The 72,089-nt window shown below is 49.4% G+C and overlaps 1 protein-coding gene across 1 annotated transcript; it reads left to right on the forward strand.

Moving 5' to 3' along the window:
• Positions 1 to 8,941: 8,941 nt before the first annotated feature.
• LOC142586313 (chitinase-3-like protein 2) lies at positions 8,942 to 48,353 on the forward strand. The gene is made up of 6 exons (XM_075697558.1): positions 8,942 to 8,976; positions 9,053 to 9,339; positions 12,588 to 12,946; positions 21,648 to 21,884; positions 23,244 to 23,627; positions 47,763 to 48,353. The coding sequence occupies exons 1-6, from the start codon at positions 8,942 to 8,944 to the stop codon at positions 47,997 to 47,999; spliced, it is 1,539 nt and encodes a 512-aa protein (XP_075553673.1). The 3' UTR covers positions 48,000 to 48,353.
• The last annotated feature ends 23,736 nt before the right edge of the window (positions 48,354 to 72,089 follow it).

A 72,089-nucleotide genomic window follows, 5' to 3' on the forward strand; every position in this document is an offset into this window, starting at 1 on the left:
GATGCATCCAAAGTGGGCGAACGCTACAAAGAAACGCCTGACCGACGGCAGCATGGAACCTGTGTCTCCCAGCACAGCCCAATGCTCTAAACATTAGGCAACGATCGCACGCATGCTTCTCTCATGCCAAAGTAACTCTTTCGAACGTCTGGCACGTGCGTCACGTGACAGTTTCGCGCGTTCTTTCCTCGTGGCACCTGGCGCTTTGAGACGCTGCCCCAGGCTGCACTGAATTCGGTGTCGGCCCATAATTTTCGTCAGACGAATGCCTATGGGGGTGCAGTGTGTCTATAACGCTATCGCATTACAAAAAAAGAAAAGAAATGCGAATCCCGCGCGCTGTATCAATCAATTGAAGCGAAGTTTTCATTGCTATTTAACATAGCTCTTGTTTAGCGACCACTTGCTAGTATACCAGGTGGTTGTTTCCTTTTTAGCCGCACTAAATTGTGAAGAATTTCCTGTGGCAGATACAACAATTCTAAACATTGAGCTACATTACTCGATGAGGCAGCCATTACTTCTACGAGAATTCAAAATGTGTAATCGAATAAATAATTGCACTATTTAACTTTCTAATTAATTACTTTACGGCACATCGTTAAATTTGCAAATTGTAGCCAGTGAGCTTGCAAGGCGTATTCACTTGGATCGAGTTCTGAGGACTACACCAGCTTCAAACTATCAATTTTCAAAGTGTCCGACAAAATGTATTGGCATTCGAATTACTTTTGCACTTCAATTGTTTGCATAGAAAAAAATAAATGGACCAAACGCGAATATTTACCGCAAGCTTGGTGCTGCATATCTCGAAACCGGTTCCGTCCTCGGAATTAGTTCCAAGTGGATATGCCTCGCGAACGCACTATCTACAATTCGTAGATTTAAATACGCACCGCAAATTAATTAATCCGAAAGTTAAATACTACGATTACGGTTATTACCACCACAGGTAATTTTTTAAAAAATTGCGGTTCAGCTAAAACAAACAACCTGTATAGAGGGCATGATTAGGTTGAACACATTTTCACAGGGAAATGCTTCGCTCAGCCTAAACACTTCGCCATGCGAATTCCACGAATGTCGACGACGGTACGAAGACGATGGAATGGCGACAATGGGATGACGACAGAGCAGCGATGGCATGACAACTACTGTACAACGACGAAGGAATGGTGATGATGGCATGACGCCAATGGCATGACGACCATGGTATGGCGACACTGGAACCACAAGGACAGACTGATGATGCTATGATGATGACGGCACGACGACGGTTGCATGACGCAGTGACGATAGTGACGTGACGAAGAAGCGATGATGATGGAATGAAGACGACTGCATAACGACGGCGACGTAGTAAAGACGACGGCACGATGACACTGAGTGACGACGCTGCAATCACAGCGATGACAAGAAGACAGTCCTGGAACGATGGCGATGGTGTGATGAAGACGGCATAATGATAGCAACACAACGACAATGAGACGACCACGCCGAAATGACGATGACTATATGATGTCGATAGCACGACGAAGCTGTAAAGACGACGACGGAATGGCAACGATGGAATGACCACGACGGCGTGACAACAATTGGATGACGATGCTTGCATGATAGCGGCGGTGCTACAGTGACGGTACGACGGCAACGAGATGACAGCACTGAAACGACGACCACGGCATGACAATGGGATGATGCTGGAATGACGATGACGGAATGACAACGGTGGAACGACCGCACAGCATCACAACGACAGTATAGCAATGCACGGCGACCACTGTATGTCGACAACGGAATGACCACGACGGCATGGTAACGAAGGAGACAACTGAATGATGACGACGAAGTAATCATAATGACAGCGCGACGATGGCGACAGAGTGATGGCGGCGTGACAACAAAGGAATGGTCACATGAGGGCATTAAAAGGATGATGACGGAATGACGATTGTTTCGATCTGACTGCTGGTACGATCTGTTGGGAACTCGGCGCTGACGCCCGTGGTTGTACCTGGGTCGCAAGCCCCAAGGGTAGCGTTGGCCTGGCGGCCTGGGGTACAACGGGAAGCATCCGAAGGTCCCGGCAAAGCATGAGTCGACTGGTAACAACGAAACAACTTGTTTATTTTAACATCGCAAAGAGTTGGCGGTCAGGTTTGACCGTAGTAGAGAGACGGGAGAGCACTTCACTCAACAGAAGAAATCGGAGCCCTCCCTTTGGCGTCCGGGGCAGCTGTTTTTATACTCTCGCAGTTGAGGGCAAGAAGGAACCCCTCAAAAGACGAGCACGTGAATGTACAATGGGCTAATGGTGACGCACACTGTCGTAGCGATGCCGTAGCACCATGTCGAGCACGATCTCGTAGCACCCTGTCGTGGCGCTGCCGGTCGGGCACAATGACTGTAATGAGACGATGGTCCCTGCTTTGGCATCGCCTGTTTCGGGCATAATGACTGGAACGAGATCCCTGCTTTGGCATCGCCTGTTTCGGGCACAATGACTGGAATGAGATCCCTGCTTTGGCATCGCCTGTTTCGGGCACAATGACTGGAATGCGAGGATGATCCCTAGGCGGTCGCATCGCCGCAGTCGCGCCTGGAAACACCTGGCGATGAGTGTTGCGGCGACGACGATCGGGCCAAAATGTCTGCCGCCCCGCCGCAGTCGCGCCGGCAAAACCACGTGTCGCAGGCGAAACGCAACAGACCGCCCCGCCGGGGGAAGGAGATCCCGATGGACAGGGGACTGCATCCGCTGTCCGGAGGGATGTCGCTCGATGATGCTCATAACCGAAGTCGGGCGTCCCTCGACGTTTCTTGAGCGCAGCGCACAGAGAAGGCCTCGTTCTCTTGTTCAGGTTCGCACGGGACACTGCAAAGTGACTTCGGGAGAGTTCACATTTTTGTTCTCGTTCCCGGCAAGCGTTAGAACTACGCTGAAACTCAACCGCTCAGTCAGCAAGCACGGCACAACCCTCACTAAGCCCTGCCAGGCTCTTTCCCCTTTTTATACCACTGCCTAGTTCCTTACAGTAGTCTAGCATCACTCAGAACGCGTCCACAAATTGAAAAATTGCACTAGAAAGCATATCATCACTTTGAAACACTAAACAAAAGCAATATGTTAAAAAAAATCCTGCCTCAGGAAGAAAAACATCAGTAACAAACAATTTTGAGGCTGATTCCTACGTTAGGGGCTTCGACTTAAGCCATCGGCGTTACCGTTGAGACTCCCCTTTTTGTAACGCACCTCAAAGGAATATTGTTGTAAAGCGAGGCTCCAGCGCAGGAGGCGGCCATTTTTGGGAGAGATGGTCTGCAGCCATTGGAGAGGGCAGTGATCCGTCTCAATGATAAACCTCGAGCCGGCTAGATAGCATGACAATTTCTGAACGGCCCACACGAGACACGCACACTCTTTCTCGGTGGCGCTATACGCCTGCTCACGACTGGTCAGCTTACGACTAGCATACAGGACGGGGTGTTCTACTTCTCCATTTTCCCGTTGGCACAGTACAACGCCCATGCCTCGCTCACTAGCATCGCACTGAACAATGAACCCTTTTGTGTAGTCTGGCGATCGTAGCACAGGCTGGCTTGTTAGGGCACTCTTTAGGGCGCTAAAAGCTCTTTCCTTTGTCTCGTCCCAGACGACTGTTTGAGGCTCTGTCTTTCTTAGAGCATCCGTCAGGGGAGCCGCGATATCAGAGTACCTAGGGATGTACCTCTGATAGTAGCCGGCGACACCCAAGAACGACCGAATATCGGTCTTGGTGCGCGGTTGCGGAAAGTCTCGCACAGCGGCCACTTTTATTTCAGAGGGGCGGCGACGACCCTGACCAATCACGTGACCGAGGTAGACAACCTCGGCCTGTGCTAACTGGCATTTAGGAGCCTTGACTGTCAAGCCCGCTTCGCGCAGGCGGGTTAGCACTGCCCGCAAGTGTGCCATATGCTCAGACCAGGATGCGGAGAATATCGCTACGTCGTCTAGATACGGTAAAGCGAATTCTTGCTGTCCCCGTAACACTTTATCCATGAGGCTTGAAAAACAGTATGGCGCGTTCTTCAAACCAAAACTCAACACTTTAGGACGGAATGTTCCCATTGGTGAAATGAACGCCGCATACCTACTAGCCTCTTCTGTAAGTGGAACCTGCCAATAACCCCTGACAAGATCTAGGGTGGAAATAAACTGAGCGCTACTAACTTTCTCAAGGCGCTCCTCGATGTTAGGGATCGGATAAATTTGATCCTTAGTGATGGAATTAAGCCTGCGGTAGTCGACGCAAGGACGAGGTTCCTTGCCCGGTACCTCAACTAAAATCAAAGGGGAGGTATAATCACTCTCACCTGCCTCAATAACACCGAGCTGTAGCATTTTCTTTACCTCAGCCTCCATAATATCGCTCTGGCGGGGTGACACCCGATACGCCTTGGATCGTACTGGCTCTGGGGAGGTAAGTTCAATATCATGAGTAAGTACAGAAGTCCTACCAGGCCTCTCAGAGAACAGACCTTGAAACTCTTGTAATAGCTGGTGTAGTTCGGTTTTCTGCTCGGGCGACAGCGGTGCTTTACTGATAAGGTCACTAATGACTTGACCGGTGTCTTCCCTGTTCGTCACTGAGCCTAGTCCCGGAAGCTCGACCGGAAGCTCTTCAGGAACGTTTACCATCAGGCACACCACTGCTTCCCTTTGTCTATAAGGTTTGAGCAGATTACAGTGGTAAACTTGCTGTGCTTTCCGCTTTCCTGGCAGACTTACCACGTAGTTAACGTCCGACAGTTTCTGAACAATTCGCGCTGGGCCCTCCCACTGCACGTCTAGTTTGTTGTTTAGCGATGTGCGCAATATCATGACCTCATCGCCAACCTCAAAACGACGGGCCCTGGCTGTCCGATCATAATAAACCTTGGCCCTCTGCTGGGCCTTTGCCAATGCTTCACCTGACAACTCCTGTGCCCTTCTTAAGCGTTCGAGGAGCTTAAGCACGTACTCCACCACGACTGGGTCGTCGCCCCTACCTTCCCACGATTCTCGAAGCATGCGAAGCGGAGATCGAAGCGAGCGACCGTACACCAGTTCAGCTGGCGAAAACCCCGTAGCCGCATGCGGCGCGGTCCTTAAAGCAAACATCACCCCAGGCAGACACAGCTCCCAGTCAGTTCGATGTTCAAAACACAACGCTCTCAACACGCGCTTCATGACGGAGTGGAGCTTCTCAACGGAATTCGACTGTGGGTGGTACACTGAGCTGTGTAACAGCTTTACCCCACACCTTTCGAGAAAAGTTGTCGTCAAAGCGCTAGTAAACACTGTGCCCTGATCTGATTGGATTTCCGCAGGAAAACCAACTCGCGCAAATATGGACAGTAGTGCATTAACTATCTCAACTAAGCTGAGTTCTTTAAGCGGCACTGCTTCAGGGAACTTTGTCGCTGGGCAGATCACAGTCAAAATGTGTCTGTACCCCGTGGCTGTTACCGGCAGAGGTCCCACAGTATCAATAACGAGCCGTCTAAAAGGCTCCGTAATGATAGGTACCAATTTCAACGGCGCCCTCGATTTGTCCCCTGGTTTGCCCACCCGCTGACAAGTGTCACACGTCCTCACGAAATGGTCTGCGTCCCGAAAACACCCTGGCCAATAGTACTCTTGCAAGAGACGGTCCTTAGTTTTCTTAACTCCTAGGTGTCCGGACCACGAACCCCCATGTGACAAGCGCAACAGATCCTGACGATAGCATTGAGGCACGACCAGCTGATCGAACTCCACTCCTCGGCGGTCTAGATACTTCCGGTACAGGACTCCACCCCTTTCCACAAAACGCGCAGTTTTCCTGGCGATACCTTCTTTGACATTGCAGCGCACGTTTTCCAGGCTGCCATCCTTTTTTTGCTCGGCTATCAAAGCCGACCGGCTGACTTTTAGCAACCTATCAAGTCCGCCTGACGTAGGCGCGATGAGCAAATCAGTAGATAGCTCTTCTAACTTTCCCGTGTCGGGCATTTCCTCTCCAGTATCTGGCGCCTTTAACGTTACAGACTCAAGTTTATTCAGTTCGGGCGTGCTCGGAATATCAGCTTGCTGCGCCTCTGACCCTTTTTCGTTGTTTGATAACGTCGGCCCCGCAACTACCGCCTTTGCAGCGAGCTCCCGAACCTTCGATCTGGTTAAGGCCTGAACACTAGCTTCACCAAACAAAAGCCCCTTCTCGCGCAGGAGGTGATCGGACCTGTTTGAAAATAGGTACGGGTACTGGGGTGGCAGCATAGATGACACTGCCGCCTCTGTCTCAAGCGCTCCGAAAGGTCCTTCAATAAGCACTTTTGCTACCGGCAGACACACGCTATGAGCTTCCACGGCTTGCTTGATCCATGCGCACTCGCCCGTGAACATATGGGGTTCTACGTAAGACGGGTGAACTACATCCATCGTAGCTGCGGAATCGCGAAGCACTCGGCACTCTTTCCCGTTTACGAGGAGGTCTCGCATGTAAGGCTCGAGAAGCTTCATGTTCTCGTCAGTGCTGCCTATTGAAAAAAACACAACTTTTGGTGTTGTTTCCGGACACTGCGCCGAAAAGTGACCCGGCTTCTGGCACGTATAACAAACGCCCGCTCGCCTCATCTCGAACCGCTTTCTGCGTTCGGCTTCGGCTGCCGCCGTCTCCTTAGGTTCGGTCGCACTGCTTCCACTCGCATCCGCACTACGCGTGTTCCCCTTTGCTCTCATGGGTGTGAACTTCGGCCTCTCAAACTTCGAGCCAAATTCACCCTTTTGACCGTCCTTAGCTCCGCGAGCTCGACGCGTCACAAACTCCTCGGCTAGCTCAGCGGCTCTAGCCACCGTACTCACGTCTGGCCTATCCAAGACCCAGTATCGCACGTTCTCCGGTAACCGACTATAAAACTGTTCTAGCCCGAAACACTGCAGAACTTTATCGTGGTCACCAAACGCTTTCTCTTCTTTGAGCCACTCCTGCATGTTCGACATAAGCCTATACGCAAATTCTGTATATGACTCACTTCTGCCTTTCTCATTTTCCCGAAACTTCCGACGGAACGCCTCCGCAGACAGCCGGTACTTTTTTAGAAGACTCGATTTCACTGTGTCGAAATCCTCTGCCTCCTCTCTATCCAAGCGAGCGACTACGTCGGCCGCCTCGCCGGGTAACAAAGTGAGCAAGCGCTGTGGCCACGTTTCCCGAGAGAACCCCTGCTTCTCGCACGTTCGCTCAAAGTTAACCAGGAACAAACCAATGTCCTCTCCAAGCTTAAACGGCCGCATCAGGTCAGTCATTTTGAACAATACTCGTTCTCCTGCACCGTGTGCCTGACTTCCATTACGAGCGCGTTCCATCTCTACCTCGAGACGCTTCATTTCCAAAGCGTGTTCGCGCTCTTCTTTTTTCTCTTGTTGCTCTCGCTCTTTCTGTTCTTTACGTTCACGCTCTTCTTTTTCTTTCTGTTCTTTAAGTTCGCGCTCCTGTTTCTCTTTTTGCTCTTTAAGTTCGCGCTCCTGTCTTTTTGACCTCTCCTCAATAGTCTCAAGGCATTCCGACAGCTCGTCATCCTCAGCCTCTAACTCAAGAATAGCCTTTAGCAGTTCAGGTTTTCTTAGTTTGTCTGAGACATCCAGACCCAACTCTCTTGCAAGCTCCAACAATTTCGGTTTGCGCAACGACTTCAAATCCATGGCTGCTCTGAATGCTGCTTTCTCTACTGCTTACTATTGTCTTGCCGCAAACTAACCCGGCAGCAACGACAACCACAATTACCAGCTCTGTTTCTGACACTAACAAAAAGCCTGGCAAAGCTCAGAAGAAGAAAGTCCCGCACTCACCAAACCTCGCAGCCAAGAGTCCAGCGCAGTCGTTCCGCTGCAGGCAACCAGTCCTCACACAGGGCTCGTTGCACTGCTCCCGGATCGTCGTTGAGCTGCTCAGCATACAGTCAACTGCATCTCTTCGCTGCTGGCCTCCGTTGTCGCGATCTCACCGCTGGCAGACAGTTGTTTGAAGTCGGAGGCGATCTCACCGCTGGCAACCAGATGTTTGGATCTGACTGCTGGTACGATCTGTTGGGAACTCGGCGCTGACGCCCGTGGTTGTACCTGGGTCGCAAGCCCCAAGGGTAGCGTTGGCCTGGCGGCCTGGGGTACAACGGGAAGCATCCGAAGGTCCCGGCAAAGCATGAGTCGACTGGTAACAACGAAACAACTTGTTTATTTTAACATCGCAAAGAGTTGGCGGTCAGGTTTGACCGTAGTAGAGAGACGGGAGAGCACTTCACTCAACAGAAGAAATCGGAGCCCTCCCTTTGGCGTCCGGGGCAGCTGTTTTTATACTCTCGCAGTTGAGGGCAAGAAGGAACCCCTCAAAAGACGAGCACGTGAATGTACAATGGGCTAATGGTGACGCACACTGTCGTAGCGATGCCGTAGCACCATGTCGAGCACGATCTCGTAGCACCCTGTCGTGGCGCTGCCGGTCGGGCACAATGACTGTAATGAGACGATGGTCCCTGCTTTGGCATCGCCTGTTTCGGGCATAATGACTGGAACGAGATCCCTGCTTTGGCATCGCCTGTTTCGGGCACAATGACTGGAATGAGATCCCTGCTTTGGCATCGCCTGTTTCGGGCACAATGACTGGAATGCGAGGATGATCCCTAGGCGGTCGCATCGCCGCAGTCGCGCCTGGAAACACCTGGCGATGAGTGTTGCGGCGACGACGATCGGGCCAAAATGTCTGCCGCCCCGCCGCAGTCGCGCCGGCAAAACCACGTGTCGCAGGCGAAACGCAACACGATGATGGCGCATTTGTGTTGGAGCTCATGACCGAGCTTGCGTGCATCACTTGCCACCGTGGACCACGTCGGTTGCCCCTACATCCACTGGTTGTGTCCACTTTATGTCCGCTACCGGTCAATCATGCGAGGCAGCAGCCAGCAGGCAGCAGCTGAAAAGTTGGGCTAAGAGGGAAAAAAATAAAGGTTCGCTTTAATGTATCCATTCTCTCATTCGTACCCTCTCCTCTCACAGACTTCCTGGCCAATCACCCGCAGTGGGTGAGCTCCATGGTTTAAGGAGAAAGCAAGCCAGCAAGCGAGAGGCGGCCAAGGTTGAGGAAGAGGAAGAAGCACAAGGACAGCAGGCAGCCGCCGCCGCTGCCGCCGCCGCCGCCACCACGGCGTCGTCCGAGGAGCAGCTGCTGCGTCGTCGACGCCACCTTCGGGTGCGAGTCGACGACCATGTCCTGAGGACCTCGTTGCTCTACATATGCGGTTCCTGTCTGATACTCATCATTGTCTTCCTGACGCTGCTGCCCGGTCAGTGCCAATTACGCTGCTTGATGCGTTCATGTCTCGGACGCAGCTTTACGTATTGCTTCGCTTCAGAATGGCAACCAGAAGTTCATTAGAGGTTTCAGTAAGGTTACAAGTTACTCAGTATACAGAAAGAGGTCCCGTGGTCAAGCACATAGGTTTCGCTTTTGATTTCAATCGGTCCTTTTGACAAAAGAGTGTATGCAAAGATGGAGAACCGGGCCAGTTGGAATGTAGCCATGATAACAACGCGGAGTGAAAAACAACAAGGAAAAGTAAAGACGGGACGAGCGCGATCCAGCCTTTCTTCGTTGTTGTTTACGGTGCACTGAACACCACGAACCTTTTGGCAAGTTGACACCGTCGTAAAAGCTGTGCACACTTATTCGCGTCTTTTGTATCCACCACCACCATTACGCCGCGTGAAAAAATAAATGAGAGACGAGAACAACACCCTTTGTCGCGTAGCAGAGCTCGTCCATTTACGTTATTCAATGTTAGGTCAAGATTGCAGCGGCAAGTGCTCCTCAAAGGGACCGTGTATTTCCTTATCGTTTTCTAAGGCGAAGCTTTCTTTGCGTGTTATCCCGACTCTCCAGGCGGTGATGCTGTGGTCTTGATCGCGCGCGCCGCTGGGTTTCCTGCAACACTACCAGATGGCGCTCGCCTCCGCGCATCCGTGCCGGCGCCACCGCAGCAGCGTTTCACAGTTTGTGTGTACGGCACGTGCTGTGCTTGCTTTCCTGTGCGACGAAAATGCAGGTGCTGGGCTGTGGATGTCGGGTGCTGGGCTGTGATAGTGCAAACATTACAATCGTCCATGGCCTGAAGAGAGCGCTTGTATAGCTGGCGTTTCAACAGCGTGCTGGCCACGTAAGCACAAGCAGCACGTAAAGACGGGCCAGCAAAATGGCTACAAAGCGCGCACCATCGCCTCCTCTAGGAGGGGATGCGTGCACTAAGCGTCGAGGACGCCCAGGCACGGGAGAAGCGTCGTGCGGAACAGGAGCGTCATCGCTATGCAGCGAAACGCGGTGCATATACCGGGAATGTATGTGTACAATGTATACATAACATTATAATAATCAGTCGAATTACGTACGGCCCCATAATTCAATCAAAGTTTAACGCTTCTGCCACGACGCGATATGTCCTGTGAGGCAATGATAATGCTCAACCCTCTCAGAGATTATGAAAAATGGCGCACGTCTCAAGCAAACACGTCTCCCCGTGTGTTTCGTGGACTATACGCAGACGAACAGCAGCGGTGGACGCAAGGTAATGTTTAACGTCGGCTAACCACGCTCGTATTGCACTAAACGCACAAGAAATTACACATTCGCCGCCAGCATCCCCGCTAATCATCGTCAATCAAACAGCAAACAAAGGTTCGCTTATATCGATTCCCACAGTGCGTGGGATCCGCCAATTTTTTCTTATAGGTGCAATAGATCACATATTCTTCATATGATAGAAAATAATGTTTATACTGTACTTTAGCGTATATAGCACACTGAACACTATACTCGCTGTCATAAGTAGCGAATCGTCTACGGAGCTAGAATCATGAAGAAAAAAATTATAAGGAGTAGAAGGAAGGGTCACGTGACAAGTATGAAGCGTAATGATAGCAAAATGTATAAAGGAAGGCTCGTTCGATATCGGCTCAAGCCAATTGATAAGCGAGCGGCGATTTCTGTGCGCTCCGCGCCTCGACGACAGTGTAGGAGAAGAGTATAGCGCTAGTGCGTGATGCGGGCCGATCGCAACGCGGGCGTTATTGAAAGCCACCGCGAACCATACAATGCCCGGAAACGCCCGGCAACCATGTGTAGTGCCTAGTCCCCGAAAATCAACGCGCAGATGGTACTCGAAAGAAAGGCAGAACGATACAAAGGGCAGGCGTGAAAAGTTGCCATGTCGAGGACACACACACACACACTATGTATGTATGTATGTATGTATGTATGTATGTATGTATGTATGTATGTATGTATGTATGTATGTACGTACGTACGTATGTATGTATGTACGTACGTACGTACGTACGTATGTATGTATGTATGTATGTATGTACGTACGTATGTATGTGTGTGTGTATTTATGTATGTATGTGTGCGTGTATTTATGTATATGCGTGTGCGTGTGTGTGCGTGTGCGCGTGTATGTGCGTGTATTTATGTATGTGCGTGTGCGTGTGTATGTGCGTGTGCGTGTGTATGTGCGTGTGCGCGTGTATGTGCGTGTGCGCGTGTATGTGCGTGCGCGTGCGTGTGTGTGCGTAGATGGTTGACGTCATCCTTCATATCTTATACATTCGCCACAGGTTTAATAATAATAATATTTGGGGTTTTACGTGCCAAAACCACTTTCTGATTATGAGGCACGCCGTAGTGGAGGACTCCGGAAATTTTGACCACCTGGGGTTCTTTAACGTGCACCTAAATCTAAGCACACGGGTGTTTTCGCATTTCGCCCCCATCGAAATGCGGCCGCCGTGGCCGGGATTCGATCCCGCGACCTCGTGCTCAGCAGCCCAACACCATAGCCACTGAGCAACCACGGCGGGTCGCCACAGGTTTCGCGAGATTCTGGCCACAGTAAACACATGCTGAGCATTGCGTAAACAGGAGAGCCAGGTATACACGACTCTGCTATGGCGAAACCGGATTGCCGATTTTCGCTGAAGTTTCGCACCATTCCCATTTTGCAGCTTTAATTTAGCAACACCTTTGTGATCATTGCTTCCTTTGCCGTTCGAAACAAAGCTGAGTCTGTGTCATCTATGGCGACGCCGCTAAAAAAAACCAGGTGTCCTTAGCGATCGCCTAGAGACGCGAAGGCGAAAGCCTGGTAAAGCCTACTTTAGTTCCCCTTCATCCTCCTTGGTCTACCTTGATCGAGCTTAATCCACCATAATGCTCCTTAATACACATTAGCCCTACCTAATCCACCCTAATCCAATAACTGATCAATCATTAATTAACTTTGCTAATCATTAATCATGTCTCATACACGGCTGCACATGCTTTGGTTCGCTTCTGGCTTTCCTTGGGTCAGTTGATATTTTCTGTACCTCACAACGCGACCTTGAAACACGATATTTAAGGCTTTCGCCTAAAAAAAAAAGAACAATTTAGATTACGCCGCAACGAAACAGCAGTGCCATCTGACACAGCCAGCTACGTTAAAAAAAGACGTCTCCACCGCGTCAACTCTTTTTTTCTTTCCCTCGTTCCCGCGCTCCGCAGGGGCCCTGATCAACTACCTGCGGCGCATCAACTTCCTCAAGGACGTGGTGGCCTCGGACATCGAGATGGACAGCGAAGTGGCGTTCCTGGCGTCAGCGCGCGGCGGCCGCGCCGCGGTCCTGGACAGCGGGAGCCCGGCCGTGTTCTGCCACCTGAACCTGAGCGCCTTCGCGAGGCCCGGCAATTATCGGTACACGGTGCACGACGTGCCGGCCAACGTGTGCACGCACGTGGTGTTCCCGCTGCACGCCCTAGAGGACTGGTTCGACGACATGCTGAACTACGACGCCTACCAGCGCGCCCAGCACCCGAGCCTGTACACGAGCATGGAGTACCTGAAGAAGAGGAAGGCCCTGCAGGTATGTGGCCAAATAAAACGTTTTCCTCTTTATACGCTCCCCCTGCGGTGTGGGAAGAAAATTATTGTTTAGAGCACCTGTGACGTGTCACCGCAATTTGAAGAGCAAGTGCGAAGAAGGAAAGGCTGGTTCGTTATAGCTTTACAGAACGGGCGCCAATGAGAAGGGAAGCGCAGTCCAGGATGACCGGAGAACGGGGTGGTGTGCCGAAATTAGGAAATTTTCGAGCCCGAGGATGGAATCGGTTGAACACGAGATCGGGGTACAGTTGGAGATTCCTGGCAGATACCTTCGTCCTGCAGTGGACATTATTGTTGTTATTATGTCGTAATTAGAGGCTGAAAACCACGCAGCGAGCGAGTGAACGAGAAATCATAGACGTAATTGAACAGACAAGGAGACAGGGTTATGTAATAGAGAGCCAATGAGTGCAGCCTATATTCTAGCGGAGATAAGAGGAAGATATGAAGCTGGGCATTGTCTGATGTGTAGAACAGATAACCAGTGGCCTGTTACAGTGATTATAGTGTTACAGGGAAGGGGAACTAGGTACAGGGGAAGAATTAGGTAACAAGATGAAATCGGGAAGCTTGCAGGCATAGTACATAGTCGGTTGACTACAGGCAGGAGTGATTGGAGACTTCTTGAAGACGCCTTGCGATGGTCATAAAACTCCTCCCAAATAAGACTGATGATCAACGATCTCCAAACCGTTTCAAGATTTCTACAAGGCTGAGATCACCTCGAGCAGTGATAGGCCTCAAAACCAAAATCACAACAGGTTTCTCTGAGGTAATCGCTTGTCCTTGGGGCAGCTTTAGGGAGAGTAAAACTACGGGCCTTTTACCGAAGATCGTGGTGTACCGTGGCTATCGTACGTCTGCGATGAGCAAAGCCACAAAAGCGATTCTGCATTGCTTGAGATGCACCGGCTTGTGAGACAGCTTTTAACGAACTCAGCCATTAACGCGCCGTTGCGCATGCGTACGTGCATAATGCGAGCTGTCTCTTCCTTCTCACATTTCAGCCGCCTTTCATTTTTACGCAGTGCAGGGTAGCCAATCGGACTCAACCTAATCAACCTTTCTGCCTTTCCTTATAACTTCTCTCTCTACCTCTCAGAGGTAAATAATTTATAGCTAGTCAATCACTAGTATGTGAATAACCAGTTAATCAGCTGGCGTCGCACATTTACCGATGTGTGAGGGCGTCGCAACGTACCCGGCGCATAAATGGCCAGTGCGTCTACACAGCTGTGTTTTTCAAGAGAAGTGATTCTTGCTCTCGCAAATTGGGTGAGTGACGCGACGCGTGCGCCATAAAGGTGCTGTGGTGTTACGACTTTGAGGTGGTCCCGTAGCGCTCGTCACCCGTTTCGTGACAGAGCGTTGGTAGCGAAGACTCCGAGTCAGGCGTCGGTGAGAATAACAAAAGGGACTTTATACACTATATACAGGTCATTATACAGGACATGAAGGGATCGGCACTGGGGCCGAGAGCTCACAGCAAACGCGACTGTTCTCGCACGGCGACGTCCGGCGAAAGCGCGTGACACATCTCACTCCAGTCGAGAGCGGCACTCTGCTCCCGGTGGGTCGGCGGATCCGGTTTTCCAGGCGGCGCGCTGTGGCTTATAAGCCCCCAGAAACCATTGTCACTCAAACGGCCCAATACAAAGTGAGCACTCGACGGTCGTCGGAGGGGTCCCAACCAGCGATCACGCTCGCCACCCCGTTCAAAACTGGCGGGCGCGGTGACCTCCAGGGAAGGGGATGTACGGCGCCGGGCTGTCTGGCACTTGGCGACACGTTTGAACATGTTGCCCGCCGATGCTTCTCCGGAGGACACCACTGCCTGACGGCTCAGCATCTTGGCTTGTCAAGGGAGAATTAGGGCGCTGTGCCTTTCGGCGCAGCCCCGGGTTTGTCCAAAGGGCGCTCGCAGGAAAATTCTCCATCTTGCAGATTCGGAATCCGGGCTTGTGGTAATGGCACAACAGCATCCCCGCCCTCAGATAAGGCGCCGGGAAGACGAGCTGCCTCCACGTGGCTCGGATGCCAGGCGCGCACGTTCGTCAGGCTCGTCCAAGTTTACGTCCAGTGTCGGGACGCCAGGTCACTTCACGTGCCCAGGTCCCACTCGCCAGGACAGGAGCTCGGCTCACCGTGTTGTCGCCAAGGCACCTCAACCAGCTCCGCTCGGGTCGTTCCTAAGCCCTTGCTTCTCGCCACTGGTCCCGGTTGGTCGTTCTGCAGCTTGCAAAACCGACCGGCAAAAGGCAACACCCAACACGAACAAGTGCCCTCTGTCTCCCGTCAAACACCAGACAAGGCTATAATCCAAATCAACCTAACTGAATTGCTATCCCCCCTTTTTGCTCCCGCTGCAACAAGAGGCAGGTGTACGATCTAGTATACAAGGCTCAAAACAACCCTTTTTCAAATGAACAACACACCAAAAGATCAGGAACAATTAATAATCAGCAATAACAATGACAAATAGAATGGTCCCCTTGAAATCACTTGGACCGAAAACATACTACTGAGGAAGCAAATGAGGTCATTCATTTTTCCCGGCGATATTTTCGCGGAATCCGAAGCTGCTTATATTTGTGACCCTGCTTATCCGTGTAGCGGCGGTACAATAAGCCAGATTCCTTGCCAAATGAAACCCACTTTTTTTCCACTCCCCGTTTGACGCTCTTCCTCAGATCGGCTAGTGAACAGTCTTCCTGTTGCTCGCGAATCAGAGTTTCTCTTTCAACTGCCGCCTGCTCCTGCCAGCTGGCGGAAACCGGAGCGAGTGTGGAGCCCGCGTCGCCTAATTGCGGCGTCGCGTCTATATCGCGGCTAGCACTGCACGCGTCACTCCCACTCACTTCCAGGACCCGCTCGCCTACGCCAGCCTCCGAGCTCTGCCTCTCCCGTGACTGCTCGCCACTCAGGTTACCTTGATCAGTCCGGGTGCCGCACCGCCTTTCGCTCACCGACGCAAAGTCAAGTTCCCTCGACAGCGGGCGCGCTTTGGATCGCGTGAGGGCCATGTACGCCACGTCGGCAAAGAATGATTTGCCCTGATCCTTCAGCAGCTGCTCCGAGCTATTTGAGAAGAGGTAGGAAAAGTGCTCCGGGAGGGCGGCAGACACAGCGGCTTCAGTGTTAAGTTTCCCAAACGCTCCTTCAATGCTAACCGTTGCGATCGGTAAACTGACACTGTCCTCCTCGGCCACTTGCCGTATCCTAGCGCACTCTCCCGTAAAATCACTCGAGGAGACGAAGGACGGGTGGACCACGTCCATAGTTGCTGCAGAGTCCCTAAGTGCTCGGCACTTCTTACCGTTTACTTTAGTTTCCTGCACATAGGGCTCCAATAGTCGTATGTTCTTGTGCGTTTCCTGTATCGTTGCAAAAGCAATTTTCTCTTGGCAGTCCGCAGCGATGTGCCCTTGCTGTTTGCAATTGTAACAGGTTAACGGTTTCCGTTCTTCACAATAACGCGTCGCATCGTTTCGCTGTTTTGTTGCAAAAGCAATTTTCTCTGGGCAGTTTGCAGCGATGTGCCCTTGCTTTTTGCAATTGTAACAAGTTAACGGCTTCCGTTTTTCGGGCTTCCCGGAAAACCCATCTCTCCTATCTGCTTTTTCTACGCGCACTGCCTTGCTGTGCAAGCTGCGGCGGGTGTAATACTCTTCCGCTAACTCTGCTGCCTTGTTTAGCTTAACCTCTTTTAGCCTATCTTGCAGCCAGAGCCGGACATCCTCATCAATGCAACGGTAGAACTGCTCCAACGCGATGCATTCGACGATTTTGTCGCGGTCGTCGTAAACCTCTTCGCCCTTCAGCCATTCCACCAAGTCGGCTTTTAGACGAAACGCGAAGTCAACATTCGACTCCTTGCCCTTTTTTGCATACCGGAACCTCTGCCGGAAAGCTTCGGGCGACAATTTGTACTTCCGCAGTAGCGCTTCCTTCACATCACTGTAGCTCTCAAACGCCTCTTTCGATAAGCAAGTTATTACGTCTGATGCCTCCCCAGGAAGCAAGGCTAACAGATTCTGTGCCCAGAGGGATCGCTCAATGCTATTTCGTTCGCACACGTGCTCAAATTTCACGAGGTATTTGGCCATATCCTCTCCGACGACAAAGGGTGGAAGTTGATCGCGTATTCTTGGAACGTTAGAAGTGAGACTAGGCGCCGGCGAGCTGTTTCGAGTCTCCAACTCTTTCATTTTAAGCTCGTGCTCGCGACGTTCCCTTTCTGCCTGCAACTCCCGACGTTCCTTTTCTGCCTGCAACTCCCGACGTTCCTTTTCTGCCTGCAACTCCCGACGTTCCTTTTCTGCCTGCCACTCCCGACGTTCCTTTTCTTTCCTTTCCTCCTCGCAACGTTCCTTCTCCTCCCTTTCCCGACGTTCATTGATACCCGCCAAGGCCTCTGCGGCTTCCTCAGCCGTTACGTCCCCAGTCCTCATGACCTCAAGGATCGCATTCTTTCTTTTGGTTGAGCCCAACTCAATGCCCAACTCCTCACAAATTTCGAGAAGTTCCTTCACCTTGTACTTCTCCATCGTTCACACTGTCCTCCTGCTGTTTACCCTTTTTGAATATACCTGCCGTACGCTACTATAATGCTACTAGTAAGACATATGCAAGTATTTCACACACTGCCCTGTTTACCCCCTCAGCATCCCCTGGTTTTCAAAACACTCTTACTAGGCTTGAAACACACAAGGTTATCACAATGCAATACCAAATCCTTCCCTAAGCTACTATAACCTGTGTCAGAGAAAGTCTGGTGTTTGAGGTAAACTTCAGGCACTCACCGCGCCGAGGTAGCTGATGCCGGTCAATCCCACCGCTGCCACCACTGTTACGACTTTGAGGTGGTCCCGTAGCGCTCGTCACCCGTTTCGTGACAGAGCGTTGGTAGCGAAGACTCCGAGTCAGGCGTCGGTGAGAATAACAAAAGGGACTTTATACACTATATACAGGTCATTATACAGGACATGAAGGGATCGGCACTGGGGCCGAGAGCTCACAGCAAACGCGACTGTTCTCGCACGGCGACGTCCGGCGAAAGCGCGTGACACATCTCACTCCAGTCGAGAGCGGCACTCTGCTCCCGGTGGGTCGGCGGATCCGGTTTTCCAGGCGGCGCGCTGTGGCTTATAAGCCCCCAGAAACCATTGTCACTCAAACGGCCCAATACAAAGTGAGCACTCGACGGTCGTCGGAGGGGTCCCAACCAGCGATCACGCTCGCCACCCCGTTCAAAACTGGCGGGCGCGGTGACCTCCAGGGAAGGGGATGTACGGCGCCGGGCTGTCTGGCACTTGGCGACACGTTTGAACATGTTGCCCGCCGATGCTTCTCCGGAGGACACCACTGCCTGACGGCTCAGCATCTTGGCTTGTCAAGGGAGAATTAGGGCGCTGTGCCTTTCGGCGCAGCCCCGGGTTTGTCCAAAGGGCGCTCGCAGGAAAATTCTCCATCTTGCAGATTCGGAATCCGGGCTTGTGGTAATGGCACAACAGTGGCCAGGTTGCAGGATGTATCTGTAGAATCAAGCTTAGCAACGCGCTACAGCATCGAGGCATGCACTGACTACAGACTTGTGCCCGCATAGCTCTCTCTAAAGGATCGCTACGTCAGTTCTGCTAGCATGCAGCGCGTGCCAGGCGAGGGTACTCAAAGTTGGAGCGTGTCGAAAGGCTATATTTTCGAACTACTCCACCAAAGTCTCTGAGCAGATCAGGTCGAGGCTCGGACTCGGGCAAATAGAAGTTCACGCACAGAATACGCACGTGTAGCCGTGATTGGACCGACTGGGGCGGAACTCGGGCCGACCTTTTAATAAGATCGGCCGGCACGGTTTTAAAATGATGTTCGGTGTCCCAGACTCGCCGGTACATTCTTGGGTCTGAGAAACAGAGGCACACTCATAGGAACATTCCTGATATACTATGTGACGTTCTTTTGTCGTAAAAAAAAATTGCTCGTTAGAAAGACTTGTTTGTTACAGCCATGGTAGCAAGCGGACAACAAAGCCAGAGAGGGGGCATTGGGAAAATCGACTGTTAATTTCAGTTATATAGAAATAGTGGAAAGCGGAAATGAAATTGGAAGAAAAAATAACTTGCAGCAGGTGGTTTCCCACGCGTGTTGCACTAGATGCACGCGAGGCCCTAACATTGATGCATGCATATTGCGTGTCTCTCTCGTGGCCGATGCACGCGGGCGCTCCGACGAAGACGAACGCTCTGTGGCTCTCGAGCTGTCGGCTGAACCGGCTAGCGCTGCATTTATCCTTTGCAAATACACCTTGCAAATAGTCTCCAGTTCTTATTCCTTCGTTCGCGTAACAATATTAAGCAATCTTCGGCGCCATCCTTCCGTCTATTTTGTTAGGTATTTCTCTATGTTTACTACAGCTACACAGCTCTGGGAATGTTAACCAGTGCGACTCTCGGCCAAGACGGCGGCCATGACGGCGGCCGTTAGAGTGCATGCAAGAGTTGATCTTGAAGTCCCCTTCACAAATGCGTGATTGCGTTCGTGTGGGCTGCTTCGCGCAGCGCTGCATGCGTAGCCGAAGAACAAATCAAATGAGCGCGGACACGAATGACTCCCAGACTGCTTGCGGAAAACCCCCCATGTTTGCCGACCGAAAGTGTAACTTTCTCGAAAGTCCGACCTCACGAAGCTGTGGCCTCAACTTCGATTTGATCCCAACCGCATAAAGTGTGAGGTAACGTTGGCAAGGCTAGATATTTTGCGAGTGACGTCGACAATTTTGACCTCAACCTCATCTGTGAGTCTGTGGTCGCGTGAGGTCTCATCAAAGACTATTAACCTCGTCAGATGAAGCTGAGGATCAGTATGGCCATCAAGTAATGTTGAAGGCCGAGCCCTGTGAGGTCTTTCACCAACCTTTGCTGCTGGCAGCACGGTTTATTCATTGGTCTCGGTTTGGCTCAGTGATGTCAAGTTTCCAGGTTAGAGATGGCCGCGGCTGTTCAGGAGCGCATTTGTTCGTAATTTTTAGATGAGTCCGCGCTGTACCTTGTAGACTTTTTTGTCTGTAAAGATGTTTGCCTCTTAGAAATACGTCCACATTTAGGTATAGATTACCGAAGCCATAAGTCGTTACAAAGCATGCTTCGCAGCCGAAACATTATACTTGCGAAACGTTTCATGAAAAATTGCACTTACTCAGCTGCGTCACAGCTGTAAGCCTTCTGCATCAGCGGCATCAGAACACACTTACAACGGTTTATACACAGAAAACAAAGATAAGTTATATTTTGCATATAGTTTCCGGTCTCGAACTCAAGAAGTTAGGTTAAACTTTATCTTCCGACCACGGTGTAAGAATATTCTTACACCGTCCTTCCGACCGATACCTCAACAATGAGGTTGACATTCAGCTTTACGAATAAGATTAAATACTCATCGCAACCTCAATACTGAGGTTGAGATGAGCTCAAGGTGAGGTCGTTGTTAGCCGTTGAAAGCTGAAATGAGGTCTCATCAAAGACTATTAACCTCGTCAGATGAAGTTGAGGATCAGTATGGCCATCAAGTAATGTTGAAGGCCGAGCCCTGTGAGGTCTTTCACCAACCTTTGCTGCTGGCAGCACGGTTTATTCATTGGTCTCGGTTTGGCACAACAATGTGTGCGGATGACACGCTTAAGAGTAGCTTGTTAGCGCGATTTCTTTACATTCGGCGTAAAGAAATCCTAGTTGCCTGCGAATAAGAATTATTGAAGCTGAGTTAAAAACTAATAGAATAGAGACAGCAGCGAATCTAATTAAAAATTATTTGAATTGTTTTTGAGTAATATATAGCCTTTTAAACGCCACTATTAAACAATTTTCACACATTGGTATTCTCAGAAATAAATTGCTTCTGTCATTAGGCTGCACACAATAAAGCACAGAGTTAAGCACAGAGTTAATAAAGCACAGTTAGGAGCAACTAAGCAGTTTGTTGTTCGCAAACTCGAAGCTCTTCAGAGCATACGCGGTCATGCATTGTCATACAAAGCATACAAAGACAGCCTTGTTATCCTATCTAATATCTTTGTACACCTTCGCGACGAAATAAAAAATTCGTGCCGTCTGCTGCATATGCAAATATTGCCAGCAGTGCCCACAGCCGATGCTGTGTCTGCACAATATTTTTTCTTATACGAGTGTTCTTGTTGAGTCGGGAAAGTCTGGCTGTCTGAGCGGCGCAGCGTATCCTACAGTACGTTATGTCCATCCGTACATAGGACAAAAAGTTATCGCATTTCTTGCTTAAATTTCGTGTTTCATCGTGTATAGTCGACGACGCATATTATTCGAAAGGCATTCGAGAAATATATATATATATATATATATATATATATATATATATATATATATATATATATATATATATATATATATATATATATATATATATATATATATATTTGGATTTTAGGAATGGTTGCTGTTCGATGTGAGGACCAAATCGAATGAGACAAATAATCGACTCCATATTCGAAATTTTCGAATATTCGCACACCTCTAAAAGAACGGGGAATGACGTCCGTGATGTCAAGTACTCGACCACGCCCCCTCCTTCCCCAAAAAGGAATGAATGAAATAAAGAAAGAAAAAAAAAAAGAAAGCTCGGCGAGAACGGCGTTCTGCGTCGCACCCGTCCGGCAGGTGCTCGTGTACGTAGACGCCGAGCAGGACCACCACGGGCGCCGCCACCTACTCGACTGGATCGGCAGCGACCCGAACAGCGAAATGCCCGCCATGGTGTTCGCGCGAAACCTGGTCAAGTGGCTGCTCTCGAACCAGCTGCACGGCCTAGTGGTCGAGGGCATGTTCCCCGCGCCGGAGCCTCAACGCGGTGTGATGGTCCGGCTGCTCAAGAAGATGCACACGCTCTTCAAGCAGGTACGCGCGGGGTAACACCGGGGGGGGGATCCACTTTTTCGAGTTTCTCAAAAGATTCGTGATTTTTCTTTTAAGGTTCCTACTTTGACAAAATAATCGCATTGGATTGCCGCGACCGCAGTGATAAGTAGTCGGATTTCTCCGACCGTTACGGACCTCCCTGCAAAGAAGCACTTCCGTCCAGAACGGTGGCACAAGCTCGCTTTTCTAGCGATGCCCCGACGTTGCAGCTAGCGAGTGTGGTTATTATTCGCTTCACTTACATTGAAGCGCAAAATTATTTATTTATTCATTCATTTATTTATGTATTTATTTGTTTGCTTATTTATGTATTTATTTATTTATTTCTCTGTTGATTTATCTATTTATTTATTTTGACTGCGGTCTTTCGTCAAGGTTTTAGCAGGGTGGATGAACAAAAGGACTCGGTGAGGGCATGCTTGGTGCGCATTTGCAATAGTTAGTGAGCGAAAAAAAAAAATCCGAGCAAGCATGATGAGAAAGAAACGGACAGGGATGGCAGTTGTTACCCGTCAATTTCTTTTCTATCTCAGAGCGGTTGCGTTTTTCATTAACTATGTGAGCTGGATAAACAAGTTTCTGTTACACGATACAGAGAGGCACGGAACCGTGAGGAAAATAACGCGAGAAAAATGCTATGCCGCTCAACAAGTACAGCGCGCTGGCAATTACAAGGCATGTCACAACGTTTGCGAGATTTGCGCTCGCCAAGAGGCAAAAAAAAAAAAAAAAGAAAAGAAAGGAACAGCAGGTGCGCGCGAGTCTTCGAGGCCATGGTCACAACGCTGGTTCGCTGGGTAACGCCGGCGTGGCACCTCGATACGAGATGAGACCAACGGGTAAGCATAAGGACTAGATAGACTTAGTTTGACATTTACCTTACGTTGTGCTCGCATCAACTCTGGTTCGATGGTGTGGTGGCATGCACACAGGAGTTCAGCAGGGCAGGTAATGTGTGTGTGCTTACAACGCTCGTGCCGGAAGCGGAAGCCACAACGCTGCCCTCTCCATGGCTTCCGGCAGAGTCAATGAACAAGCGAATGAAAAAAAGAAAACGCGACACGAATACATGAAAGTAGAGGGTCCGCGGGTGGGGAGGAACAGGTAAGCTCTGACAATGAAACGCAAAAACGCAAATAATTCAGAAATATCGTACAGTCGTGCAACATTGCAACCTCCCTGTATACAGATATACCGTACACGTCGATCTTGACATCGTTCGCGTCGATTTTGCTTGACCACGCCTTTTTCTTTTATTTGTTGCTATTCGAAGTTCACCTGTCTACAGGCCCTGATTTGTGTTCACCCCCGCTTTCGACCGGCCCCGATTACGCTCAGGCCAACCTGATTCTCGTGGCGGTGGTGGAGGAGTATTCCGCACTGACGCACCAGAGGGCGTTCGGCAAGCGGCTGAAGCCGTTCGTCGACTTCCTTGTCATCCGGAACCGGAAGCAGCACGAGGCGTTCTTCCACCAGGTTTTGGAAGGCCTTCCGGACGCGCCCGCTGACGCCGACGACGTCACCCCGGAGGCCGGCCTGCCGCTGGAGACGGTCCGCCAGGCGATCCTCTCCGGGCTGCCCCGTAAGCAGCTGCTCGTCTCGCTCGAGATGGACACGGCCACACTGCGGGTCGAGTCGAACAAGACGTTGCCCGGACTCGAGGGGCCACTGACCAATACGCCAGGACTGCTGGCATACTTCGAGGTGTGCACCCTGTTCAAGGTGAGGCGAAATTGATTGATTGATTGAAATATCGGCAGATATATATATGGATAGATTGAGTGGTTGAGTGATTCGTTGATTGACTGATTCAGTCTTCGAAATGTGCACCTATTCAAGGTGACGCGAAAGGGTTTCATTGATTGACTGATGGATTGGCTTATCGATAGAAAAATAGGTTAGTAAATAGATAAGTAAATATATTGATTGAGTGATTGATTGGCTTTAACGTCACAAAATGACGCTAGATCTAGGAAGCGTCGTAGCAAAAAGCTCCGGCTTGCTTTCGAACTATGTGGGGTTTTCTGAACATTCACTTAGATCTAAGTACAAAAACGTGTATTCTTTATTTAGCCCCCAACAGATGGAGGCCACCGAAGTCCAGAATCGAACCCGCGACCTCTTGTTCAGTATCAGAACACCGTAGCCACAGAGCGACCGCAATGTGTAGGTAAAACGAGGAATCTACAAACTGTAAACAATGGCGTGCTTTCAACCGCTTTATACAGGAGTGACTGCATGAGCAATATTTACCTTCATCGTTTAAGAAGAGAGAGACAGAGCGCAGGAATGCAGGGGAAGAAGTTTTTAAAAATTTCTGGGGTTTTATGTGCCAAAACCGCGATCCGATTACGAGGCTCGACTCGAATAATTTCGGCCACCTGGGAATCTTTACCGTTCGCCCAATGTGCGGTGCACGTACGTTTATTGGCTTTCTTTTTTTTTTTCGGCCTCATCGAAATCGAAATGATGATAAAGAAGTTTGTTTCACCTTTGTTTACCCCGAGTTCAATGTCTGTTGGCTTTTCGTGGTCTGTACACGACTAGACGTCCAGACTCTCGGTTTTATTGATCTTTCCCGTGCGTTCCACGCGTGTCATCACCGTCGTTAATCACTAATTTTGTTCCTATTTCTCCTCACTCAAGATTAGCGGGCTAGAGTGTACGAGCTTTGGTCCTTGTTGCAAACTTCACAGTAACTTCGCTGTAGTAGCTAGTCGCGTCACTCGATCTTCGGTACGCTTAACGCCAGGTGTCACTTAAGTCAAGGATGCGTTTCTGAATACTGGGGTTAGCCATTTGTGTAGTTATAACGTATAAAATTCAGAACCCTTCCAATGTGTGAAGATGAAAGACCAGCGAAGCTGTACTGCTCAATAGCTATATCAACTTCTATGTGGTGGTTATGCTATATGGTTTGACTAGAGGCACAAACACATAACCTCGTTGTTTGTTTCGTCTGTTTTTCATCTTTTTGTCTCTTTCCTTTATTTCCTTTCCTTTTTATTTTTTTTTACCTTATACATATATACTGACGTTTCGACATACATCGTCATAGACCAGCGAGCCCAGAGGGGTTTGTGCCATTGAGCTTGGACCCTTTCTGCACTAGCGCCAGGATCGGCCCACACGATTTGTTTTGGTCGACATCTCGGACAAGTTTTTTTTTTTTTTCGAGATCCTAGCCATTGACAGCTTTGCGGTTATATATATGGCGAGACAGCTGTTAAACCTCAACGCATTATTCAGCAGACCATGCGATCAAGCTCATCACACTGGCCATGACGATGAATACACATACAGACATAGGCGCCGACTACGTACTGGGGCGGGGGGAGGGGGGTCTCCGGGGCCTGAGCCCCCTCCGGAGTTCAGAGCCCCCGTCGGAGACACCGAAGCCTGCCTCTTCCGCCGCCGCCCCCCCCCTCCCCTCCCGCCCTCGCACAAACACACGCCTAAAATGTCATTGCCAGAGTTTTGTCAGTCACATCATTTGAGGTTTCTCTTGAGTTGCCTCGACCTTTTCACGTAAAATTTTACCATGGATAATAACTTACTGCATCGTTGCTGGCGCGGACTTACGCGGCTTTTAATTCATACTTTCACTTTATTTCTGCAAATCCTGAGAATAGGAGGACAGGCGTATTAGAATCACTAGAGGTGGCTGCCTCATTCTTATTTGTTCACTTCAACATCGTTTTAAATTACCACTGTAAACGCCATGCACAATATTGACACGTGTACTTATCTTTATCGGGCGACCACGTTTGGCCGCCTAACAAATTTAATCGCACAGCCTGGGATGCGCCTTCATGTATCCGAAGTTTCTGGAAAGTTATCGATGCTTCTATCCGGCTGTCTGTTGTCGCCGAACCTTGTGTTATCTGATTTCATCGCGTGACGCGAATGGTGTAGAACTTTGTGGAAGGCACGTGGGTCCGAACGATTAGTCTGGAACATTCGACGACTGCTGTATAAAAGCCGACGCGCTTGACCTGCTGATCAGATTTTCGACGATAGCCGACCGTGTTCGCCGCTATCGTTGTGCTATAAGTGTAGCCTGTCTGGTGGGCACAGGTTCGCCCAATAAAAGTTAGTTTTGTCGTTCACAGTATTGCTACTGTGTTCTTCAACGTCACCACCACGTGACAATTATTTAAATATATACAAAGGACAAAGTTTATATTTTTGAAAGAGAAGGCGGTAGCCCATTAAAGATTGTTTCTCGAGGTATGGATAGCCTATGCTTATAGAATGAATATGTTGCTGTATGTTCACACCGATTCAAATTGCTTTGCGTGCTTTTATTTAATTAATTTTTGTACCTAGGAAGAAGCTGCAGACTTCAGTGACCCCTTCGGCAGAGGCAGCAATCAACGGTGTGTGAAATGCATATTAATGATATGTCTCAGTATTGCTTCTCATTTCGTAAGCAACTCTAACTACTAAAAAAAACTTATAATTTACAAGATTAGGGAAGGAAACATCGTCACTTGCACGCAGAGATCATAAACATAGAGAGGGTTCCCCCATTTACTGATATATATATATATATATAATCAGGGTGTAGACGAACCGAATGTAAAAATACTGAAATATATCTATAGCGGCTCCACAGCCACCGTAGTCCTCCGCAAAGAAAGCAACAAAATCCCAATAAAGAAGGGCGTCAGGCAGGGAGATACGATCTCTCCAATGCTATTGACAGCGTGTTTACAGGAGATATTCAGAGACCTGGATTGGGAGGAATTGTGGATAAGCGTTAATGGAGAATACCTTAGTAACTTGCGAGTCGCTGATGATATTGCCGTGCATAGCAACTCAGGGGACCAATTGCAATGCATGATCACTGACCTGGACAGGCAAAGTAGAAGGGTGGGTCTAAAAATCTGCAGAAAACTAATGTTTAACAGTCTCGGAAGAGAACAGCAGTTTACAATAGGTAGCGAAGCACTGGAAATGCCTTAGGGCAGGTAGTGACAGCGGATCCGGATCATGAGACAAATAATCAGAATAAAAATGCACTGGAATGCGTTTGGCAGGCATTCTCAGATCATGAACAGCAGGTTGCCATTATCCCTCAAGAGAAAAGTGTATAATAGCTGTGTCTTACCAGTACTCACCTACGGGGCAGAAACTTGGAGGCTTACGAAAAGGGTTCTACTTAAATTGAGGAAGACGTAACGAGCTATGGAAAGAAGAATGATGGGTGTAACGTTAAGGGATAAGAATAGCGCAGATTGGGTGAGGGAACAAACGCGAGTTAATGACATCTTAGTTGAAATCGAGAAAAAGAAATGGGGCATAGGCAGGACATGTAATGAAGAGGAAAGATAAGCGATGGTCATTAAGGGTTACCGACTGGATTCTAAGAGAAGGGTAGCAGGGGGCAGTAGAAAGTTAGGTGGGCGGAAGAAATTAAGTTGGCGGAGACAACATGGATACAATTAGCACATGACCGGGTAGTTGGGGAAGTATGGGAGAGGCCTTTGCTCCGCAGTAGGCGTAGCCGGGCTGATGATTATATACATACATACACATGCATACATACATACATAGTTCGGAAAGCTGGTCGGGCCGCCACCTCACCCCCACCACCCCTGAAAAATTGAAACTTGCTGCCTACGTTTCTGAAGCGGCATTATCGATTCTGGAACTAAGTCCAAATCTTTATTTCAGTTCGCATATAACGACAGTGAACGCAGAAGTATTGATAATATGCACTACAAAAAAAAGTCAAAATGGTTACGACCGTACAATGTTCTCCGCAAACGGCAAAATAGTGCTATACAAACTACCTTCGCCATTTTGTTAAGTTCCAGTGAACATTGTACAGCAAGTACATGTTATAGAAAAGTAGAAGTGGATGCAAGCAGGTAAATTTACACAGGGCAGTGATTACTGAAGGACAGGAACGGTGATGAAACAGTCTGATCGAGACGCAACACCGCAGGCCTGTGCGGTGGTGGCATCCGATAAATGTCTCATCTTGCTGAACGGAGGTTCAGGATCCGCTTTTCTTGGCTGGGTAGTGGCACACAGCTTTTCCTTTAACACGACTAATGACTTTTTTTGAATAGGCTAGATACTATGCCAGCACTAGATTTCAAAGGATAAGCTCATGATCCTCACAAGCTAACGTAAATGTTTTATTGCCTTTAATTCACATCATACGACGTATGCCTTTTGCAATGGTACGCTGATGCTTCGCATTGGCCATGATGAATGACTTGATAAACAAGGATGATGTGGGTAAGGCAAAGATACAAATAGAGACCCCTTGGATTATAAAGCAAGTTGACAAGGCAAGGGCCATAGGCACATACACGAGTGGACGCCCTTCAATTAAGGAGAAGCCCAGAGCCAAAGTTGGAAGGGTTTCCCAAAAGATTCGCGACCATCACTGCGGAACCATCAACGAGCCTTCTGAAGGAATTCACCGATTAAACGAGGCCAGCCAACAAACATTTCATCGAAGTCAGAACGCCCCTCAGCGAAAATGACACACGCACACGCGCGCGCGCGAATCAGCGTACCATTACGAGAGCACAGAACGTGAATTAACGCACACCAAGCGCCAGGTTGACTGAGCAATGTACCCCAGATGAGGCGGCGTGTTTCGTGGAATTGTTTTGGGACGCTCGTCAAACGGTCACGGACTCTCAATACGAGTATATCTAACGGCCAGCTACCGGGCGGAACGGGCTCTCGCAGGGATGTCGTTGTCGGTGTTCGCCTCATGAATCCGTAGATTCGCAGCGTCCTCGAGGCATCACGGTGCACGCAGAGATTGGCTTTTCATGCAGCTCAACGTCATCGGGCCTAGAAATATGATGAACTGTCGCGAGCGCAGGGCTGGCCGCACTACGGTGAGCACCAGACTTCGTCGCCTACCACGCAGGCGAGAGAGATCTTGACGGGCTGCGGATGTGAAGACAAGGGTTGCCGATTGAAACGACAAAATAAAGAAAGCGTTTTAATGAGCCGTCAGCACATTGTCGCAGTACGCGTCGGAAGGACTCTTATTTACTTACGCAAAGTCGACGTACTGCAGGACCAGTAGTACAGATTTCTACATTCGCCAGACAACCAGCAGCTGCGAGGCTGGAGCAGAAGTGCACAGACGGTGGGACGACAGGCGCTGAAGGTCGCGAGTCTGGGGCGCAGGAAAATCCGCCGCACGTGACTGATGGTCAAGGCTGGGCAACTGAAACGACAAGGAGGCGCCGTGTGAAGCACTCGTCAGCACAATAGCACAGTAAGGGCCAGAAGAACTCTGAGGTACTTCCGCAATGTCGAGGTACTGCAGGTTTCTTCATTCGCCAGACAACCAGTAGGCTGGAGCAGAAGTGCACAAACGGTGGGATGACAGGCGCTGAACGTCATGCGTCTGGGACACGGCAGCGCGCAGGGACGTTGCTGGAGTGGGCCAGAAGCGGAGGCCTGGGATGTGGACCTGAAACTTAAGAAAGGGACAACTATTCTAATCACGAATATAACCAGAAAGTGTGTACTCACCGTGACGAGCGCCATCGCGTGAGCCGTGGGGGAGATGAACTCGTCAAACATGGACCGCGCGTCGAGCGACAAAAACACAGCGCAGCACAAGGAATGGAAAAGAAAAAAGTGGCCACGTACTTTGGCCGCAACGCGCCGCGGACCGAAGGCAACGTCCGTGCTTCAGCATAGCTGGACGAACTGGAAGCAATGCGCCACTGGGTTAGCCTGACGCTAATTCCGCATGCCACAGACTTCCGCGGTTCCACATTTCGGGCCCTTTCGCACGCGTGGACGCGAAACTGGCCGGGATGCGACAGCGCTCGGAATGGGCCGATGGCCGTGTCGCAAACGAGAGAGAAGACCCCTGCCAGCTGTGGCCTGCGCAGTGTGAGCTACCTGCCTAGTGTTAGCTAAGCCTGAAGCTATAGAATCGCCCCATCCCGTCCTCTCCGCTTCCGTCACGGCGACGTCCCGATGTGGCTGCGGCCGTCCAAGGAAGCTCGCGCCTAATTAAGCACTATACAGTTAACTGCATATAATTTGCCGATGTTGTCAATCAGTTTTGATGAGGAAGTTAATGGCCGCGCCGCCCTCGCAAGCTAAACACTCCCACCTCGGAAATTAGATGCCGAAGCGAGGCTGCGGTGACAGGTGAGTTGTCGCTCAGGGTAGCGCCACGGTCACTTGGTTGCACGAGCTTCGCCTACGGTTGTGACGATAAAAAAAGTCATGGCAAGCACGGGCGTTTGGAACGTAGCGCATTCGCACGTAAATAATGCAACCACGAATACAACGAGATGGCGTAAAACTTTCGGTCCCAGAAAAGGAAATCTCACTGTCGAAGTCAAAGGACTGTCAAAGGACGTCTGAATGTTGGCGAGAGCGGAGTCCTTCGTTGTTCCAACTAAAGTTATTGGACAAACAACGCCTCGAATATTGCAGCGACACAATCGAACGCGACAAAAGTCTTTCGGGGATTGCGCGGTGACTGACCGCGCGACTTCGAAGACCGCGTGAGGCGCCCGCACATCGGCGTCAGTTGCCTTGCTCAGGGCTGCGACAGTTACACCGCGAGCACATTCATGCCGCACTAACGGTGCTGCAAATCGGAATACGGCGCAAAAATATGCAGTGGCAGCGGGCAAGCAGAGCTGGAGTGCAGAGATGAGCGGCCTTGACCAGAGCGCGCCGCCCGGGTCCTGCGGTGCAAGACAGCACCGTCTAACGTTAGCCGCCGGGCTCGAGTAGTGCTGTGCAAGAAAAAAAAAAAAGGAAAGCAAGAGAGCCTGGTGCCTCATCGCTTCGTTGTCCAGTTCCCATATTGTGCGCTGGCTTCCCGCCGCCACGGTCGCGCTGCATGGCTACGTGGTTTTAACACGAGGCGCGGTCAGCCGCCATCACTCGCGGTTACTTGCGTGGCCGCCGTGGCAACGTCATTTTAAAGCCACCGTAGGAATCTCCGCGATAGGAACGCAGCGCGGCCACGGTGGTACGGTGGTACGCACGAGGTGGGTATCGGTCAAGGAAGCGAGGAGCAGGCATCCGACTCTCTACCGCGCGTGCGCAGTGGACACCGAACTCGAGCCCTGCGGTTGGCGTTAAGGCGAGCTGCTCCGCAGAGCCCCGGCGGCGAACCTCCGTACGTAACAGTATCGAAGACGATATATTCCTGCAACGAATTGAAAGACTTCAAGGCGCATTAAGAGGCCAGAAATATGAAGGGGGGGGGGGGGGGGACACGTTATATTTGGAGAAACACGCTAGTTACGCATCAACGGCTAAACATAGGATGGGGCCGTCATGCAGCTATAAAAAAAAAGCCACGTAAGATATAGGGCGTCCCAGTTAACGTTAGCCAAGCTGTTACAGAAGCGCAGTGCAAGGCGCTTTTAAGGCTATACGGTGTTCGGTTGCCAGAATTCTGACGATAGAACACCAAAGGTTTTATCTTGTTTTACACCGTGAATTCATTTTCTTTTTGTTTTTAAACAGCTTGGATAATCTTAGCTGTGATGTACAGTGCACACACACACTGTGGCTCACCTCGCAAGGCAGTTGAAGCGCGTGGCGACGACAGTGGCCTCGTTGTCCCTCGGGTTAAATGACATGGTCTGTTCGTACGTGAGAACACGCGCACAAAAGAAAAGACCACGGCAGGCACCACTTCAGACTTATCAGCAGAGCGTCGTGGGCATCAGGAGCGACAGCTCGTGCGCGAGAACGGATGCAATGGCCGCCACGCGTCGCATACGAATATTCCGTGAGCTCTAACGGGCCGTGCGAGCATTCCGGAGCAAAACGGAGTCCCGCAAACGCAATTGCAGAAGCCCTGGCCACAAGTGGAGCAGCGCCGCGACTTAAAGCTTCGAAGCACAGCAGAAAGGCAGCGGCGGAACCCATGGCTGTTTCGGAGGTCGGTGAAGTGGTGCACATCGCGCCTAACGTCGACAATCGCTGCAGGAGCATGCGTACAAGACGCAGAGGGGTTCAACTGCCACGGGCGGCTGCGGCGTCAAACGCAAGATGACTGGCGGGTCACTCGGCGGCCGCTTCTTAGAGCAAGATTTAAGCGCGCTTCTCAAGCTGTCGGCGCATGCGCTGCTGTGCCTGCTGGCGTCTTTCCTTAGTTCGCCGTATACGTCGTCGCTCGTCGCCACGCTGGACCGCAACGGCCGTTATCGCCGAGATCAACAACTCGGCTCAACTGCTGCTGGTCTGCAAGGAAAAAAAGAAGAAGAAAAAGAACGAGGAAACTGAAGGAAAATGATCGTTGCCATAATCTGGCCTTCCGTAATCCGCCGGTTTGGGAATGTTCCAGTAGCGTCCACTTTGTTCAACTGCGGCTGCGTGCTGCACCGAGGATTGTTGTACCGCCATAGAAGAAGGGTTGTACTACCACCCACAGCCGCATCGTCTGCCGATGGGGCACACGAACGTAACCGCCGCTCCGAACAAGTCACGCCGACGTCGTGTTTGCGACGCGCTGTCGCAACCCACGGGCGCGCACTGTACGGATCGTGTCGGAACCCCTTTTGAGTTTTCATTATCGATTTCATTTTCGTTCGCGCCGTCTCGTTACGGACTGCTAGCGACAGTGATTCGCCGTTCATTTGACGCGACTCCGCGTTCCAGTTGTTTCGATTTCATATCGCGCGCGCTCATATCGTGACGCCGACCGTCGTGGATATGCGAGCAGCGCGCTAAATCGCGGTTAACGGTTAAAAAAAATAATTTCAATTCGGTAGTTCAATTGGATTGATTGGAAGCATGCATTAATTCCTAAATCAGAAGATCGCTTGTTCTTTCCTCCGGCCGTCCGATAATCCTTAATTTGTACTTCGGAAAAAAACACAGGAACATATGTAACTTAGGCTCATCTCATCACGTATCTCACGGTGAATGTCGACGTTAACGAGATTAGCATTCAACCACTGTAACGACCAATGGTATCGCCGAAGATACCTTTATTTGGAATCTGCAGTGGTTGCTCTGCGATTTGCGTTGTTTCCGATATATCCAACACACACCGTATCCGGGATGAGCCCACTTGGCTGCGACACCCGCTCCCTGTATATAGTGTCGGCTTCGGGCGTGACAACACACGACAACCATACCCCTGCAAACACACCACTGTCGCAGCTGATCTCCTTTGTGTACGTACCAGTCGGAACGGCAAACGTCACGCTAACGTTAAACGTCAAGCAATAAGACCGACGCTTTCCCGTCGCTCTCCTCTATTGACCCATCGGGACACGCGACGGCTGCAGCACCCCTGGTGGCGCGTCCTAATCCCGCCAGCGCAACCCAGCTGCCAAGCGCTGTTCCTTCTGGCCAAAAAGCAGTTGCGAACGATTACTACGCCTACTAAGGCGTACAGGTGATTCAGGAACAACGGCGAAATCTTATCGCTTCGTAAGCTAACCGATCGAAGCTCTCGACCGTTTCCGAACCACAAGCGCTCAATGACTACTCCTATACCATACCATCCCTAAAAACCTGCGTAGTAGCTCCGATAATCCAAAAGGTATCGCCGATGCAGTTTTACGAATTTTCGGAAAAAGATAAAACGCCGTGAGCATTACATGACGCGTTGCGCGGCGCGCGTGTCTTTTAACCCAACTTCATGACTTTTTAAGGTTTCGGGTCCATGATTTAAGAGGAAGCTTTAGCTCGAGTGCTCCTATCTAAATACATGTAAAAGGAGAATTCGTTTTTCTCGGCAACCACCACACCGAATTTGACGAGGTTTGTTGCATTTACAAGAAAAACTCAAAATCTAGTGACTGTTGGTTTCGAATTTTATGCGAAGCATATTACTAGAGCTCAACCCAGCTCCTCAGGCGCGGCGGTGTCGCCTTCAATACCACGTGACATCGTGACGTCACGACAGAGGAGAAACGGGGCTCCAACTCGCGCCGTCGCTCGCGGCGTCGCCTTCAAGGCTGACCACGTGACACCGTGACGTCACGACAGAGGAGAAACGGGGCTCCAAACTCGCGCCGTCGCGCGCGGCGTCGCGGCTGCGCTTGTTTCTAGGTGGCTTTGGCTCAACTCTTGCATGATGGGCTGGGTGGGAATCGAACCAGGGTCTCCGGAGTGTGAGACGGAGACGCTACCACTGAGCCACGAGTACGATGCTTCAAAGCGGTACAAAAGCGCCTCTAAGTGAATGCGGTGTTGCCTTAGAAACGAGCTGTTTCTAAGGCTCAGGCGTGCGTCGCTTGCTCAGGCGCACATTTCGTTGCCACGCCGAACGCTGCGTTGCTCGACGCTCACCGCGTCCAATGCGGAGCGCGTAGTCGCTGCGCCGTAGCCCATTGTCTTACACCCCTTGGCGGGTCGACGGGAACGCTGTCGCGTTCCACTCTTGAAGGCGAAGCAGAGTAACGCATGAGTTGTTTCTTCGTCTAGCCGAACCAAATATAGCCAAGCAACAGCAGTTCACCAGGCTAAACAGTGGTTCAACAACTAAAATAAAGGCTAGTATGCTTCGCATCCTGGGCTTAACCTTAGCTAAGCCACAGCCATTTTTTGAGTTAGATTGTCAATTTTTTTATTAAAAATTGGCAAAAATCGAAAATTTTCAAAGAACGGAACTATCAAGTTTACAACTCTGTAACTTAACCACTAAATATGATAATACAATTCTGTGAATTGCACCTAATGGTACATCTAAAGCGGACAAAATTGATATGTTACACATGAATATAAAAAAATTTAATCATAGGGAAATACAACTTTTGCAAAACCGTTGTAACCAACGTAACAAATTCACGTAAGATGTAAAATGACATATTGAATTTGTCCGCTTTGAATGATCTAATGAATGCCGTTTACAGAACCGCGATATCAGTTCTTGATGCAGAGCTATGAATTTGTAAACTTCGTGGTTCTATTTTTTTCAAACGGTCAAATATTTGAAAATCGTTTTAAGAAAATTCATGCCCTAAATCGAAATTCCGCTTCCAACAGTCACTAGAATTTAGCTTTCTCTTTCAAATGCGACAAATTTCATCCAAATCGGTCCAGGGGTTATCTCATAAAAACGTTTTTGCGTTTTACATGTATTTGAATAGGCCGCGTCGGAGTTGGGCCCGAGCTAAAGCTTCCTCTTAAACCGCGTTCAACACATTGCAAAGTGTTGTTCAGGAGCTCACTCGACACGCCGTGTCCTGCCCCTTCGAAGAGCGATTTGAAACTGGCGGCGGTCCGAAGCCGATCATCAGTCGCAGTATATATATATATATATATATATATATATATATATATATATATATATATATATATATATATATATATATATATATATATATATATATATATATATATATATATATATATATATATATATGTATGTGTGTGTGTGTGTGTGTGTGTGTGTGTGTGTGTGTGTGTGTGTGTGTGTGTGTGTGTGTGTGTGTGTGTGTGTGTGTGTACTGTTACGAGCTCTGTCATGAACCACGGCTGCCGCGCAACCAGGTGGAAGAAAGAAGAGAACGACGTTGGCCAAGCTGCCTCGGGACCGCTCTCGAAACACGCCTATCAACCAGATTCATCTGGTTCTGTATTAAACACCTTGTGTGTAACATTTGGTGAAGCTCTGCTGCGTAACTCCCACGACCTACAAAGAAGCCATCAGCACAAGAGCTAGCCGAAACCGTCGCCTCGCCGGACTTTCGCCGTCGCGTTCAATCATGGCCACAGAGCAAAATACCCTCACCAGCAATGCCTTGGCGAGCCCAGACCCTATCCAGCACTACCGAGAGCCACGTACGTTCTCGGCGAAGGCAGACGATGATGTGGATGAGTGGCTAACCCATTACGAAAGGGTAAGCCAATACAATAACTGGAACACTGCCAATCAGCTTAGGAACGTTGTTTTCGTCTTGGCTGGCATGGCGTTGGTATGGTACGACAACCACGCGGACATGCTAACTACATGGACACGCTTTGTTGAAGAGATCAAGAAGTGTTTCGGTGAATCGGACGCAAGGAATAAACGTGCGGAATTCATATTAGCCCAGAGAGCTCAGGTACCCGGCGAGACTTGCACTACCTATATCTAAGAAATCTTGAAGCTGTGCCCAACCGTCAACCCTCAAATGACAGAGGAAGATAAAGTGGGGCACGTGGTAAAAGGAATAGTGGAAGACGTGTACAACTTCCTCATTGGTAAAGAGAACTTGCACACTGTATCAGAACTGATACGGCACTGCCGTACGTTCGAGGCGCTGAAGACTCGCCGAATTGCACCAAAGTTTGGACGGCTGGCCAATGTAACGACCGTAGCAAGTGTTGACACGAGTCCTCCGCACCCAGACCTTTCGTCCGCCATCCGCCAGATAGTCCGCGAGGAGCTCCAGCGACATGACGAACAGGCACGTTATGAGGCGCGACGTTGCAGCTCCTCCGTTTTCCGAGACACTCTTTGGGAACCCCCTTCGGCTACTTGGAACCACTCGGTGAACGTCGCGGATCTTAACGGCTCCAGAGACGAACCGCATTACGGTACGATCGAACCACCACGCAATGATTTGCCCCTCAACGTTTTAATCCACGCCCGCGCAACTTTCGTCCACGAAGACTTGCCGCTACCTACGACTTTCAAGGGGAAGAGCCTCGTTACCCTCAACCGATGTCTTCGGCAGAATACTTCAATCCGCATTGTGAAGTTCGCCCTTTGCCAGTGTGTTACTTCTGCGGCATGCCTGGCCATATGGCTAGGTACTGTGGCCGACGCCGAGCATCGAACTACGGATCGTCAGCGCCGACTATGCGGTCTCGCGGTCGTACACTGCGCACTCAGTTTCCAGGAGACTCCACTTTAGGAAGCCACTTCCTAGAGGACCGATGCACCGCCCAGTAGACCTACTCTGGAGGAGAAAGAACACGGAACCGCTACCGCTCTCCTGTCTCTGAGCGTACTCTGACGCCACCACCAGCCTTCCGAGCCTCCCGATCACCATCCCCTCGGCCGCGATTCATGTCACCATCGCCTCGGCGCCGTTTCGTATCGCCTAAGCGGGGAAACTGGCCAGCGCGGCCGATGGAAGTGAGGTCGCCGGAAAATGTGCGCTGCCGACTCAACTGCTTCCAGCTATTTTCATGCTGAAGAATAAGGTTCATGTACTGATTAATGGGGTCTCTACAATGGCTTTAGTCGACGTGGGAGCAACTGTCTCGGTCATGAGTGTGGGGTTTAAATGCCTTCTGGGACGCAAGGTTATGTTTCGTTGGGACCAGCGCACAAGTTTCCATGAATTCAGTGGTGAATCATTATATTCGGTTGGTGTGTGTAACGTGGATGTGTCTTTGGGTGGGAAAGTTTTTAATGCAGAGCTTACTGTTCTCCCTCGCTTCTCGCATGACGGGATTCTGGGGACAGACTTTATGCAATTGTGTGGTGCCAATGTTGACTGCCGGACGGGAAAACTCAGTGTCGACGCCAGTGTTTCGGCTGTGCTCTTTGAAGGTGCAGCTAGCCCGGAGAGTGTGTTGTGCGTGTCTGATGATACAGATGTGCCCGCCTTATCCGTGATGCATGTTGCCGTCGCCTGTTCATCTCCGACTCCTATCTCGTACGGTGCTGCAGTGGAACCTGTACATCGGAACTGGCAAAAAAAAAAAACGTGTTATTTCCACACTGCGTGGTCTCAGTGACCAATGGATGCGCGGGGATATGGGCGCTAAACTGTTCCATTGAAGCGGCAGTGCTACCTCAAGGCCTAAAGAGTGCCACGTTTCAAGAAGACTCGCCCGTATCGGTGGCAGTACATAAAAAGCTACCCGATGGAGGAGCAACCAGTGTCTCGAGCCCCGGGAGCTCGAAGATACTTTCCATGATTGATAAATCACTCAGCGATCACGAGCGTCGAGTGTTGATGGCCCTGCTTACGAAACACACCTCGGTATTCGACTTTGCGCAGCACGATGGCCCGCCATCGATTCCTGCGTCCAGAACTCGTCACCGCATCAACACAGGAGCCGCCCAGCCAATCCGACAAAAACCCTATCGTGTGTCCCCGTCAGAACGCACGATAATCAGCAATCAAGTCCAAGAAATGCTATGCAAAGGCGTCATTCGAGAATCATCTAGTCCTTGGGCAGCCCCGCGATATTGGTGAGGAAGACAGACGGTACCTGGCGGTTCTGCGTTGATTATCGTCGCCTAAACGGCGTTATTAAGAAAGATGTATATCCGCTCCCACGAATTTACGACGCCATCGACTGTCTCTTTGCGGCATCTTACTTTTCCTCTATTGATTTAGGGTCAGGTTACTGGCAAATTCCTATACACAAGGACGACAGAGGAAAGACAGCATTTGTAACGCCCGACGGATTATTTGAGTTTAACGTGATGCCTTTCGGGTTGTGTAACGCGCCCGAAACGTTCGAAGGGTTCATGGACACGATATTACGCGGCTTAAAATGGGAAGTTTGCATGTGCTACTTAGACGACGTTGTGATCTTCGGGCGAACGTTTAGTGAGCACAACAAACGTTTGGACTTAGTCTTGAACTGCTTGGAGAACGGTTCTTGTGCTCAATTACAAAAAAATGCCGTTTTGAGGAACGACAAACTCTTGTGCTAGGACATCTGGTCGATAAAGAAGGCATCCGACCAGATCCAGAAAAGACTGCGGTCGTAGAAGCATTTAAGGTACCCAACTCTGTCAAGCAGTTAAGAAGTTTCTTGGGCTTGTGCTCCTACTTTCGTCGATTCATCCCCCCCCCCCCCCAGTTTGCTGCCGTGGCTCATCCCCTTACACGCCTTCTCCAAAAAGGCGTTCCCTTTGAGTGGACTGCAGATTGCGATTCATCGTTTCGCCAGCTCAAGTTCCTGTTGACGTCCCAACCAATTCTTCGCCACTTTGATCCTTCATCACCAACTGAGATTCACACCGATGCCAGTGGTGTAGGCATGAGTGCTGTGCTAGTTCAGCGTGTTGGCGACAGTGAGCACGTGATCTCGTATACGCTAGCCGGTCCAACTGAGCCACCGACGGCGGTTTCTACGCTTGTTTTCAGAGCGTGCTTTGCGGGGCGGTCAGCTCGTTGTGCTTTAGCTAGCCGCTTACAGTATACGTACAGCTGTGAGCAAAAGTATACTGACCATAGGGTCTCAAAAAAAAATTTCTTTGCAATAAGCGTGCATAAACTGAAATTGACGAGTAGTCCGGAAAGTTCGCACTGCCAAGTTTGGACTGCAGTCCTCAATTTCAAGTTGCATTCGCTGGCTGATGAAAAAATCGGCTCTGTCGCGCATTCTCTGGTCCGTATACTTTTGCTCACGGGTGTACATCCCCGAGCTGCCTGCCGCAGCAGTGTCATTCTGCTGCCCAACACGAGGCCGCCGGTTCGGTTCCCGACCGCGGCGGCCGCCACATTCTGATGTAGTAAGAAAATGCTCGTGTACTTATATGTGTACAATCGGCGTCACCCTTGTGTGGAACGCGGGAACGGCGGCCTTCGGGGCGTTCAAGAGCCAGTCAGCGACGTCTAACGGCAGCTGCTGGGCACGTGTGGGCCCAGCAAAACTACCGTTAGTCGTCGCTGGCTGGCTCTTGAACGCCCCGAAGGCCGCTGTTCAAGCGTTCCACACAAGGGTGACGCCGACTGTACGTACGTGTCCTTACATAAAAAATCACCGCGGCCGTTATGAGCGGTCGTGTCTGACGTTGGTCGCGTCGGGACCGATTGTGTGGCATTTTCTACGTTTATCGCGGTTATCGACAACACGGAGTGCCTCGCTTACCTTACCGTCAACGCATCTTTCCAGTATATTTAGAAGGGTAATTTACTTGCGTCTTGGAGGAAAATAAAAAAAAAAGTAAGAAAACAACGCAAAAGTACGACGACGACTGCAGCATATCAAGCACAGTTAACCTTGACAATATTATATCCGACAGTGGCATTGCAATAACGCGAAAATGTAGCAGGTGTGCTGTCCCTGCTTCTTGAAAATAAAAAAAAAGAACGGTCACCAGGTGCTGATGGAATACCGAACGCTTCTTTTTTGAGGTGTGCCAAACGATGCTCTAAGTGCCTCTGCTTTATATATAAGAAATTTCTCGCCCGGAAATTCAATTCGATCGGAAGCATGCAATTATACCTAAATCAGAAGATCGCTTCTTCCTTCTTCCGACCGTCCGATATCCTTACTTTGTACGTCATCAAAAACACAAAAACATGTGTTATTTAGACTCACCTCAGAACGTTTTCCATGGTGAATGTCAACGTTAACGCGATTAGCATTCAACCAATGTAACGGCCAACGGTATTGCCGAATATACCTGTATTTGGAATCTGCAGTGGTCGCTCTATGATTTGCATTGTTTCTGATATATGCGACACACACCGTCTCCGCGATGAGACCGACCCCCGCTCCCTGTATATATAATAGAGTCGGCATCGGGCGTGACAACACATGGCGACCATAACACTGCAAACACACCAGTGTTCCTGCTGATCTCCTGTGCGTACCTACCATTCGGAACGGCAAAAGTAAGGCTAACGTTAAAAGTCAAGCAATGAGTTCGACGCTTTCCCGTCGTTCCCGTCTCGCGCCCCATCGGGACGCTTGCAGCGCCCTTGGTGGCGCACCCGATCCCGCCAGCTCAACCCAGCTGCCAAGGGCTCTTCCTTCTGCCCACAAAGTAGATGCGAACATTTAGTACACCGACTAAGGAGTTTAGGTGATTCAGGCGCAACGGCGAAATCTTATCGTTTCGCAAAACTACCGCACGAACACACTCACACCGTTTCCGGACCCTAAGCACTCTATACCATGCCATCCCTAAAGACCTGCGTTGTAGCTCCGACAATCCCAAAGGTATCGCCGATGCAGTTTTTCAAATTTATGGATAAACTTAAAACGCCCTGAACAAGACATGAAACGTTGCTCGGCGCGCGTATCCCTTAATCAAAGTTCATAACTGTTTGAGGTCTCGACTCCATGATTTAAACCGCGTTCAGTAGACTGCAAAGTGTTTCTCAGGAGCTCACTCGACAAGCCCTGTCCTTCGCCTTCCAAGAGCGATTTTCAACTGACGGTGGTCCGAAGCCGATCGCCATCAGTCGTAGAATGTGTGTGTGTGCGTGTGTGTGCGTGCGTGCGTGCGTGTGTGTGTGTGTGCGTGTGTGTGTGTGCGTGTGTGCGCGTGCGTGCGTGCGTGCATGCGTGTGTGTGTGTGTGTGTGTGTGTGTGTGTGTGTGTGTGTGTGTGTGTGTGTGTGTGTGTGTGTGTGTGTGTGTGTGTGTGTGTGTGTGTGTGTGTGTGTGTGTGTGTGTGTGTGCGTGTGTGTGTGTGTGTGTGTGCGTGCGTGTGCGTGTGTGTTTGTGTGTGTGTGTGTGCGCGCTCATACACGCACACTTCACACAGATAAACTTTATTTTTCACTCTGCCGCTCTCAATGCTAATGGATAATGCCGTCGGGAAGAAAAACGGAATAGCTAACGTCCACAAAAACACCTGAGGCTGCGAGTTCATAAAGCACGAAAACAAGCAAGAGCTACGGCCAGACGGCAAACTAACGCAAACTGCAACGATCATGTCGGCACGCTGGAAACTATATTCTAAAGTAAAATGAAAAAATATAGTAATAAGACAGCAAGAAAGCAACACCAACGAAAACAAAACACGTAAGGAAGATAACAGACAACGCATGTAAACAACTAAACACCAAAAAGACAACAACAGCAACCGTAACGGTATCTATAATGAAAAGGAGCGTGGTGCGGAATGTGAGTGAAAAATGGAATAACAATATTACAAGATGTCAGGAAAAAATAAAAAAACTTTTCTTGTCGATGCGCCACTGGTCCATCCTGATAGCTAATGCGTTCTAAGAATCTCTAAGATATGAGATTAATTTTCTGGTTAGTCTAATCGACAGTGCGCTAAGAAAATTATTGCCTTTTAAAGCAATTTCGTGCGCTTGAAATAATAAACACGCTTAAGGGTCCTTAAAGGGCTTAAGCACACTTATTTTTTTTTTAATCCGGCATCCACCCACGTCTTACAGTGGCCATCGCGCTCCGGTTCTTGGTCGCAAATTGTACGCCCGCTAACGAAGTCTCGCGTAGAGGCGCATATCCCCATTTATCCACGTAGCAGCGATAACAAGGCAACGACACATTGTGAACCACGCCCCCTGAACGTTTTACAAACCCTCTGGTGTGACTGTCACACCTCTTCGCAGTGCTGGCGTTTTCCTGCTCTACACGCCTGCACAACCTTCCAAGCTTTTTCGGAGGTGTGAGAAATAATATCAGCGTCCAATTTTTCGTTCTATAGCTTTTTGATCAGGTGGGGTATGCTGCGGACGTATAGGGAATGACGCTTTTCGCCTTCCTTTGGAACTTTTGAACGAGTTTTTCCCCAAACCAGACGTTCTGACGTTTGGTTTGCACGAGCGGCTTTGACTCAAGTACTGTCCGCGCACGTCTGTACACCCTCTCTCTCTCCCTTCTCCTTTCCCCAACGTAGGGTAGCCAACCAGAATCTTGACTGGTTAACATCCCTGCCTTCCCTATCTCTCTCTCTCTCTCTCTCTCTCTCTTCCCTAAAGTGCTGACGAAAGACGGGCACGCATGCGCATTCGGCAGCTCTCGAACCCAGGCTCGCTGCCGTCCGAGGGCACAGCAATGCAGTTTGGCCTAAAGTTGGTGCGCGAGCATATGCAGGGACACACTAATTTGTATTTGCTCCCGAAAGCTCCTATTTAAAGGGACGCTAAAGAGAGAAGCAAATTAATGCGCGCTGGTGAGGCAAATACGAAGCTCCATGTCTGTGCCCCACTCACGCAATCACCCATGTCGTCGATCTGGTTGAGTCCAGTGTCCGAACGTGGAGTTTCGTATGACGCAGCGAAGCAGGGCGTTAGTCTCGCTTCGCGATAACGCAAACCGTACTTTAGCAGAAGGATTAGCCGAAGCTGTTTTTGCATTCAGGATGTGCCTGTTCATTTAGTAGGGCGCCACAATGCGCAGGTATCCATTGAAATACGATACTGTGGCCATTTCGTTTCGCAAGATCGAGCAGTCTTCTAGAGGTAAGGTATATTACAAGCCTTGTAATATACCAGATGCAAACTGGCTTTGCATCGCACAATACCGTCCGTGTGCGAGAAGGCATTTCGGAAAGAAACCGAATTGCTTCCCGGATTGCAACAAGTTGATGTTGACTTGTGGTCTACTTTGAACAGTCGAGTGATGACGATTTGCGAGATGATGAAGTGTGCAGCACAGTGGCCTAACCCGGTGGTGGCAGATCGCGCCCCACACGCCTAAAATGTCCTTGCCAGAGTTCTGTCACTCACATCATTTGAGGTTTCTTTTGAGTTGCCTCGACCTTTTCACTTAAAATTTTACTGGGGCTAATAGCTTACTGCGGCGTTGTTGGCTCAGACGTGCACGGCATTTAATTCATACTTTCGCTTTATTTCTGCAAATTCTGACGGTAGGAGGACAAGCGCATTAGAATCATTAGCGGCGGCTGCCTCATCAATAGTTTGTCGCTTCAACATTGTTTTAAGTTTCCAATGTACAGTGTAAACACCATGCACATGCACAATGTATTTAAATATACGCGCATCACATCTTACATTTTTGAAAGAGAAGGCGGTAGCAAATTTTAAAAAAATTTTCTCAAGGTATGGATAGCATATGCCTAGAGAATGAATATGTTGCAGTATGCTCACTTCGCTTCAAATTGATTTGCGTGCTTCTTTGAGCTAGGAAAAAAACCTGCGGACTTCAGTACCCCTTCGGCAGTCCTTTATCAATGGTGTGTGAAATGCACATGAATGATATGTGTCTCAGTATGCTTCTATTTCCAGTGCGCAACGCTAACTACAAAAAAAAAACGCTTCTAATAATTTACAACGTTTATTAGTTATGGAAACATCGTTACTTGCACGCAGGTGTCATAAATATATAGAGGGTGCCTCAATTAACTATCATGCACCCAAATTAAAAAAAGAAGGGCAATTGCGTTATTGTTACAGTTGAGTAGCTGCCAGTAATTTTTTCGCTGTGAGATTTAATTTGGTAACTGTAATTTTTAACTAACTCGAGACATACTATCCTAATTATCAAAGTGTCACTGAGGCTCTTGTAGGCACAGCCAAGGGACATCTAATTGAGGTACTTTCAACGACGTACTAATTGCGCGCTCTTTTTTTCCGACTGATAAATAAACCCGACGAAATACGAAAAATGCCACGTGACGGCGCTCCCACCCACATCATAAAGCAGTGCCCTCGAATAAGCTCCCTCTGAGTTAGCCAGAACTAAACAAAGGAAATAAAGAAAAACATCGTGATCGAGCTAGTTCCTTATCAGCCGTTCCCCGGCTGAAGTGACACGTCGCGTTTGGTGTTAATTCGAAACAAGCTGTAATAGCAGTTGTCTTAGCGTAGATAAGGTGCACGGGTGGTTTTTTTTTTCTTCTTTTTTTGCCACAAGACCTATCACCACAAATGCGAATTGACAACGTCAGTGCAAAAGTATAAAGGTGCGCATTGTTTCATCCCAGTCGTCATGTCTTTAATAAGCAGAAAGAAAACATGATCCTTGCCATGGGAGCTGCAAATGGCAACAAGAGCAAGGCCGCAAATATATATCAGTCATGGAAGTGTGGCGGTAGACCAAACGCATCGACTATCGTCAGAAATTATGAAAACCTGAGACAGACCGGCAGCTTCCAAAAATAGGGGCGGAGGACTCCGTCTTTGATTCCTAGTCTAGGCGCGGATGTTCTAGCATTTATGGCCTCAAACCCTCATGCTAGTGTGCGGGACGTGGCCGCCTAGGTACCAATTTCCAAGTCGCCAGTTTGGAGGATTCTGAATGACGCAGCCTTTCACCCGTACCACGTTAACCTGCACCAATGCTTGGAAGATAGGGACCTGCAGAAACGTCTAGATTTCTCGAATTCAGCCCTCAGAAAAGCCGATGAGTCACCGGACGTTTTGAGCAGCATCATGCGCACAGATGAAGCAAATTTTCGCAGGAACGGCCAGGTAAATTTGCATAATTGACACTATCGGAGCGACTCCAGTCCACGCTGGGTACTCGGCACTAAGCGCACTCGGCATCAGTACCAGTGGTTGTTCAATGTGCGGTTAGAAATTTACGCCTGTGCTATAATCGGTCCCATCTTCGAGCACACATTGAACTGGACAGCGTTACGTGGATGAAATCCTTGGAGGAGTGGTGGATGTGTTTCTCAGCGAAATCCCTCTGTCACATCTTCCACGTCTGTGGTACAAGCAAGGTGGGGCACCAACACACAGCAGCAGCCGAGCACGAAAGTGGCTGGACGCGACTTTTCATGCGCAGTAGATTGGAAAGCACGGGCCTGTAAATTGGCGGCCTAAGTCACCTCAGCTGTCTCCACTCGAATTCTTTCTTCGCGGTAGTGTGAAAGGTCGTGTTCACATGACCGAGACGGACGTCGGATGAGCTCAAGGCAAGGATAACGGACGTATTCCGTAGAATTCCAGCGTCGGTCATCAAGAAGCCGCCGAAGACGTGATAAAGCGTACTCAGTACAGAACTGCGTAGCTGCAGAAGAAGGCCTATTCGAACACGTACGCTAGGCATCAGCTGGTGTTCAACGGCGCTTACGAATTCATAGATCATAACGGCACACTGAAATCTGATGGCTTTAAATGCGCAAGCATTTTTATCCTTACCCAACGGCAAAATTGTCCCTCCGTCCGTCCCTTAAGACGATCGCTTTCAGCATAGCGCCCGCCGCAGCGAGCGAATTCACCTTCGTGCTGCCTCTCGCTTCAACGCCAACGAAGCGGCGAGAACGCATCGCTCACGGAGCTGTCAGCACAGGCCACACACCCTGCTGCTTTCACAGGTCGTTTCGATGCCGGAGCACGGTTGATCGCGGTTTATAGTGGTTCAGTGCACCTAATAAATGTTGCATATATTTCCTTCATTTGCTACATCTCCTTGCTCATTTCATCCGACGTCCACATCCGCTGCGGGACATGCATATTATCAGCGAACATGTCTTCCGATCGCCTCTTCGACGTCGTCTCGTGCGGGTCTCACTTAACAGTTCGGTGTTGCGAGCGCGCTTCTCCGTTTCACGGTTCTTTCGCGGTCGTTCTCGCAATTATACGAAACACGCCAGCATACTGCCACGAAACACCACGTCAGTGCTACGACACGCTTACGCATCATTCAGATAATGAATAAAAAGAAAATGAGACAGCCACTCAGATGAAGCTAATTGCTACAGAAAAGAAAAAAAAAACATACGGTTTCTTCTACAGAAAAGCCCCGCAGTTGAAGAGCAATTCGTCCTGGTCCGGGACTCGAACCCGAGACCACCGCCTTTCCGGGGCAACAGCTCTACCATATGAGCTAACCAGGGAGCTAGCAGATGGCAGGGCGAAGTCGAATTCATGAAGAACTCGAAGCAAAGGCAAGAGTTTGACGTAATAGTTCTCCGGAAAACCGCAAGTTGGATATAATTAATAAACTGCGAGGCTTTTCTTTCGAGGAAGCCGTATGGGTCGTCTTGGTAGCAATTAGTTGCTACGTCTGGGTAGATGTCTCATTTTCCCTGTATTGATTACTTTTCTCCACCTTGCAGGTTTCCGTAGAACAATTACACGTGTGTCGCTGCCCGGTCTGTTTGTTTCGCTTTTCTTTTTTGCCACGAACCTGTTCTTGCAGCACGTATACACTCTTATGAAAAATAATACGATCACTTTAGCTTTGCTTCGGAGCAAGTTACTGGCACGAAATATAGCTGCGTCTGTACTCTTTCGAAGCGGTGCGAGCAGAGCCGGTATTTTCAAACATTCTATGCCTATTCCATTGCTTTTCACCATTCGTGCATTAAAAAAAATTGAAATATAGGATTTTACGTGCCAAAACCACTTCCTGATTATGAGGCACGCCGTAGTGGAGGACTCCGGAAATTTCGACCACCTGGGGGTTCTTTAACGTGCACCTAAATCTAAGTACACGGGTGTTTTCGCCCCCATCGAAATGTGGCCGCCGTAGCCGGGATTGGATCCCGCGACTTCGGGCTCAGCAGCCTAACACCGTAGCCACTGAGCAACCACGGCGGGTGTCATTCGTGCATGGTAAGAGCGACGCTTCGGCCGCGTTGTCAAGGGGCTCATCAGTGGAATCAGTCGACCTTGAGAGACGGATAAAAAAAATAAGTGTGACGTAGAAACGAGAGGAAAGAATAGCTGCGAAGCCTCGAAACCTGCAGTTGGGGATCCTTTCGTACCAGCTGGTCGGGCTCCAGCCCCCCCCCCCCCCCCCTCCCGGAAAAATTAAAACTTTCCGCATTTGTGTACAGATGAGTAACATGAAGGGGAATATCTGTATGTATATGTGTTGAATGTACTCATAGTGTGTCCAACTTTAGATTAAAAGGATAAGGCTGCACATTTTTGCCTTCTTTTCTTTTTGTTCCGAAACATATTTCCCTAGTTATTTCATTTTATTCCTGAATGATACAGCCGTTGTTTCGTCGCTTCTGCTTTCAGTGGACTTTTACAGTTATCTCTGTATGTACTGCATCCCAAGCGTCACTGTTAAATGCTTTCGGTGTACAGACGGTTTAATATATCGTACGCTATAGCTACGATTGTCTACCGTGTTTCTGGGGCACACATCCAGCCGGGCCTTCTACAGCGGGCTCTATGTCCGCGCCGCAAACATCCGTTAGGATGTAAAATAAAGATTGATTGATTGATTGATTGATTGATTGATTGATTGATTGATTGATTGATTGATTGATTGATTGGTCCCTCGCTCTCTAGCACGCGCACGCGCACTGGGAAACCATTACACCTTCATCTCTGGAACGTAGGACAACACCTGGAGCAACGCGAATGTGACGGAACTGGGCAACCCGGTCGCCTTGAAAGAGAACGAAGCCGTGAGCTACGAGAATGCGGAAAGCGTGCATCGCAAGGCACTCCTGGTCCGCAACTACACGCTCGGAGGCATCATGATGTGGGACGTCACCAGCGACGACTACAGAGGAGTCTGCGGCGTAGTGAACCCGCTAAGCAGAGCCGTTGGTGCCGCGATGGCCGGCGCTTAGTCTGTTTCCTTGGAAACCGCAGCAACAGCACGCGCAGAGCCTCTGGTCGGGGCATCACGTGATCCTGCAGTATCCGCAGCAACCACGCGTTGTGGGTACCGGAGCCGGGACTTTCGACCTATGCCACTATGCTGGCAGCAGGGATACGACGCACGGTACTGAAGCGGGCACGGATGCTGATGCGAGCAGAAGCGGTCGTGTGTGGCGGCCTGGCAAAACTGACTCCGGGAAGTTGGCTGAAAGCGTCTTTTTTTGTTTCTTCTTTTTTTTTCAGTGTACTAGAAAACGCAGGATCAATCTGCACACTGAGGCCTTGAATGCCTCAGTGTGCGTAGAATGTACAGAAAGAGCAGATATGTGGCGCCTTGCTGGTTTCGCGGATTTTTTCGTCGTGAATTATGCGAGAAGGCAGTGCTCGATCGACACGAACCTGCCTAATAAAACAACTGTTTCTGTGAAACAGATCTCGCTGGTTATGTTCGTAAACGTGTTCAGACTGAGCGAAGACGCCTAGTAGCCGTCTCTCCGTCAATCTTTCCAGCAATCCATATATGTAAACTTTATCTCACCAGATTCGTGCGCTGCAGCGAAAATTGTGTGCCGTTTCGTTCGAACGGGAGAGAGAACGAGCGTCTGTACAATTGGTGAGCCTTCCGGACTTCTGGGAACACGCAGCCGATATTCATTACAGCTTGACTGGTACAAGCCATAGTAGAACGGCATAGAGCTGAGAAGACGGAATAGAGCTTAGAGCTTACATATTTGAACAGTGCAGTGACTAGCTTTCTGAAACGTCCTTGTGCGGTGCGCTACCCAACTGGTCAGGTCAGCATCTTTTCGAAACTTGCTAGCATTTCATTATCCAATCGCTCGTATTCATTCAAGTGCTTAATGTGTCACGAATGTACTTGTAACAGCGAGGAGCATATTCGCAGATAACAGAGCAAGGCTCAGCATTCATTATGCGGTACGTGCCGCTATGGTAACACGAACTTCAACCCGAGTAACACCAACACATCGTCGCCTTGAAAGCTGGCTTGTCCTTGCAATAACCCTCTTAGCGGAGAAGCCATCTTTCCGATCAACGGCCTTTCTAAAGCTCGCGAACGTTTTGGCAAGCAAGGAATGTCGTCAACATCTTACACACACCAACAACCCGTTTCACGCTCTCTAATACCCTAGTTACATGGGCAGATTAACCGCCGTTAAACTTAACCGTGGTTAACTCGCTCAACCGTGTTTAAAGCGAACCGTAGTCCGCCAGGGTTACACGGTCTATCGCGATCACGGTTAATAGTTTGATGACGCGTCATGTGATCTCTTGCGTACAGGCTTCATTTTGAATAATTTTTCTTCAACATTTGTTTACAGTGGTATAAAGATGTTATTTTTCAGAGAAACAATTGTCATATTTGAGAATTTTAACGTGTAAGACTGCGTTTTGCACGTGTAGGTTATTTATTTTCGAAAACACTGCTCTCAGATGTGAGCACGCCTGGTGGGCAAAGAACTATATAAAAAGTCAGAATTAAGGATCACTAATGGGTAAATATAAAATAAAATTAAGTCCACTGAACGAAAAGGTAAAGTTTTTAATGAACAAATGAATGTTTCAACAAACAAACATTGGTTACATAATTAAAGAGAGTACAACTTTACACGAACGCACTTTGGAACTATACGCTTGCATAAGCGCTCGCAGCCGACCTGGGTTAACCCGGGTGGGGAAGAGTAAGAAGGAGAGGGGCAGGAACCAGCTTCTCGGCTCACGCGGCAGGCATCTAGTAAAGGAAGCATTGGCTACGCCATAGAGCTTCTCACTACATTACCTAGAAGCAAATCTGGCGCAGCTGCGCTGTGGTATGCATGGGAATGCCGGTATATTGTGACTTCGGATTGGCATAGTTCTCGGAGAGACAGGACACCTTGAAGACGCGCTTGGAAAGTAATAATATTTGGGGTTTTACGTGCCAAAACCACTTTCTGATTATGAGGCACGCCGTAGTGGAGGACTCCGGAAATTTTGACCACCTGGGGTTCTTTAACGTGCACCTAAATCTAAGCACACGGGTGTTTTCGCATTTCGCCCCGTCGAAATGCGGCCGCCGTGGCCGGGATTCGATTCCGCGACCTCGTGTTCAGCAGCCCAACACCATAGCTACTGAGCAACCACGGCGGGTGCTTGGCAAGTACCGTTCCGTCTGTCACAATGATTCTTTTTCTACTAAAACGGCACGTGAAAAGCTGTTTTAGCTTAATTATTACGCGAAAACATGTTTTGTTTAACTATGAGAACTTGTTATTGCGTGTACGACTATATATTAAGTAAGAAGTATCAGTGGGCCGCTAAAGTTGGAGGACGGATGACAAGGTTCGCGCTCGCTTTGAAACAGTTTGTCGTCTGTTCTTGCCTTTCTTCGCTTGGTCATGCATTGTAGGTGAGTAAAGATGTAATATGCGTGAATTGAAACATTTCATGAAGGTTTTACATTAAGAACGCATTACTTATGTAGCCATATCCACGTTTTAGACGAAGCCTCTTACAACAACAGCCAACACGAGCCTCGCAGACACATATACCGTCATTCATATGACGGCAAAGTGCCCCCTTAAGAAACTCCCATAGACGGTTGCGCCAGATTTCCCTCTAGGTGTTATAGTGAGAAACTCTATGGGCTACACTAAACCGAGGTTGCCAAGCTCGGTTGGCGGTCAACCGCGGTTAGCAGCCTAAACGCAGTTTCGCCTGCCGTGTAACCGCGCTAACCGAGTTTAGCGATAACCGCGGTTACGTTAACCGCGGTTAAGTTCGCCCGTGTGACAGTGGTATAAGTGGTCGAGATGGTGTTCTCTAGAGTATCCCGCAGTCCACATCACGCCTCGGTTTCAATGCACAGCAAGCGGTTTCCTCACTAACTGGCGACGCGCTCATGGGGGCCCTTAAGCGTGAACCCAGTTCTGGCATGCACCACTTCAAGCAAGCTCCTCCTGCGTTTAAAGAAAACACTCTAAACACTCTCCCGTCGTACATCAGCGTCTTCTCGGGGCTGCGCGTAACGCACTGCATCACGCCTTGGTGCCTCAGGTCGCTGGCTACCTTCCGCCTCTCGCTAGCTCTCCGATGGATCTATTAAAGAAAAAAGAAATCTCGTTCTTTGTGGTCCCCGGCTGTTCATCCAATACCGCAAAGCTTCGTCTTGTAGCTCTGCCGTCTGCGCACCCTCGCGGCAACTTCATAACGCTTCGCTCCGTGGTGACTCCACTTTAGGAGCGCCCGAAACTGCAGTGTCCTCTGAGGCGTGCAGGAGGCTCGCTTACCCCATCTCTCGCCTTGTTCTAGTTGCCGCCACCATCGCCCGTCGGCGTCCACACCACGACACGGGCAATCTGTTCACGGGTGGGCGGATACATGCGTGTGTGTTCTGGGGAACGGCTGCCAGAAACAGGGGGGAGGAAACCTCGTACAAGGCGCGGCCGCGTGAGAAATTAATTACCCTCCGCCCCCTCTTGTTTGGCCCTGCGCGCGCGAGCGCCAGACGCGGATAACGACGCCGCGTTCTGACAGAAAACTTCCTCCCCGCGTCTGCAAACACGACGAGGGCTCGAAAAACGACGGGGGGAAGAAGAACCCGCTGTGTCGAGAGTGGCCGCTTTCAGGCCTCCCACAAAGCCGAAGACGTGTATGCATGCGCGGGCGAGCATCGCGTCGCGACACAAAACCAACGAGCGAGCTCCGTCGGTGCTCCCGCTTTCGTTTTCTCGTTCTCCGGGCGACATCCCTCGGACAAAGCCGGTCGGTGTTAGCGGGTCCTTTCGCGCGGCTGCCGAGACAATGGACGCCAGTTAATGGCGACGCAGTAGTTACAACACTCGGTCCTCTTGATCGCCGCTCGCTACAGGCCGGCTATGCAGCGTGGGCTTATAAAAGCTCAGGTTTTTTGGCGAGCGGCCGAAACAAGTGGCGGCCGCCTCTCTTGTCGCTGAATTCAGCTTTCCTCCCGCCGAGCGACCTTGTGCGCCTGGAAATAGTGGTCGCTCCGCCACAGAAGTTCATCTCTCTCGCGAGTTCGACGTGGGCCTTGGGGGTAACACCAATGGGCACGGTGGGGAAGAAGGAAAAGTGGTTCGCCTGGAGAGTTCGGCGGCGCTGTTCCCGTGTTCGTTCTTTCGTTCCTTATTTAGAAACCGAGTAATTTCGCAGGTATCCTGCAGTGGTTCTGAATTTCTGTATTCTGGAAGCAGCCCCAAGGGAGTCGCGACTAGTCGACGGAAATTCAATGCCGTGACCGGCGATCGGCCTTCCTTCCGCCACTGCCAGGTCGATATTCCTTCGAAGTTGTTTTGAAGGACTATCGACAGACAACGTGACGCTTTCCAGCGCCTCTCGGCCGTCTTCTTTACCGCTAGGCGAGCTCTTGCTTGCCGTTTACTCTTTGTCGCCTTGCTTCGATTTCGTACCTACAACAGTGGGCTGGTGCCGCCATTACGTTTTCTACAACTACGGAGCACTAGTAACGCCTTTGCGGGCTGCGTTACAGTGCCCACAGAAACAGTTCGTGTGTGTGTGTGTGTGTGTGTGTGCGTGTGTGCATGCGTGCGTGCGTGCGTGCGTGCGTGCGTGCGTCCGTGCGTGCGTGCGTGCGCGTGTGTGTGTGTGTGTTCTGTGTTTTCTTAATCATTTTCTATCTCTCACTTATCACATCCCTTTGCCCCTCCCCCAGTACAGCGTACCCACCGGAGATAATCTCTGGTTAACCTCCCTGTCTTTCCTTTGCCTTTCTCTCTCTCTCTCTCTCTCTCTCCAACTACGGAGAAACATCGCTTTCTGCTTCGGCATATTTTTTTGACAGTTCCAGTGATTCACTTGATGGTGATCACGACGACGATGATTACGAAGATCTCAAAGTCGGTCTCCTCGAGCATTCGGATTCACCGAACTTCTTTACTCTCGACGCATCGATCCCTATGTCCGTGCTACGCACAGCGGCGCACACCGCAGGGCCTCGCGAGCGACGCGCGGCCTCCTTGTGCGTTCGTGACGTGTCGGTGTTCGACATGGCGAAATGTTAGGTGCGAGTGGCATGTCACGCGCATGCTCAGTCCGCTTCTGCTGTTCCAGTCCGCTTAATTGCGCGCACGCGAAGTGCTCCACGCCGCAGCCCTGCGATGTCCGTATGGCACAGTAGATTGCCTGAACTGTTAAGGTAAGGTTAGGTCAGGTTGCCAGCGGGCTTCCGCTCCTCCCGTTTGCAATATACCCGACGGGACGTGTTCTCAAAAGACGCTCGGTTAAGTTACCTTGAGTTAGGCAAGGTCAGGTTGCCCATGTGCTTCCGCTCATCGAGTTTGCGTGCGCACGATGCACTCCATGTGCATAAAAACCGCGCGAAACCCCTTTCTTCCCTTTAATGATGTGATGTTCCTCTATAGTGGAATCGGCTATACTCCTTGCCTGGAACAAAATAAAGTTTGCGCGTGGTGGTGGCTTGTACGCTTTGAAGTTCCAGACGGGCATATCGAAGTGCGCGCAACTGTTAGATAGGATAGGATAGGATAGGATAGGATAGGATAGGATAGGATAGGATAGGATAGGATAGGATACACTTTATTGCTCTAATTTGCAGAGTCATTCAGCGGTCAGACCGAGTACTTCCATATTCTTCTTGTCGATGGTGACTCCCGTCTTGCACGGTTGGCGCCCCTATTCCAGGGCACCACTGAGCGTGGCTGCTCGTCGGGCATGATGTACCAGCCCCCGTTGGAGACTTGGCTTGCCTCTGGAGAGCACACTCTCCCACTGCTCCGCACTCGGACTTTTCTATATTGTGGAATGTTTTGTTTTTGCTGCATTCCCACGTGATAAGATAAAGGGTGGGTTTTGCGCCACACCATGGGCATATGTCCGTGTATTGGTTTGGGAACATTTTGCTTAGTACGTGTAGATTTGGGAAGGTTCCTGTTTGCAGCTTCCGCCAGCAAACTGCCTCTTGTTGATTGATTAAGCATGTTATGGAGCGGGGAGTATTTGACCCTCGTTCCTCTATGATAATTTAGTATTTCGGAGTACGGTCGGGGTCATCGTCATGAAGTCCTCGGGGTCTCCATTTAGGTCCGCTCGGTTAGTATGCTCGCGAACGGTCTTATCGGCCCTCTGGTTGCCCTCAATTTCAGTGTGTCGCGGCATCCAGAAAATGTTGTGTTATAACTCGTCTTTCGTGTTGGCCAGCGCGGAAGAAGATTTGGAGCGCCTTTTGGCCAATTCTGCCATTGATGTAGTTACGGCATGCTTCATTAGAATCCGTTGATATTGTAAGCGATTTGTTTGCGCGGTGACCCTCCGCGGCTGCTAGAGCAACAGCCATTTCCTCTCCCTCAGTTACCATATAGTCCCGTGCCGACGCGCTAATGATCTCCTTATAGTCCGAGCCAATTACCGTCGCGACGACTTGTTGCTCTGTTGTTCCTCGTTTCCGAGTACTTAACAAATATATAGCCTGCGCAAACCAATCACCCACTCTTTTAGGGAACGAAATCAACTTGACTGGACTCTTGTAAGTGTATACTGCTAGCAGAAGTGTCTCCATCAGCCGTATGAACGACGAGGCGCTGAAGTGTTTGGATTACGTATGACGACGGCCTCTTGAAGAGAAACTTAAAAAAAGAACACAAGAAAGAACATAACTTTGAATTCTATTAATAAACTACACTTCTCTCGCTCTCTCTCTCTCTCTCTTTATCCCGCCCTACACCTTCACCCCGCGCAATGTAGCCAACCGTGACTACATCTGGTTAACCTCCCTTCCTTTTCTCTCCCTCTCTTTAAAAGCAAAGTGACCGCTCCTATTTTGAGGAAAGGGCTGGAAGAAAAGGCGCAATAACAAAAGGCGGGTGGCGATCACGCCTTAGAAATGCCCGCACCTGTTCGCCATTACGTTATGGATTTTGACAGTGCCTCCTTGGGGTGTAAGTGCGGTTTCTTGTCCCATACCTATGTGCGAGAAAGTTAAATTCAAGTTTACAAAGGAATAAGAGTGAACGTGGTAAGTCTGAATAACCATCCTTACATCGAGACGGCCGAAATACGAGAAAATAGATCGAAATGTGTGACGTCACGCTGACCCAAGGACGCTTACGTTAGGGCGTGAAACTGAAGAAAGGAAAGTCTGACCTTCATTTTTCTCCTCCAGTACCACCCAATTTACGCAAAACGAATGAAAACAGCAGTTTGAAAGGACACCGCGATTATAAACTGATTCAGTAGTGAGCGTTAGCAGCCCTTTAAACAAAAATGCACGCATTCGAGACAATCTGAAGCGCAGGAGCTTCTTCCGTCAGTGTTCAGTGAGAAGCCGGCAAGTGTTTCGCTCGCGCATTATTAGCCGCAGCCCACAAAGGAAATTAATTTCCTGAGTGAACTGTGGCTGCGCGCGCACTAACGAGGGATCGCCCAGGTCGGAATCGCCCAAGTTGCCTCGTCCCAAGATACCTCTTACGTATACGATTCCGATCTCCCTCTCTGTCTCTCTCTCTCTGCAGGCCGACCTAATCAGAAAGAAAGGAAGCGGCCCGCATGAGGACCGCGCAAGTTACTCCACTCCTCGCAATCGGCCGAGCACGAAACCAGCGAGCCATCAATCGCAAATGCAGTGCTCGCTCCCCATCAGTGCACCCTCGCATCCGCCCCCTTCCTTTCTCGCCGCTTTCTTTCCTCAGCCACCGGCGCACGGGAGAACAGCGCGGAACTTTTCCGCCACATCTCGCTCGCGCGCGAGAGGACAAAGTGGGGGAAAATCCGCAGGCGCCACACCTATTGGACGCTAATCACCTGGAAACAAATTTCCATCCACGCCTAGCCTCCTGCTCCTCCTCCTCTCGCCGCCTTTTCTTCTTGCTCCCACCCAGCAACACACGCAAGCCGCGGCTAAGAGCCGCTGCTGAGGAAGCGTTCTCTCGTATACCTACCATACACATCTTTCTCTGCTCTTCTCTTTCAGCGATTTATTTTTCTCTTTTTTTTTGTCACCTTTATCCGCTACCATCCTGTTCTCCTTTCGCGTTCGCCTACAGCACGCGGTTCCCGAACTCCGTGCATTAGACAGATGCCGCCGCCTTCACATTGCCATGCAATCAGGGCAATCAAGAATCCCCGCTGCCGGCACTTTTTCTTCTCGTTCCCCTTCTACTACAGTTCCTCGGACGAGACGAGACGCAGAACGCAAGGAAATCACGGAGTAGTAGGTGGTGGAGAAACGGGGGCGCGAAGTGGGAGGGGGGGTTGCATGGGGGGAGGGCAGGGGAGAGGGGCTGACACGGCCCGCGCCCGCGAGCGTGGAACCGTATGCTTGTTGTGTTAGGCTTAGCGCGCCGATGCCCGCGCTTCTTCTGTCTTCGTACGGGCCTGCGGCGCTGAGTTCGCGGCCGAATTCACCTCGCGGAATACGCGAGCGGGCACCGAGCGGCGGCGATGCGGGGCGGCGAAAAGGCGGAACGAGCAAAAGCTGCGGCTTGGCCGCCCGCCGAAGCCGCCGCCTCGCACTCTTGCTCGGGCCATTCCTTTTGGTTAATCTAATCTGGCCGCCATTTTCTTTTTTTTTTTTTTCTTTCGGCCACTTCTAGGCGCTCTCTGCTTCCGCGGGAAGGGCCGGGTTGCCCCGAACGGCGGTAATCAAAATTAGTGGCGTCCTTCGGCGCCGTTCTGTGTTCTCCTGTTTTTCACTCTATTTTTTTTTATCTCTCTCTCTTTCTTCGCTTCGTTTCTTTATTTTTTTCATTATCCTCTGTGCGTTTAGGCCTTACTTTTGCTCGGTGTTTTCTCCCCATCGCTTGCCCGCAGGAAAACTGTGGGAGGGGGAAGTGGGTGGGGGTCTCTGTTTGCCGCTATATTTTTCAGGTGATATCCTCCTCACGGTACTTGCGACGTGCTTCAAAAACCACGCCTGTGCGCTTTCTTAGCTCGCTAGGAAGAGCGTTCGTCACATCAGGTTTTTTCGCAGCATTGTTTCCTATGAGGAGGAGCCATCTTCACACTTTTACTACTCTTTGCACGTGACAAATTTGAAGAGTCTTGGTGTACGTTCGTTCGTTCGTTCGTGCGTGCGCGCTTACGCGCGCACGTCCTACGTCATTTGCTTACACTCACTACTTAGACGGTACTAAGTCACTTACACCTGCGCCATCTTAGGCCTCACCTCCAGCAAACCTGATATTACGAGGCTTTTTTTTTTTTTTTACTTGTACCGATAAAGAAGGGCGATATTTCATACGGACACAATCATCTGAAACAGACCACGATCTAGATAGAGGGAAACGGCGAGGAGGTTAGCACTGATCTCGCCCAGTTCTCTGCGGCCCAAACCAAGTGGGGGAACTCACGCCGAACGAAAGGCGCGCTACAATAATCTGTCCGCTAGCTGATAAGGAGGACTGCGTTCGAGCAGCAAGAAAGCTCTCATCTCATCGAAATATATTGGGACGGATACAAAACGTTAAAGCTTATAGGCGCTGAAACGTACGCAGCACTAAAATGACATAACGAAGGGAACGAGATTCGAGCACGATAGTGGAGACGTGCAAGAGATACAAGCGTGATCTAAAATTTTCACACGAGTGGGATTCAACGATAGACCAGAAAAGAAAGCTTTCGCTCATAGGAGGCGGAACTGAGTCGGTTACAAAGCTTCCTGTTTTGCGTCACGGACGAGAGAAGCAACTCGGAAGATAGGATGTGCAGAACGCGTCTTTTGTATTCATCCGAAGCTTCCTCAACACAGACCGAGAACGGAACTCCGCCTCGTAAATGCTTAAGTCCTTCTTCACAAAAGCCGAGACCTTTCGCTTGCGTTGGAGAGATATGCCATTTCGAGCGCCCCCAAACACTTCCCCAAGTCCGTCGGTCGCTTACCTCCGAAACCGTGTCACATCCGACGCGCGTAGGGAAATGCAAGTGACGACTCTTCGAGATACCAGAGAAAGGCAATAAAAAAAAAGAGAGAGAGAAAGAAAGAAAGAAGCTACGGGAAGGAAGATACGACGAAAGGCGTGGGGCTCTGGATGATCGGAGGAGACGCTGCGCGAAACGTAAAACGTGGGCAAGTAAGAAGAGGGAAAAAAAGAAACTATAAATAAAGACGGCACCCGAACAACCCCGTTGGCACACCATTGGCATGCACCGTGGCGCGCCCAACCACAACAAACTCGAGGGGGGGTTGGTGCGGCCGGTTCGTGATTAGTTCCTTATCGCCCTCCCGAGATGGGGCACGAACTGGCAGAACATGCTGTGAGGCGAAGGCACCGTGCAGGAGCCGAGTTTTTTTTTTTTTTTTTTTTTTTTGCGAGAGGGTAGCGTATAACCGAAGAAATCGTTTTGAGAAGGGAAGAGAGGTGTAGTGGGACGGGCAAGATCCTCCGTAAGGACAGTACGTGGCAGGGGGAGGGGGGTAGGTTAGGGTGAGGGGGGGGTGCCTTCAACGAGCCCCGTTTTTAGGCGGCCGCGCCCCACCGGTGCCGAAGTGGGATGCTGCGAACAGCTCTCGTCTCTCTTCCCCACGTCTTCTGCCTCGTCAAAACTGTGCAGCGCGTGTGTAAGCTGGAGGTCGGAGAAAGCTACAGAGGCGGGCATCGACCCACCAAGCACTTTCTGTCCTCTTTAATACTTCACTTCGAAGCAAAGACGTTCAGAGTAGCATTTAATTTGCCAAAAAGACCCTTTCTTCATTTTCTTAATTCGGAGATTCGCTGCTCCCCGTTACACTTTTGTCAAGCCTAATGTCAGACCACGGGATATAACACACGAAGTCTGCAACTTGGTAAGTTCTTGCGCCTGTCGTATTAATAAAGTATGTGCACGAGAAAAGATGAGATGGTAGGTCTAGGTTTACTCTTGGGAAAAAAAAAATTTTTTTTCAGCACTTTTCTCTAACGCTTAACCCTTTGTAAAAATCTTGTTTTCTAGTATGTTGTGCTTATTGCCAGCGTAAATATTCAGTGAATCCCAGCTGGGCCTTTGGCTAGCGATTCAGGTGTTTTAATACACTTCTTTATGCGCTCCATCGAATGCGCCATAATAACAGAGCTGAAAATGATGTCATTGCGACAGCTAACGTACTCCTCCGGTCTAAAGCATTAGCTATGTTGCGATTATATCCTTAGCTTTTACTTGGGGATATGCACTCTTTGTTAGCGCTGTTCGTCGCTGTTTACTGATGACGATGATTGAACGATTTGATGTTTAGTTAAGGCGAACCAGTTTTGACGCTTTCTTACGCATGCGCTTCTTGGTGGCGGCTTTCATAGTTCGTTTGTTCGTACATTCGGTTAACCAGGGGCGGCTTGCACGAACATTTAATAATGAAAATAATAACGAATTTAAGAATGCGTTCTTGAATGTTCCATAGACAACGCCTAGTTCGCACAAGAACGCGTTCTTAAATTCGTTATTATTTTCGTTAATAAATGTTCGTGCAAGCCGCCTCAGAAGGCTTTGAACGCGTGTCCGGTCTTTTCTGTTTACCACGACAGCTTCATTCCAAGTAATGTTATTGGAATGAGTCGGCATGAGTCGCGCAATAATCACAGGGCCTTCGCAAAGTCACCAACGTCTATAGTTTCCTACATTACGCATTATGCTACACTGAAGCCGGATAAGATTCTGCACTTCTACTCGAGCGACACTATTGTGAGCTGACACATGAGTGCGGAGCTTTCCGAAGCATCAACTGTTGCGAGCCCCTGTCCACGCTAGTTGGAGTACTTAGTTCGCCCTGGACTGACAAATTAATGTGGTTGTGGGTGATCTTCCAACCGACACGACAGGAAGACGAAAGGACAGGCCTGCAAGAAACTTTTCAAAAGCCGAGTAGCCCCCGTCGCTCAGATATTACAGCAAGCATTAAATATAGCGCGTGGTGAAACCTTAAAAAACCGGGAACTAATCACTAAGCCGGCAATAATTCTTTAGCACGCGATGCAGAATACATTACGAATTTACGAGTGTTGTGTACACAATTTTTCAAACGACCGGAACAGCCAAGGTAACTAGGGTGGCGAGCAGAAACTTGGCGCGTGACTAATAGAGCCCATGTGTAGTCAAGACGTCGACGTAATTTTGCCTGGTAACACGAAAATTATTCTTAGGAGTAAAGCAGGTCAGTGACCGTACTAAAAACAAAAGGATATTTCGGCATCGATACGCTTCACGAGGGTTAATTTTGTTCTGACTACGGTCAGTGGCCATGCTCGCTCGCAACTAATGTCTTGGTGCGCATTTATAGAAGTCTTTACCGTTGACCCGTAGAAACAGTAGCGCCGTAATGGCGCTTAAGCATATAATTTTTTTGTTAAAGTAAGCGCCGGTACCCTCTCTCTGCTTCACTACTACCGATAGCATTCAACCTGTAGAACGTTTCAACATCACTTAAATATTGAGCAGACATTGTCGTTGATTTCATAAAGGTCTGATTAGAGGGCGGACGCTGTTCTTGACGTAGATATGCCTAACTAATGGTTTTTCATATCTACGTCTTTTCTTTTTTCCTTCTTCTTCTTCTTCTTTTTTTCTTGATGCCCTGTCATGCGATGATAGGGGCTAAATTCGTATAACTTTTTACGTGTAAGTGCTGTTTGCTACTGTACGGCAACCTTGGGTAGTATGTCCGACACGTCTCGATGAGGGTGAAATGCAAACAACGGCCGCATACTTAGATTAAGATACACGTTAAAGTATCCGAGGCAGTCACAATTATTCCGCCTTCCCCCTCAGCATGGCGTGTCTCGTCAACCGGATCATGTCTACCCATCAGGACCCATACCGAGGATCGCTGGGGGTGCATAACACTGCCGAGGAGATTGCCGAAGCCCAAGAACGCGCGCAACTCACTCGCCTGAGCACCACAGCGGCAGGTAAACACATCCTCGAAGAGCTGGGTTACCACCCTGCGGGATTCCTGATGGTCAGTACCCCGATCCCTAGGTGCATTCGAGAAAAGTTCGAAGTGGCCCCTGTGCCCCGAAACGTCCATCCCGTCCATAACGAGGGCAGACGCAAGGCCAGAGCAGCAGCCATCCTCAAACAGATCAAGCAACGAGACATTTGAGCAAGCTTCGTCGACGCCGCGGAGTACAGCGATGGGAAGACCTTTGCCATTGTTGTGGTCGACTCCAGCGGCAAGATTTCCAATAGCGTCTCCATTCGCACTTCAGACCCCGGAGTCGCCGAGCAAGCCGCCATCGCCCTCGCCCTGCTAGACGGTCGTGGGTCCGAGATATATAGCGATTCCAAAACGGCAGTTAGGGCTTTTCAGAAGGGTTGCGTCGCCAAGCAAGCTGCTCGTCTTCTCAGCAGCTCGAGTCGATATGCTCTCACGCATCACTCAATCCTCTCGTTTCCCGCTCACGTAGGGTCGGTCGAGGGTGCTCCCCCGAACCTCAATGAGTCTGCTCACGAGGCTGCGCGTGACCTCACCGACCGCTCTTCCTCTTCAAGAAGCACCGACTCCCCTCCCCCATAAGGCCACAGGGACGCTCCCGCTACTCACAACGAGATTATTAAATTCTTGTACATGTCTAGAAGAGTGTTTCCAACCCCGCAGCCCAAGTTGAATAGGGCGCGAGCCGTTTCGCTTAGGCTTCTGCAGACCAGCACGTATCCGTGTCTGTCCGTTCTCCGCTAGGCTTACCCCGACGTGTATCGCGATGACGCCTGCCCGTCCTGCGGCCAGACCTCCACTCTAGCGCACATGCTCTGGGAGTGCGGGTCGACATACTCCAAGTTCATCAAGGAGGGGTGGGACTCGCTTCTGCGTAGCCCCACTCTAGAAAAGCAAATGCTGGCCGCCCGGCGTGCCCGCGACCGTGCCGGTGGGCTAGACCTGTCAATATATATATATATATATATATATATATATATATATATATATATATATATATATATATATATATATATATATATATATATATATATATATATATATATATAACGCCTTCCAAGGGGAAGAGGGGGTTGGAGGCGTAGTCGAGTACTTGACATCGCGGACACCATTACCTGTCCGTCTAGAGGTGTGTGAATATCCGAAAATTTCGAATATAGAGTCGAATATTTATCTTATTTGATTTGGTCCTCGAATCGAATAGTAACCATTAACCATTCCTAAAATCCGACTATATATATATATATATATATATATATATATATATATATATATATATATATATATATATATATATATATGTATATATATATATATTATGCGCGCGCGCGCGCGCGTGTGTGTGTGTGTGTGTGTGTGTGTGTGCGCGCGCGTGCCCAACATTCCAGCATGGCTGTGTTCGTTTGCACCTGCTCTTAAGAACAGTACTAGCGCACGAACATTCTGTTGTCGTTGTTTTTGCGAACACGGATCGGGCATGTTCTTTTTTTACAAAGCGCTACATTCGGGGATCGCCAACATTGCGCGCTTTTTTTTTTTAATTTCACGAGACGAAACACACACACCCACCCATCGTCGTCGTATCCGCGCTCGATGCGAACGAGGCGAGCACGTACGCAGTACACACACACCGCGTTGCACTGCGCTCGCCGTACGCGTCGGCCGTACCGAAACGGGGTCGTGGGGAGCTACACGGGAGAGAACCCCAACGGAGGGCTGGCTCGCTGCTTCTCCTCGGGCCGGGGGCCCCAGTCCGGTCACGTCTCGAGTCGGCAACACCCGAGGCGGCCTTCGCGGCACCGATATGGCACTCGGCCGAGCGCGGAAGGCCCTTAGGATCAGCTCCACCGGACGCAAGAAAATATATTAAAAAAAGAAAAAAAACGGTGCGTTCCTTTGGCGAGCAGCGCGTATTTGGCGGTTTTCCACTGCTCCGTGCGCTGCGACCATCTTCCAGCTTCTTGCGCGTGTGTTTTCGCCACGCTCTTCCCAACATGTTCTCACTTTTGTTTATTATTCTGAGATTATCTTGTGCCATATATATATATATATATATATATATATATATATATATATATATATATATATATATATATATATATATATATATATATATATATATATATATATATATATAGACACACACATAGGGTCGACTTGTTTCTGTTGACAGGTCGACCCAATATGAGCGCCTCTGTAAGGCTGGCACTGTTTTCGACCGAGTACTCGTTTACTCCTTTCTTTCCCCACGTTCTTCTCTCTCTCCGGGCCACGTGACGCGGGAGGGTACACGAGTGAAACAGCGCTCTGGCAGTCTCGGCGGTCGGCGTGACGTCAAACGAAGACGCCGCGGACGCGTCGCCTCCCTCGTGCGTGCGTCGGTCCGCGGTTTAACCCTCTGCGGAAGAGTCGCGCCGGTCGTTCAAGAAAGCAAAAAAAAAAAAAAAAGCTACGCTGCGATTGTTTGTTTTCGAATCTGGGATATTTCCTTTTGTTTTTTTTTTATTCCGTTCACTTATATACTACCCGCTAGGTTTTGGTAGTTGTAGTCGTTTAATGCAGTCATGTATTGAGTGACGTATGCACAGTGCGCTTTTCCTTTTCTTGAGCGGCTTAATTTTTTTTATTTTATTTTTTAAGTTTCCTGTGGGAGATAGCACAATTCTAACCCTCGATGTAAACTACTCGATGAAGCAGCCATTAGTTCTACGAGAAGTCGAAATAACTAATTGAATAAGTGACATTATTATGCTGACATATACGTTACGGTACATATTTCGATCCGCGACTTGTAGCTAACGAGTATGCAAAGCACGTCGACTTAGAACGAATTCTCAGGACTACGCGAGTTTCAATATATTAATTCGCAAAGCCCCCGGCGAAGTGCATTGGTGCTCCAGTTACTTTTGTGCTTCAATACATGAGACAGTGTTCTCTTTGAAAACAAACATAAAAGCATGTGGAAAACTTGGCAAGTTTCACAGCGCAAATCTCTAAATCAGTGCCATTCTGAGAATTCCTTCTAAGTAATTATGCCTTGCATACTTACTAGATTCGTGGATTGAAATGTGCTCTGTAAAGCAATTAAAATGTTACTTACCGTAGTTAAGCTGATTATTAAACCAAACATTTTGATTTTTCGTAGGAGTAATGGCTGCCTCATCGAGTAGTTTAAATCAAGGGTTAGAACTATGTTATCTACCACAGGCAGTTCTTTTTAATTGGTGCAGCAAAATAAAGAAAGAAAAGAAGAAGACACCCTATATAGGAGTACACTGACGCAATTGTGCAGTAGCTCCCGAGGTGTCAAATGGGGCAAATGATTAAAGAAAGAGGGAATCAAGAATCAACAGGCTCGCACATTTTTTTCAGAAAGAAGCGTCTTGATTTGAGGAGAGCCGCAACGCGCCACCTGTGATTTAGACGAACTACGAATTAAAGGGAAACGCATAAAAAAGCTTTCTTGACCTTGCATAGTTCGTTAACACTTCTGGGGACTGATGCTATGATAGCCAGGTTTGAACAGCCGTTGTGCTGTAGTCTTTCAGAATCGAGGAAATAACTTTTATTACCTTCAGGAGTGCCGTGACACCTTCAAGAATCGCGAAACTAGATATAAAATATGCCTATTGTACCCATGAAGCTAAGCCGGCATGATCACATGTTGCATTCATTTATGTATATGTCAGGAAGCAGTTGTCACTGCGTTAAGATTGACTATGCGCCGCTAGCAGTGTCTATCATCACCGTCAAGTGTCTCAACAACACAACCTCCTAATTCCCTTCCAAAGTTATGTTTAGCTTTAGGGAAACCACAAGATCCTGTCAAAAACAGTTTGCGTCCACTTTTGGGAAGCACTAAAGAACACGAAACCAGCTTCGGCAACCACATCATACTTTCAAAACTACATTTCCATTCTTTTGGAGGTTAAACGTTAATTAACCTTGGAGAAAATGAAGGCAAAAATTTTTCTTCTTGAATTTCCCGACGCGACTTCAGTGCAGGTTTTCCGGTATGACGTCACGGTCTTCAGTGGACTCTGGCCGTGCCGGAGCAGAAAAAAAAAGAGATTGTTTATTAATGAAAAGACAAAGAGCTCTTGAACTCTTCTCTTTAATAAAAAAATAAACATAGTGACTTTGCCACATGCCTTCCCGATGATTGCGTTCAGTGTGTGCAAGAAAACCAATAGTTGCGTGCACTATTGCACTCCTGTCTTGGTCCCATTACTAGCGTTTGGCTACTCCAAGCACATCGTGTAATTACATCGTACGCTTTATGTCAACTGAAACTAATTCCAGTCGAGTCGAGTTGAATTGAATTGAACTACGCCCTGTAAACACCGTAAAAATCCAAGGCCTCACGACGAGCCGGTGTCACAAGTGCACAACGCCACCGCCACCTAACTCTCATTTATGCATCTGTTTTGCTTCACCAAGATTCCTCTTGTGATGACAGTGACCTTACTTGTTACAGCGGACGCATAATTTACTGCTACAGCTCAGCTTAACATTCTTCTTTAGCAACCTTCTACCACACTCAAAAAAGAGAGGAAAAAAAACGTGTCACCTAAAATAATACGACGTTTACGATTAGGCAGAGTTGAGTCCCTGAAGCGTAACGTTCAAATGAGGACCCGACATTTCTCATTAACACCATGTCCCTTTCTAATTGATGCTCCTCTCAAACGTTCAGCAACGTTCGGAAAGGACAAAGCTTTGTCCTGTCGTTTCCAAAAGCTCGCAAGCATATACCCATGGCTCGCACAATTCCAGTCTTCCAGCGAATCACTCTGGGATGGATACACGTTCTCCCAACAGCAGCTACACCCCCCTCCCCCCCCCCCTCTTGGAAGGTGCCCCATGTCAACGGTTTTATTTTACAACCTGTTTACGGTGACCCCAAGTACACAAATAGAAACACCCCTACGCACGCAGAATTCTCCTGCACACAATTCTCAACAAACAAATACGATCCTCTGTCGAACGCGAAACCATTGTCTCTGCTCCCTGAATCCTCTCCCCCCTTCGACCTTCTTTTTCCTATCACCGCTCCCGGGTCGTCTTTCTTTTCGAAGCCGGCGGCTCGCCACCGACCCTAAACACAATATCTTTTCCCAATTTGCAGCGAAGCTTGCGCCAGAATCGAAGGAACAAAACGGTTCGGTGAGGAACAGGGTCAGGAGAATCGGAAAAGAGCAAAAAACATTTTTTTAAACAAGGCAGCTAGACAACAGACGGGAAGAGACGACAACAACTACGCAACAGCAACGACTGAGTAGGTGGGGAATAAGGGAAGTGATCGGGGACGCTCATCAGGACAACCCCAGACTGCATTTATATACACCGGCACTGTTCTGCGCACGGTTTTTCTCTCTCTACGCCCCCCTCTTTGTCTTCCTTATTTTTAGATCGACATTTATTACCACCGCCCTTTCTGATCTTTTTCTTGTTTCCCCACAACCGTTCTTTTCCCTATTTTCAACGCGGATCCTCTCGTCGTTTTCCCATCCGTCGTCGGGTACGCCGGCTCCTGAACTCCCTGTATAAACCTTCCGGCGCGGGCCCATTTGTCGAAGCCCACACACCGCCGCCTCGCCATCTCAGCGCTGTACGGCTGTGGAACAGAGGCAGTATTTTACGCCCTATCCCCAGCCACCGGTGTCTCTCCTTTTTTCTTCTTCCCTAAACCTCTGGTTCTCTCCATCCGCTACCGAGCTACCCCTTTCCCCAATTTGTCTCCCCCCGTATATTCCCTATCCGCAACCACCGGTTCCCCTTCCCCCCTTTTACTTCTCCAACCTCCTCGCCGTTTCCCTCACTCCCGATCTATCCTCCTTTCCCCAATTTGTTTTTCCACCCCTCTGCGTCGTCCTTCGCGAGCGAGCGCTCTCGTCGAGTTGAGCGGCGAATAAGTGAAGCGCGAAAACGATCCGATTGCCTCGCTGGCCTTGCGGGAACATCCGGGGCCCAGTATCGCACCGCTGCGGCCGCCACTTTCTGCAAAAAAAAAAGCAGTCCAGCCGCGAAACTGCGACCGACGAACAGACAGACAGTGGAGACGGACGGACGGGCGGACCGACCCCGTGAATTGAACGGGCCCGGGAACGGATCGGTTTAAAACACACACACGCACACACAGACACGCGCACGTAAAACAAACGGCCGTGCGCGCACCCTGTCACACATGGGCCAGAGAGTAAAGACGAACTATTATTGTAACACAGTCTGTACCTTTTAACAATCATATGCGTACAAACACACGCGTTCAAACACACAGGCACATGTATCAGTTATTTCTACTGTATAACTTTCCTTCCTACAAGCGGAGATAAAAACGCCCACATATGTATGGACACACGCACGCATACTATTATTTTACTCCCTTTAACACACACACACACACACACACACACACACACACACACACACACACACACACACACACACACACACACACACACACACACACACTTGTGCGGGTGCGGAGGCTCGTTCTATACTTCTATACTCGATTTGCCTCCTTTAACACACACCCATAACTCCGCAAGTACGTGCCCGAGAGGTACACGCAAATACTCTTTTCACTCTTTCTCTCTTCCGATTTGATATTGTTGTTTCCGCGTCGAAGCAAAAGACAAGAAAAGGAAGCCGTGGGGAATGTACCCGTTACTGCTGTCCTGATTTTTTTCTCCTTTTTTATTTTGTATAAGCAAGACTGAAAGAACTGAACGAGAGAATGCTATCGCCGGATTGCACGCTACTCAGCAGCTGTGCCAACCGTGGCCCTGTGTTTCGTTTCGCCGTACATCGACAGCGTCGTTCCCTTTCCTCTCTTCAATTCGCTCTCTCCATCTCTCAAGCACACACACACACACACACACACACACACACACACACGCAAACACACCTTCGGTCTTCTTGCCGACCTTCTTTTATTGACTATCAATTTGTTTAAAGCCTTATTCACAACTACAACTTCAGCAGTGCACCTTTTCCCGCCTCTCGCTTTTCCCCTTTCTTAACGTTTTCTCGCTCCCTCTCCCCTCCAGCTGAAACGCATTTCCCTCGGTTTATTTATCTATAGATTTTTTTTATATTCACCCCATCCTCTCCGTCGAAGCTGCGCCCCCGGTATTTTTTTCCACCTTCACTTTCTAGCGAAGTCCGCGAATTTATTTTCTGGTATTGACTTATTGACTGCCCTTCTCTCTACACATTTTTTTTCTTTCATTTCGTTCCTCTTCTACTTCCTCTTCTTCTTCAACTTCGCTGCGCTCACCTTCCGATTGCGAGCGCGTAATAAGTTTTGTTTCGGGTTAAATGAGAAAACAGAGGAGCGAGGAGGGAGTGCGAGTGGGAACCGGGGCCGAAGCAGATGGGTCGAAAACTGTCTGGCGAATTGGATGCCCCGGCGTGCGCCGGTTTCGGGAGTGCGCTCGCGCGCGTTCGAGTCGCTAGATTGAAGATAAATGAAAGAGAGAGAGAGCGAAAAAAAAGGAAGAGAGACTGAAGGGTGAACGGATTACACGAGGAGCAAAAGAAAAAAAAAACGCACACATGCACGCACACACACAAAAAAAAAGTCGAGAGAGATATATATACATATAAGGTGGAAGAAGACCAACAGGAACGAACGAGAGAGCGCTAGTGTAACGCGATCGGATATCAGGCTCGCGGGGACGATACGGGACGTTAGGGAGGTGGGCGACAAATACAACAAAAAAAACAAAAACAAATTACAGGATTCGCCGGACTCGGTGCCGCACGCTTAGCTTTTCTCTGATCCAGCCGCGCAAGAGTGATCGGCTCAGGCAGGAGGTGGGGGGGGGGGGGGGCAGTGACATGCACGCTGCGGCAAGGAATGCTGGAACTAAACTGATGCTTCTGCTGCTGCCTCTGCAACCGGGTTTCGCTTGGTTTCAAATTACGTTTCGATTAGTCTCTCTCTTTCTTTTTTAAATTTATTTATTCTCCCACAGTACCGGTGCGTGAAACCGAGCGTGAGCGGACCTCAGGTCGGCCGTAAGAAGGTAAGTCGAACGGGTAATATGCCATACGAAACTCGAGATTACGCGCTTAATGCGCTTCGTGTATTCATTTCTTTTGAAAAAAAATTTTATTGTTATTATTTCGTTTATTCGAAGCTCCCTTTCGTTCTCTCTCTTCGATAGCGGGCGCTCTTTACGCGCCACTGACACCACTTCCAGGAAAAAAAGAAACGGAAAAACATCCCGCCGTGTCTCGTCCCATTTCACTACAGCTGCGGATGCTGGCACAGGGCGGTCCGCTCCATTAGTGCATTAAACTAACCTGCCGCAGTCACATAGGTCGGCAAACTGACTCACTCACCGCGTTCACCCACCTTCAGTCTTGAGTGTGAGTATAGGTTAGTGACGAAGTGCGGGACCGGACGTGGTTCGTATGAGTGAGCGAGTTCCGGTGAACGTGAGTGTACAATGAGTAGCAACGCGATTGGCTGCCAACGAGTTCGATTGGACGTGGGTATGAACGTGAGCGACTGAGGGCGAACGTCATTGGACGTAATTGTGAACGTGACTGACGGTCGGCGTGTGTAGGCGGAAGCGGGCGGAAGCGTGAGCGAGTGCCACTGAGTAAGCGGGTGCGAGTAGGAACGTCAATAGGCACGGAGGAGTTAGTCAAGTTAAGTTGGGTTTAATGGCGCCAACGCGACTCAGGCTAAGCTGCGCCAGTCCTATGGTGCGCGACTTACAAGCGTACGAAACTTATAAGCCTCGGCATAGAAATGTGGATCACCTATTTTGGGATCTGTATACTTGCGTTACCGGCAAGAGGTCTTCGAGGGCACAATCTCTCCTGCGCGTGAAGCTGAAGTCATCTAACAAACTTCTTAGTTAGTTAGTTAGTTAGTTAGTTAGTTAGTTATTTAGTTAGTTAGTTAGTTAGTTAGTTAGTTAGTTAGTTAGTTAGTTAGTTAGTTAGTTAGTTAGTTAGTTAGTTAGACTAGTGTATGTATGCTATACGACCTGTACAATTAAGTTCCACCATCAAAGAGCCCGCCTAACTTGTCATAAATTCATGATAACTGCAATATATCTTCAACAATCTCACGATGAAGTGGCTGACTTATCGCGAACAGAGCCTTAATAATCGAGAACCTGAGGTAAACGCAGCACATGATTAGAGACTCCCCCGGGACGTTCAAGTACTTGCCCGATGACGAAAGCACTCCTTAGTTAAATTCTGTCGCTAGTACTCAACCACTCCTTGCAAGAAACACCCTTGTACTGTATAAGACGAAATAAAATGCTGCTTGTCCAGTTCTATTTCGTTTTTAGAAAAAAGAACTCACTGAAATTACCCTTGACAACGACGCGAGCGGTCGAAAGGTTCCGTTATCGCCACCCACGCTTTCGCGTTTGAGTGATTTCGTTATAGCGTAGTGCTGCGCTGGTTTTGCTGGTTCGCGAAACTGGCACAAACTGCAAGTAGCAGATAATTCAACTTCCATGTGATGTCGCAGTGTCGCCGAGCGGTCTACACCACTTGACCAAAAATCAGCTGCAGCGGCGAATCCACCGCTCTGGATGGATGGATAGATGGATGGATGTTATGAGCGTCCCCTTTGGAAAGCGCGGTGGGTTGCACCAGTAATCTCTTGTTATTTGATTGCCTAATGTCCTACCTACGTTAAAAAAGAAAAACCCACGATTAATTCCCATAACCAAAGTTTCTCAAACCCTATTGTGAACTTTGTTTTTGTACGCCTCTGTTGTTTGTCCGTTTCCCTACTTTTCTTCCACCAATCTTCCAATCGCCTCTTACTAATCTCTATTGCGGACATGTTCACTTTCCCCTTGATTTCACTGAACTTAAGGGCTTCAAGGAGGCCAATGATACCTAAATCGACTGCTGGGCAGATATCTTCACATTCTAATACAACATGCTCCATCGTTTCCCTAGCTTTACCGCAGCAAGCACATGCTTCTTCTTTCTTCTTATATCTCGCTTTATAAGTGCATGTCCTAAAGCATCCTGATCTCGCTTCGAAAAGTAATAAGCTTCCCTTTGAGTTATTATAAATTGTTTCTTTCCTGATTTCGTTTTTTCCTCTTAAGTAGTTACTCATGGCAAGTTTCTTTTCCTGGCGGTACCGAGCTCTGTCTTGGCTCGGTAGCGCCGTCTGTCGGGCGCCGTTTTACTCACCGACGGCATCAAATGGTGGTGATGGCGTATGCAACGTCACCACTCACCCGGTTAGGTGGCGGGAGATTTGAATTGCGATAATGGCATTCGGAACCTTCAGATGCGATTTGCTCGTAAAATAAGTATTTGCTTGGCACGAAACAAGCATTGCGAGGTTTCGGGAATGGTATTTAAACATTCCACGTCGACTTAGTATATGCTTTAGTGTCCCTTTAATGAAAGCTGGTGAGGTTTGAATGACGGCAGCTCGCCGTGGTTGCTCAGTGGCTATGGTGTTGGGCTGCTGAGCACGAGGTCGCGGGATCGAATCCCGGCCACGACGGCCGCATTTCGATGTGGGCGAAATGCGAAAACACCCGTGTGCTTAGATTTAAGTAGCAGGTTAAAGGACCCCAGGTGGTCAAAAATAATCCGTATTCCCCCACTACGGCGTGCCTCATAATCAGATCGCGGTTTTAGCAAGTAAAAACCCATAATTTCATTTTAAGGCTTTCGCCTTAAGAAAACGCCATTTGCGTCGAAAGTTAGTAGGATTTGCCCGGAGGAGCTGCTGCGTGCCGAACCAGCGCAGCGCAGTCAACGTATGCATTGCCCACCGCGCCGCAATGAGAAGGATGCCACTGCATGCAGCGCGCAACACTGTGAAGCAGCCCACAGGGCGTTGGGTAAACGGTTGATGTCGCAGACAAGCAGGTCATTAGCGCGCGGCAACTTCAGGGGAAATGCAGCTGCACGTGAGCTTTCACCTAAATGACCCAGGCGCTGGCTGCATTAGATGTAGTTGAAAGTTTCGAGCAGTGCAGCCAGTGCCATGGCAGTGCTTAAGTACAATGACTCAGCTTAGCGGAGATAGCAGTGCCTGTCGGTGGCACGCACGCAGCTATATAGCAGATGAAGTTGATGTTACGGAGACGCCGGTGTACGTGGCACCACGAAACGTGTCGCGCGAATGGGCTCCTGCGGCTATGGTAGGACTGGC

The sequence above is a fragment of the Dermacentor variabilis genome, chromosome 6, assembly GCF_050947875.1.
Source record: "Dermacentor variabilis isolate Ectoservices chromosome 6, ASM5094787v1, whole genome shotgun sequence".
Taxonomy (NCBI): domain Eukaryota; kingdom Metazoa; phylum Arthropoda; class Arachnida; order Ixodida; family Ixodidae; genus Dermacentor; species Dermacentor variabilis.

Coding starts and splice junctions, on each gene's coding strand:
- LOC142586313 (XM_075697558.1), top strand. CDS start 8,942: ATGCGAGGCAGCAGCCAGCAGGCAGCAGCTGAAAA. Junction 9,340..12,587: donor CTTCCTGACGCTGCTGCCCG/GTCAGTGCCAAT, acceptor CGCGCTCCGCAG/GGGCCCTGATCAACTACCTG. Junction 23,628..47,762: donor AGGTGTGCACCCTGTTCAAG/GTGAGGCGAAAT, acceptor TCTGGAACGTAG/GACAACACCTGGAGCAACGC.